The sequence below is a fragment of the Marmota flaviventris genome, chromosome 16 (genome assembly GCF_047511675.1).
Source record: "Marmota flaviventris isolate mMarFla1 chromosome 16, mMarFla1.hap1, whole genome shotgun sequence".
NCBI classification, from domain to species: domain Eukaryota; kingdom Metazoa; phylum Chordata; class Mammalia; order Rodentia; family Sciuridae; genus Marmota; species Marmota flaviventris.
In genome coordinates, this window is record NC_092513.1 from 77483241 (window position 1) to 77555329 (window position 72089).

At 44.8% G+C, this 72089-nt stretch overlaps 1 long non-coding RNA gene across 2 annotated transcripts; it reads right to left on the reverse strand.

Annotated features, from left to right (window-relative positions):
• Nucleotides 1-25226: 25226 nt before the first annotated feature.
• On the reverse strand, nt 25227-54621 carry LOC139702218 (uncharacterized). Of its 2 annotated transcripts, none has more exons than XR_011704813.1 (3): nt 54320-54621; nt 30444-30570; nt 25227-25446 (listed from the first exon to the last, which is right to left on the reverse strand). It is a non-coding gene; the product is annotated as an uncharacterized lncRNA (long non-coding RNA). The 2 variants fall into 2 exon arrangements; XR_011704812.1 differs by having other exon boundaries at nt 30461-30570; nt 54320-54614.
• Between the last annotated feature and the right edge of the window lie 17468 nt (nt 54622-72089).

A 72089-nucleotide genomic window follows, 5' to 3' on the forward strand; every position in this document is an offset into this window, starting at 1 on the left:
TGAGATTATTATTATTTTTTTATAATATGCACACATATTAGGGTCTTTTCTGTTGTTATAACAAAATACCTGAGGCAGGATATACTCTAAAAAGAAAAGAGGTTTATTCAGCTCACAGTTTTCAGGGACGAAAGTTCAAACAACTTTGCACTGACTCTGGCGAGGGCCCCTCTGGCTACATAACAACATGGTGGAGAACAACATAGTAGAATAACATGCAGAAGAGATCGCATGGTGGGATAGGAAGTCAGAGACCAGGGAGAAGCCAGTCTTTCTTTTTTAAATAACAACTCACTGTCACCATAACTGACTCATTCTGTGACACCAGTATTAATCTCTTCTAAGGGCAGTGCCCCCATGACCTACTTACCTCCCACTAGGCCCACCTCTTTAAGGTCCCACCACCTCAACACCACCACTGCGGACCAACCTTGGGGGATGCTCAAGCCATATTCAAATCATAAATCATATGTTTTGCTTCTTAAAATGTTTGTGCCTTTTTGAAATTATTTACATAGATGAATTGGGGGTGTTTGCATTAAATGAATATTAAAAGTAACTATGCCTTTAGAAATCGATGGGGAGAGTTCAAAGAGGCAGATAAACAAGACAGCCCCCCCGCCCCCAGGAGGCAACACATAAAAGACAGAAGGAGTTAACCTGAAAGTGTGGTGCTGTCACCTTGTGACTTGTCAAATGCTTGCTCCCTGGCCACATTTTGCTTGCTCATGGAAAATCAGATATTTAGCAAGAAGTGTTTGGAGATGGAACATTTCAAAGTCTCCATCAAGATAGATGGATGGATGGGTGGATGGATGGTTGTGAAAGTGGATGAGTGGGGTTGAGGAGATAGGTGGATGAGCAGGTAGATGGATGGATGTATAAGTGGGTAGATGTATAAACAGGTAGATGGTTGGACAGACAGATGGGCAGATGAGTGGACACAGAGATGGATGGATTGACGTGTGAAAAAGAGATATGACAAAGCGTTAGTTGCAGAATATGGGTGGTAGGGACATTGGTGGTGCCTACGCAGTTCTTTCAACATTTTTTGCATATCTGAAATTTTCACAATAAGATGTCAGGGAGAACACCCGTGACTGAATGTCCCACGTGGCATGGCCCTGGAGAGACCCAAGGGACTCATTAAAAAGAAAGACTCCTAAGATTCACCCCAGGCCCACTTCAGAGTTTCTGGGAGTTGGACCTGGGAAATGGCACTTATAAAGCTCTCCCTGGGCTTCCTGAGAAACCTGCAGTTTTAAAGCCACAATGCAGACGTCACCCTGGGGAAGCTCATCATGACTTAACCAGGAACAGCTCTGCCTCTAACCACACAAACCCACAGCAACTGCGTCAAGAGTGGCTCCAGGTCTGACACTCTGACCACAGGCTCGAATCCAGACCATCTGCCTCCGGATTAGCAGAAACAGAGTGGGTGTCTGGTAATGAGTGGGTGAAAGCAGACCCCTACAGCTCAGCAGTCACAGGTGGGAGTTGGCGCTGTGAGTGGCCTTGATGTGGAGCTCCCTAGAAAACTCAAGACCACTTCAAGGGAGCCTGTGGCTGAGCCTCCACAAAAGATGCATAAAGACATTAAATGCCAGGTCTGGGTCCCTACTCAGGAACGTCACCCTGTGTCACTTGCAGGATCAGCTGTCTAATTTTTTTTTTCCAGGTGCAAAGTGAAAATATGGGACCTCTTTTTAAAAAAAAAAAAAAATTTAGTTGAGATGGACCACAATACTTTTATTTTGATTTATTTATTTTTATGTGGTGCTGAGGATGGAACCTGGTGCTCACACGTGGTAGGCAAGCGCTCCACTGCTGAGCCATAGCCCCAGCCCCAATATGGGACCTCTTGTTCAGAGTCATTACAAAATTTCAAAATGTTGAAAGCACAAGATCTTCCTGAGCAGGAACACTGGGCTGCTCGCTGACTCTATCCTATGCCCTGGAGCTGACTCTGGTCACCTGAGTTACAGAAATTGGCATTTGCCAAGCCAGTTAGTGGTGGCCTAAGTCATACAATACATATTTTTTACATCAAAATGATATGTAAAGCTGTGCACAGTGGCACACGCCTGTAATCCCTGTGGTTCGGGAGGATGAGGCAGGAGGATCGCGAGTTCAAATCCAGCCTCAGCAACAGCGAGGCACTAAGCAACTCAGTGAGACCCTGTCTCTAAATAAAATACAAAATAGGGCTGGGGATGTGGCTCAGTGGTCGAGTGCCCCTGAGTTCAGTCCCCAGTAGCCCCCCCAAAAAAAATATAATATGTAAAAATATATATAATCACACATTCTGTCTAAAATCTCCAAAAATAAAACTAGTTTTCTTAAGTCTCTGGGTTTGTGGACAGCTTGTTTTTTAAGCTAAGCGTGATAGATGTTGGCATTTTAGTATCCATTCAGTACAACTTTATTCAACACCAAGGATGTTTATAGACTGTGGAGGTATGGTGAAAAAGAAAGCAGACGTTGTCTAGGGAAATCAACAGAGAAAGCACACTCACACACTCACACTCACACTCACACACTCACACACACATGTCCATTTATCAAACAAGTCTCTGGGGGCAGTTGAGGGTCAAAGGAAATCCAGCGTAGGCCACAAAACATGGTCACCAGGGGTTGGCATCAGGACTGTCCAGGCATAGAAACGGATCATTGGCTCTGTTGCCATGGTTACTGTTTTGGATTTTACGTGTTTACTTCAAGCCAGGGTCTTACTATATTTCTCAGACTGGCCTCAAACTCCTGGGCTCAAGCAAACTTCCTGCCTCAGCCTGCTGAGTAGCTGGGATTATGGATGTCTGGCCTCATCACTGCCTTCAGATTTTATTTTGCAGTGATAATATCATAGGCAGTCGGCCCAGGGGTGTGCAAAATTGTACAAATCCCTGTCTCCCTGGCCCTTGTCATTTCAGCCAGAGTGACATCCACCTGCATTTCTGTCTAAAGATGTGATCTGGCCCCAGAGACTGGCAGAATTTGGTGGATGAATACCCCCAGCTCACTCCCTTCTTCAGAAGTAATTGCCCCGAGAATAGATGATGCTTGATTCTTAAGATTTATGGAAGGATGTGGTTCCAGACCCCCGTGGTCTGACCTGGGTCTCCACTCTTCGCCTCCCACCCATCTCACTTCCCACACTCGCTCTCCACATTGCTGATTGTTACATATCCATGGAGACATGGTATTCATACATGTTTATGAGGTACCGTTTAGTGATTCGATACAGTGTGTGATGATCAAATCAGAACACTTAGCACTTCTGTCTCGTCGACTGTTGATCATTTCTGTGTTGGGAACTTTCATGCTCTTCTATTAATTTGAAAGATATCAAGGATTGCTGCAGCCGAAACTTGCAGAGAACCCTAACTAACGTCCTGCTTTGTGCCCTTCGTCTGACTTCTTTCCATTCTCCCTCCTCTCTGCCCTGAGGGATGGAACTGGAGGTCCTTAGGTTAAGAGCAACAAGGCAGACACAGGAAGACAGATCCACACCGACCCCTTCATGTGTGCAAACTAAAAAGCCCTCAGGGTCTTCCCCCCCATGCCCGCAAGGAGTCTCTGGGATTGCCTCTCCAATACAGACTTACTTTCAAATCCTATCACAGGGTCCACTTCTGGGGAAGATGAAACAAGACGTGGTTCCTGAAGCACTCTGTGACAAGGACAGGGGAAAGAGGCTGAGGAGAAGAAGACATTGGGGGGGAAAGACCAGGAAATGGCGCCCTGGAAGCCAAGAAGGAAGGAATGGCCAGCCACGTGGAACCCTTCATCAAGGCCAGCCAGACCGGGGGCTGATGGGCCCAGAGGTCTGATTGGAGAAGTTTACATCAAGAACATGGGTCAACAGGAAACGCAGATGGCAAGTCAGGCGGAGATGACTTTTGGAAGAAGTTGTCTTGACCATGGAGGACAGAGACAGGCAGTGGCTTTGAGGGAACATGGGGTAAAGACAGGGATTGTTAGGATGGGAGAGATCTGAGCACATTTAGGTGTGTCTTGCCAAGGAGAGGCTGGGTCCACAAAAGTGTGTGAGTGTGAGTGTGTCTTCTCTGTTGACCTCACACTGGTTGTGTGAAGCCTGGGGAAGGTGAGCAATGCTGGGGTCCAGAAATCAGGAGAAATGGTAAGGATGACAGTGCAGAGGTAGACAGACTGTGGAATCAGTAACGAGGCCATGTAAATATGGCCTTCAAGTTATGCAGGAAAGAGGAAAACATGCTTAGTGCTCAGAATCCATGGGCCATCAGACCCTGGGCCTCGTAAGTCTACAAGCATTGTAAGAAAGATTGTTGTATGTTCAATGTTTAAAAACCTAGCATTCGAAGGGGTTCCGGGACTTAGGGACAAGTACACAGCACAGATCTGGGTCCCCCCTTTTAGCCCCAGAGGCCTGTGTTCTAGGCTTAGAGGTGACCAGCTGGACCTTGGGCACAGTTCTGTTATTTCTAGCTACATGACATTGGGCCAGTCAACTCTCCCACTTGGGGCTTAGTACTGGGTTATCAGGAAGAACCAATTACAGAATCCAAAATAGTGTGCACGCACATTAACCAACGTTGATTCAACTATTCACACAACCAATAAGTCCTGAGGCCTCGAGGGCTGTGCCAAGTGTCTGGCATGGAGCCACCCACCCCAGAAACCCATGAAGTCCAGCCCCTTAACTCAGTGGGGGGACAGATACACAGCACTAGTACCCATGTGGAGGCAGTGACTAAGGTCTTCCCAGGGAGTCTGCAGACCAGAGTGGTTGCTTGACTATGCAGGAGACAGGATACACAGGAAGGGGACACGAACACTTCTGGTTATATATAAAAAAGCACCTTAACACGTGGTGGTTTAAAGTACTAGGTTTGATTATTTTATGACAATGATCATTTTATTATTCTTTCATATGGTCCTGGAGCTGACTGCATCCAGTGAGGCAGGTCTTGCTGCCTTCATGAAGTTGCAGGCACGTGGAGGCTGAGGCTAGACTCATGCAGAAAGCCCCCTCGCTCCTCTGTCCACAGATGGTTCATGCCATCGGTGGTCTGGGACCTCCAAGAGGGCTGTTGCCTATGGTATCCACACATGGCCCTCCAACATGGCCTGGGATACTCATGATCAGTTGGCTTCTTCTAAGAGTAAGCATCCCAGGTGCTAGGGGTTGAATATTTGTTCCCTCCAAAATTCATGTTGAAATTACCAATTTAACAGTATTAAGAGGTGGGACATTTGGAAAGTGTGTAATCCCTGAGGATACCACTCTCCTGATTGGGATTGGTGCCATTATAAAAGGGCAAGTTCAGCCCTCCCTTGGTGTCTGTTGCCTGTCAGCCTTATCCCATGGGGTGCCACGTCAAAGAAGCCCTCACCCGATGCCAGTACCTTAATCTTGGACTTTCCAGCCTCCAGAACTGTGAGCCAAAAACTTATGTTCATTATAAAGTACCAGGTCTTAGTAAGACAGGAGGCAAGAACCAGGAACTATATCAGCTTTTTTGATCTCCCTGGGAGCAACAGCATCATTCCCATGTCCCTGTTTGATGGTCGCTCACCAAGGCCAGGTCACATTCAAGGGAGCACACACAGCCTCCATCACATGAAGGGAGGAGAGTCAACATGATTATGGCAGTGAACTGGAAGTCCTAGCTACAGAACTCCACAGAACTTGCAAAATTAAAATCCAGTTTATAGAACTGGCTGCACTGAATGTGACTCTTCTGCTCCAAAGAAGGTACTCACTATGGACCTTCCCCAAAGCCCAGAAATCAATCTATTATAAGTAGCCTTGGCTAGACACCATCTTGGCTTAGGGACTGGCAGAAGCCTTCGGTCAGCACAGGCTTAGAAAATGTGACACTTCCAAAGGAGAACAATAATTCTCAGAAGTAGATCTTAATTAGAAAGAAATCTATGAATTACCTGGAAAAGAATTTAAAATGATCCTAAGGAAATTCAGTGAGATGCAGAATACAAATTAATAATTCAAAAAAGTGAGAAAACAATTCAGGATATGAAAGAGAAATTTATCAAAAAGATATAAGTGATTAACATGAGCCAATCAGAAGTCTTGGAACTAAAACCTTAAATCAATGAAATAAAAAAATGTAGTGCAGAGCTTCACAACAGACTCGCATAATTAAAAGAAAGAATTTCTGAATCCTTACAAACAACAATAAGTGTTGGTGAGGATGTGGGGGAAAAGACACACTCACTTTGCTGGTGGGACTGCAAATAGGTGCAGCCAATATGGAAAGCAGTGTGGAGATTCCTCAGAAAACTTGGAATGGAACCACCATTTGACCCAGCTATCCCCACTCCTCGTCCTATACCCAAAGGACTTAAAAACAGCATACTAGAGTGATGCAGCCACATCAATGTTTATAGCAGCACAATTCACAATAGTTAACTGTGGAACAAACCTAGATGCCTTTCAATAGATGAATGGATAAAGAAACTGTGGTATATATACACAATGGAATATTACTCAGCATTAAAAGAGAGTAAAGTTATGGCATTTGCAGGTGAATGGGTGGAGTTGGAGAATATAATGCTAAATGAAGTAAGCCAATCCCCAAAATCCAAACCCTGAATGTTCTCTCTGAGAAGTGGATGCTGATCCATAATTGGGGTAGTGGGGGGAATGGAGGAACTTTGATTGGGCCAAGGGGGAGGGAGAGGAGGGGAGAGGACATGGGGGTAGGAAATATGGAGTAATGAGATCAACATCATTACCCTGGGTACATTTTTGACTGCACATGTGGTGCGACTCTCCATGTTGTACAACCAGAGAAATGAAAATGTGTTCTCCATTTGTGTACAATGAATCAAAAAGCTTTCTGTGGTCATGTATAACTGATTAGAACTAATAAAAATAAATTAAAAAATAATTTCTGAATTTTAGGACATATCTGTTTAATTAATCCAGTCAGGCAAAATAGGGGGAAAATATTGGAAAAAATAAAATGTATAAGACTTATGGGACAACATTAAGTGAACAAATATTCTCATTATGAAAAGTCCAGATGGTGAAGAAAAGAAGAAAGGCATCACAAACTTATCTCACAAAATAATAGATTAAAAACTGCCCAAATCTTCAAAGAAATCTAGACATCCAGTTACAAAAAAATCTCAAAGAACAACAACTGGATTCAAACAAGGCACAGTATCATTCAAATGTCAAAAGTACAAGACAAAGACAGCATCCTAATAATAGGGAGAGGAAAAACCACCAAGTCACCTACAAGAGAATGCCCATTAAACTTATAGCAGATTTATCAGCAGAAATCTCATAGACTGGAAGAGAATGGAATGATATATTCCAAATACTAAAAGAGAAAAAAATTGCCAACCAAGAATTTGTTGTTGTTTTTTTTTTTTTTAGGGCCTCCCAAAGGGGCTCAGGCTGGCTTTGAACTCATGATCCTCCTGCCTCAGCCTCCAGAGCCACTGGGAGTACAGGCATGAGCCATCATGTCCTGCTCAACCAAGAATACTGTACCCAGCAAAGTTATCCGTCAAAACTGAAGCAGACATAAGATTTTCCTAGATAAACAGAAACTTAGTGAGTTCCTAACCCCCAGACCATCCCTGTAGCAAATACGTAAGGGAGGCCCACACTAGAAATGAAGGGATGAGAACTAACATAATAAAAACATGAACATGCACAACTCACAGAAGAACTGGTACATTAAACAGGAAGAGAAACAAATCTTAGCACCACAAGAAGCTACCAAACACAAAAATAAATAGTAAGAGAGGTAGAAAGGGAAAAAATTCATAAAACAAGCAGAACACAATTAACAAAGGGACAGGAGGATATTCATACCTAACAATTATAACCTTTAATGTAAGAGGATTAAATGTGCCAATCAAAAGACATAGATATGTGTACCAAAAAAAAAAAAAGATTCAAATATATACTGCCTACAAGAATCGCCTTTCTCAGGTAAAGGTACACAAAAACTAAAAGTGAAGGGTTAAAAAAATATATATATATATATCACTTAAATTATATATCACTTAAATAAAAACCAAAGGAGAGCAGGAGTAACTATGTTAACATCAGATAAAGTAGACTTTAACTCAAAACCTGAAAGATTGGGAGGCTGAGGCAGGAGGATAGTGAGTTCAAAGCTAGGTTCAGCAACTTAGCAAGATTCTGTCTCTGCATAAAATATAAAAAAGGGCTGTGGATGTGGCTCAGTGGTTAAGCACCTCTGGGTTCAATCATCCCTAGTATCAAAAAAAAAAAAAAAAAACCTGTAAAAGACAAAGACTGTCCTTATGTATTGATAGAAGGATAAATTCAGCAAGAAGATATAATAAATGCAAATAAAATCATATATTCACCTGACATAGGTCCTCCCACATATATAAAGCAAATATTATTAGATCTAAAAGGAGAGGTTGACTCTAATACAATAGTAAGAGGGGGCTTGAAGACCCCACTTCCATCACTGTACAAATCATCCAGGCAGACAATCAATAAAGATGCATCCACGTTGAACTGCACTATAGAGCAAATGGGCCTAATTGACATTTACAAGACCTTTCCTGCAGCAGCAACAGAATGCACTTCTCCTCATCAGCACTTGCACCATTCTCCAGGACAGATCATGCATTAGGCCCAAATGAGTCTCAATTTAGAAAATTTGAAATCATCCCATGTATCTTCTCAGGCCACAACTGAATAAAACTAAAAAGCAGGCACAAGAAGCATGGAAAGTATAATGGCACATGGAAACTACATAATGTGATCCTGCATGACAAATGGACAGTTGAAGAAATAAAGGGGAAATCAAGAAGCTTCTAGAAACTAATGAAACTGACAACACAACAAACTAAAGTCTGTGGGATACAGCAAAAGCAGAAGTAAGAAGGCAGTTGACAGCGATCGATGCATACGTCAAAAAATAGAAGATCTCAAATAAACAAGTGAACAATGTACCTCAAGTACACAGAAAAGCAAGGACAAATGATGCCTAAAATTAGTAAAAGGGGAGAAATAATGAAGATCAGAGTGGAAATAGATATCATGGAAACTAACTAAATAAAATAGTATAAAAGATCAATGAAAAAAAAGTGTTGGTTTCTTGAAAGGTAAACAAGATTGACAAGTCTACAGCTAGACTAAAAAGGAAAATGAAGACCCAAATAAATAAATTAAGAAAGACAGACATTACAACTAATGCTACAGAGATACAAAAGATCATAAGAAACTAACATCAATTCTTATATGCTAAAAAAAGGAAAACCTAGAAAAAATGGATAAACTCCAGAACATATATAACCTACCAAAATTGAATCAGAAGAAAACTTAAAGACCGATCATGAGTAATGAGATTAATGCAATAATTAAAAATCTCCAATCTAAAAAAAAAAAAAAATCCAGGATCTATGACCTCATTGCTGAATTTTACAAAGCACTGAAAGAACTAATTCCAATTCTTTTCAAATTATTCAAAAAAAATCAAAATAAAAGAAACTCTGCCAAACTCTTTTTATGAGGTCCACATTACTCAGACACCAAAACCAGAGAAGATATGTCAAAAAATAAAACTAAAGACCTGATCCCTGATGAACACAGATGTAAAAGTTCTCAATAAAATATTAGCAAATGAAATCCAACCATACATCAAAAAAAAAAAAAACAACACATGCCATGATCAAGTGAGATTCATTCCAGGAATGCAAAGATGGTTCAACATATGCAGATCAACAAACCCCATACAGCACGTTGAGTGGAGGACAGAATCCATTTGATCATTTCAAAAGATTCGGAAAAAGCATTTGATAAAATTCAGCATCCCTTCATGATAAAAACTCTCAACAAGTATGTGTAGAAACAGCATATCACAAGACACTGCAGGCTCTCTATGAGAGTGCCTCCTCCAAGATTGGGAACAAGGTGGATGTCCCTCTTCACCACCCTTTAATATGGTACTAGATGCCTTAGCAAGAGCAATTACGCCAGAAAACGAAATACAGAGCACCAAAATTGGAAAGGAAGATATTTAACCATCCAAATTTGCAAATGACATGATTTTATATGTAAGAAAATCCAAAGAATTCATCAAAAAGCTATTAGAACTTATTAAAAAATTCAGGAAAGTTGCAAGATATAAAATCAAAATACAAAAGAGCAGGATTTTTATACACCAATAAGAAATTTGCTAAAAAAAAAAAAAAAAAGAAATTGACAAAGCAATCTCATTCACAATAGCTATAAGAATAAGTAAAATTTTTAGAAGAAAACATTTAACCAGGGAAGTGAAAGTTCTCTATAGTGACAATTATAAAACTGATGAAAGAAATGATAGAGGATGCCCCCCAAAGTGCTGAGATATCCCCCCCATTCATGAACAATAAGAATCAATATCATTTGAAGGACCACCCTACCCAAAGCAATCTATAGATTTAATGCAATTCCCATCAAAATGCAATGATTTTCTTTATAGAAAGGTGTGTCAAAGTTAGCTATGCATATGGAGAAGATTGAAACTGGATCCTTTTCTCTCATTGAACACAAAAATCAACTCAGAATGGATCAAAGACCTAAATGTCAAACCTAAAACTCAAAAATTACAATAAGAAAGCCTAGAGAAAACCTTCCAAGACACTGGGACAGGCATGATTTCTCATCTAGGACCAGAAAGGCACAGGCCACCAGAGCAAAAATAGACAACTAGGATATATATATTGTGCAGCAAAGGAAACAATCAACAGAATAAAGAGAAAAACCTTCAGAATGGGAGAAAATATTTGCAAACTCTTCATTTGAATAAAAGGTTTATATGGAGAATACCTAAGGAAGTAAAAAAGCTGGACAACAAAACAACAAACAATCCAGTTCTAAAACAGGCTAAAGAACCAAACAGACACTTTCAAAAGAAGATATGCAAATGGCCAAGTACACAAAATGCCCAAGCTCTCTAATGCATCAGGGAGGGACCTGCAAATCAAAACCACAATGAGATTTCATCTCACCCTGGTTAGAAAAGCTACCATCAAATGGACCAAAAAATAACCAATACTGGCAAAGATGCAGAGAAAAGGGTATTTTAATCCACTGTGTGTGGGAACGTAAATCAGTACAGGCCCTGTGGAAAACACCTGCAAGACTCATCAGAAAACTAAAAACGGAACCACCCGGCACTATGTTGCATAAGCATGAAGGTTTGAGAAGTCCTCACTTACCCAATGATTTGGGAATCTTAATTATGATAGTGCTCTATGAAGTATCAATGTCTGGTCATTCAAGTTCCTCTCTTTGTTCTTCATGAAGAATTCATAATTGAATTTGGGAAAAATGGGAATTTTATGATAATTGAAGTCAATCCCTCCATTTGTCATATTTCTTCACTTATTGAGGTCTTCTTTTATATTTTTCACCAAATGCTTGTAATTCTCTTCATAAAAGAGAAAAAAAAAATCTCTAAGAATTTAAGCCATCATCACTAGGCATGAAAAGTTCTCCAAGGTAAGGAACATGGTGATGAAGAAAAAAGTCTAAATGCACCAGACACAGAGCAGAGCTGCCAAGAGCTCTGTACAACACACACGCAGACACCCAAATACCAACTTAAGTACACAAAGATCCTGTGTAAAGACATGCAGCCAATACATACATTTGTCATGATGGCAACCAATATTTGAAACTCAAAATGGGCCTGAGGTCGGCTCTGACCATTGGCTCTTCCTTTCCTGTCCAAGAGGCCATTCAGGTGGAGAGACACAAGCCCAGGGAAGGCATTAATGATGACTATGATGTCACTGATGATGCTTGTTATGAACCTACCACAAATGTCTTGCCATGAGACGACGTTTGGGGCCTCTTGTGAGACAGAGCAAGTGAAAGAAGATTTGAATACCCAGCCAGCCTTCAGCTTCACTGGAGAAACTCAGCACCCTTCTTTGCCCCATACTGAAGATCTGGCATTGAGCCATTTAATCCCCATTCTCCCCACCACCACCCCTTTTTTCCTTTTGTTTGTTTGAGACAGTCTCCCTATATTGCCCAGGCTGGTCTCAAACTCGTGGGCTCAAGCAATCCTCCTGCCTCAGTCTCCCAGGTAGCTGGAACTACAGGCATGCACCAGCTCACCTGGCTTAATCCCCCCAATTCTTGTGAGATGGGTGTTAGGATAGGTAGATAAATGAACATGGTAAGCCTCAAATAGGCCATGTGATTGGCATGGGTTCCGTGGCAGAACTGGAACTAGGCTCAGTTTCATGTAGCTCTGAGCACATGCTCTAACCCTCTCTCAAGGAACGACAAAGAAGGAAATCATTCATTCATTCCCTCACTTACCCAATTTCTTTGCAAAAGTGCACTGAACATACACGGGAGAAGACTCCCTTATTGGTTCCTGATTAAAAAAAAAAAAGTCCAATGTGCTTACAGGGCACAGTGGCGCATGCCTGCTGAAAGAAGGAACAAGGCTCATGGTGGGAGAAAATGCCCCTTTATTGAGGAACAGCTCTGTATATTTATAGAGCTAGGGGTTATGACAGTTGAACAGTTTAAGGGTTTGACAATTGGCATGGGGTGCTTTCTGATTGGTGGGTAAGGATCATGTGAGCCAGCAGGGCTATTCTGATTGGTGGGTAAGGATCGGGTGAGCCAGCAGGGCTATTCTGATTGGTGGGTAAGGATCATGTGAGCCAGCAGGGCTATTCTGATTGGTGGGTAAGGATCATGTGAGCCAGCAGGGCTAGTCTGATTGGTGGGTAAGGATCATGTGAGCCAGCAGGGCTAGTCTGATTGGTGGGTAAGGATCAGGTGAGCCAGCAGGGCTATTCTGATTGGTGGGTAAGGATCAGGTGAGCCAGCAAGGCTTCTCAGGGGATGGGGAAGTTAGTCTTTGGAGCCGGGGCAACTCCCAACACCTGCAATCCCAGTGGCTAAGGAGGCTGAGGCAGGAGGATAGAGAGTTCAAAGTCAGCCTCAGCAACAGCAAGGCACTAAGCAACTCAGTGAGACCCTGTCTCTAAATAAAATATAAAATAGGACTGAGGATGTGGCTCCATGTTCCAGTGCCCCTGAGTTCAATCCCTGGTACCCCCTTTCCCCAAATAAACTACTGTGTGCTTCATTGGGAGACAAAACAAGTGACTGAAGCTTCCAACACCCAGCCAGCCAGCACTCCACTGGATCAACAGAGCCTTCCAGACTCCTTCTGCATGCTACTGAGTCACAGAGCTGCCTCTTCCTGGAACAAATCCTTGCTCTGGATGGCGACAGGACAGGGCGTGGAGAAAGCCAACAGGTTTTAATAAAGCACAGACCAATCTCTCCCCTGCAGAGAAAAACAAAAAGCTGGGAATCACTCAGCCAGGAAGTCAGACATCAGTGGTTAAAAGCCTTAATAATAAGGACTGGCTGTTGTGAAGATTTACTTTTTGTCCATCTCTGGACTGAGCCCATCTAATTTTCACAACTCTGTGCAATAGGGACTATTATTATTCCCTGGTTTACCACTGAGGAAATTAGGGCTTAGCTTGTTAATCTGCCTGGGTCACACAAATAAATACAGGATTGGAACGTAGGTCTCTCTGATGGAGCTTCCCCCACAACATCAATGCTACACACACTTTCCCAAAGGCTGAAGAGGACCAAGTGATAATGACATCCCTGGGCCACTTAAGTCTTGGATCGGCTCGATTATTTCTAAGCCACAGGCAATGACCCACTTATTTCAATGCATATTAAATCCGTAGAATATTCAGCATGATCTAAACAAAACAAAAAAAAGTGCAAGATCCTCAGCCTGTTGCAATTTATCTTAACAATGTGAATCCCAGAGTCCTGCAATCAGAACTCATTTGTTTATGGTGTTTCCATCTTCTCCTGCTGGTGTTTCTCAAAAACACATAGGTACATGGTCACCCCAACTAGATGAATGGTTCCTGAAGCAGCAACCCACCTCCCCCACCCATTTCAGAACCCCAGAGAGTCACTTCCCTTCCTGGGAGATCCAGGTTTTGAAAGAAGAAAATGAGGAGGGACACCTAACCTGGGCTTAAGCCCTGAGGTGGTACCAGGAGAGACTGAATGTTAAGTGTCAAGTGCAGGAAATGTTCCCATGTACTACAGCTGGTGGCTGCACCCTATCACCACACAGGATCTAAATGCATTCGTTGAGAGGAGCCTTTGATAAAATGCTTTAGTGCACAATTTTGTTCAAACTTGCCCAAGACAGTGTCTCCAGAGCTTTGAGGACAAAGGAGGAGATTCTCAGCAAACATCATCTGTGACTTTTGCACACCATGTCCTTGCGCTGCTCAAAAAATACACATTGGTGGTGCCTTATCGGGACAGGCTCTGGGACACCAGGTCCTGCAGAGGGTCCCTTCCTAGACACCTTCCAGATCCAATTCCTGGAAACTGGTGCTCCAAGGAGCCATGAGTTCAATGGTACCTTCCTCAAGCTTTATTTACCCTGAAGCTGGACCCCCAGAAATGAAAGAGAGCTGAGGTGTGTCCCACCCAATCCTGGACAGCCCAGCATTAAACCTCTCATGTCATTGGGAGTCCTCAATGATCTCTGGGGAAGGTGAGCAGACAGGAAAGATAGTGTGCAGGACACAGAAGAATAAAGTATAGCTTATGACCCAGAATCCCTTCTTCACCAGCAGGAGATGAGATGCTAAAAGGAAAGCCACAAGGGAGAATTAAAGTCTCCTGTTCCTACTAAGCTTCTTCCACGTGCCCTGCTTCTCATTCTGTGATTTACACCTTTTGAGGATTGTAATCAGAAAACTCGAGAGGAAGAGAAGTGAAGTGTATTAGTTCATTTGTGCTGCTGTAACAAAAATATCTGAGACTGGGTAATTTCTGAACCACAGAAATGGTTTTCTCATAGTTCTGGAGGCCAGGAGTCTGAGAGCAAGGCACTGGCAGAATCTGGGTCTGTGACATTTGTCCTCTACTTCCAAGATGGCACCCTGAACCCTGTCACATCATGAGGTGGAAGGCAGAAGGGCCAAAAGAGACGAACACTTTATGAAGCCTGTTTGATAAAGGTCTTCACCATGTTCACTGAGGCTTTACCATCATGACTTACTCATTTTCTAAAGTCTCCTTGCTTCACACCAGCACTTGGCCTTCACTTTTCAACATGAATTGGTGGTGTGTGGGGGCGGGGGACATTCAGACTGTGGCAGGAGGTGAAATAGCAGTTGGGCCACTTTTACTGTGACTTGGCTGGCCCTTTCCAATGTGTGCACGGGAAAAGCTCAATGTGTTGTTGGTGGTAGGAACTTGAGCTGGAAATAACGTGTAACTTTTGCTGAGGGGGTGAGGGAGCAGCAGTTCTGGGTCCATCTTGAGAAGCAGTTGCTGTCTCCCTGTGGGCTGACAGGGGAACGGGGAGGCCAAGTTCAGAAGGCCATGATGGCTGGAACCCCAGCCCCAGGAGGGGCCATGGCAGGGTGGGATCAGGAGGGCCTCACCACTCCGCATTTGCATGGTGGTCTCAGACTTTCCTGTACACAGCCCTCACTGGGCCTCACTCTACCACCATCCGCCCTGCGACGTGGGCTGTTTGCGCTTCTCCCTGCAGGAAATGTGGCTGTCTGTGGCACACCCCATCTAGCAGCCATGGCACTGTGTATTCCCAAGGGATCCCAGGGTTCTTGACCCTCAAAAGGCTTGAGGTTGCTTTTTCCAGCCTTAGGTGACGGGACAGCAGCTTCCCTTTCAAACAGACACTGCTGATCACCGGAAGTGCAGTTGCCTCTGGTATTTCAAAGCTGCAGAATAAAAGGACCCTGGTGGTGGGGGCAGGGAGCGAGGTACAAGACTCTCTCCAAAGTTGGCATTCCTGAGAAGGCTGTTGCTTCTAATTTAAATTCTCATTTCTTATTCTATTTCGAGGTCCTCCCTGGATTTTAGGAATGTTGAAACGTGCCAGTTGTAAAGCCCCAAGTACAGAATGGTCACGCTGGCTAGGGGCAGGCCGCTCTAATGGAAACAAATCACTTGTCAGGAGGAGCCTTGCAGGCCTTTGAACAAAAGCTTGGCGGGGCGAGGGAGGCTGGTGGGTGATTGGAGCTGGCCTGATGCGGAGTACGGAGATGAAAGAGGCTTTGAGGCTCCCCAGCAACTCTATAATGCAGAGCAAAGTCAGCCTTTTAAATGAGGTTAAGTACCCCAAGAGTGACGGTAAACAGAACAGGCAGCTCTTTAAGTGGAAATAAAGTACATTCAGTATTGCCATAAAGCTGCCGACTGCAGCTTAGCTGGGCAAAGTGAATTCCATTTGGGAGACAGCAAATTAGAATAGAGGCTCAAGAGCCATTTAAGAGGGACCCTTCAGCCAGGAAAGAAGAGGGACGGGGGGAGGGGGATTGAGGGACGCATTGATTATGGCCAACTCTGAGAAGCACATTGGCACGTGGAGATGTAACAGCACCCTGAGGTTTGTCCCCTCTCACCTGCCTCGACCTTTTGCAGCAGAGCTCTGTCACGTCACTGGGACAACAGTCTGATGTTCTGGGCACGTTTACTTCTAAGGATTTTCCACACGTTTAAAGATATTTTGCAAATTGTTCTAAAAACCCCCACGAGACTCTCTCTCGTATGTTTCTACACTCTTTTTAACCTCTTAACATGTCAAAAGAGCATTTCAAACTCTAAATCTCCGGGGATCCTGTGAGGCATTTCTGAATTTGATTTTCTTTTTTTTTTCTTTCCAAGAGGAAAAAAAGAAAATCAGTAAATTAAAACTGTATTAAGCATCAAAGAAAATGCCATTTTTTTTTTCTTGGGTTAAAGACACACGATCAAGGCTGACTTGAGAGGCTGGCAGGGTCCAGTTGACTTGGTCAGAAGCCAACCCCCAAAGAGGTGTGAACTGAAGTCACACCCCATCTCCTGCTCCACCGAGGTGAGGGAGGTGACAGCGTTAGCAGTTTTGTCTTCCAGGTCAGTCTTATCTTGCCCTTTGCTCCCTGGCAAAGGAGAGGAGGGAAGAACTTTCACAGGCAGCCCTACTGCCAGAACTCCCCCAGGGCAAGTGGAAAGACGGTTTCTCTTCCCGAGCTTTGCAAGTTGATGAGACAATGAGCCAGGGAGGGACTGGATTTAACTTGTTTGAGGATAAAGCTGTTGGAGATTTTCAAATTGGAGTCTGATATCCTGTATGTATAAAAAAGCCACTGGCTTATATCTACTCAGAGCATAAATTCCCAAGGCAGTAGTCTGTCTCTCTCTCTCTCTCTCTCTCTCTCTCTCTCTCTCTCTCTCTCTCTTCTTTAAAGCAAAAGTAACTAAGTATTTAAAGGACTTTAAAAGTGGCCTGGAAATTCATAAACTCGCATTCAAAAATAAAACTCATTCCATTCTAAAATTAGAAGGGGGGGGGGGAAGTCCCTGGAATCCAAAATAATTTGTTCAAACAGTATTCATATTGGATCGAGACTCTGTTTCCAATTTGTTTTATTGATCCTTGATGACCTCTGAGAAGAAGTGGCTCTTTCAATTTCCCCTCAGTATAGGTAACAAACCAGGCCCCAGAGAGAGGGGACAGTCCTCCCAGAACATGTCACACACCGCAGGACAGGGGGCAGGGCCCTGAAGCCTCTTCCTCTCTTGGAATGCAAACTGTGATTCTGGGAATGTAAATTGTGTGGATGATAATTTCATGCTTTGGCTGTGGGAAGAAGCATTCGGGAAATGTGCCTCAGGCATATTGAGTTTGTTGAAAAATGAAGAATGTCACATGTATAGTTTGGCCACCTACTTGGCAATGGTAACTTCATATAGCATTGTTATTTTTCTATGGGACCAGAATGCTAAATTTGATAGTCAATAGTTCTTGGAGAAGTTTCAGGAAGAAACATCTATATTCTATACTAAGCCACTGTCTGAAGGGAACAAAAACAGAATATTCTTCTAGAAGGCATAGAATTTTGGCAAGGACAATTCTGTTGAAAATCTGTTAAGAGATCCTCAGGCATGAGAGTTAAATAGCACACTAGTGTCCAGAGCAAATTGTACATGACACTGTGTCTGGTCCCCCCTCTGCCCTGCTGGGTCCCCGTTGAGAGCCCTATGGATGCATCTGGGCAGGGGGTTGGCAAGAGCCAATGCACTGACTTGGTGGGAACAAGCTCTTCTTTGTGTTTCCTTCACTAAGCCACCAGTCTTGGTATTCAGTACATTTGTGTATCTTTTTCCTTTGGAAGTAGAATACAATTTATTTATCAACTCCTCCTTCCATTTCCAATCTGATTGCCAAAAAGCTCAACTAATCAAGTCTTATTTGAGTTTGTACTTCCCTGATTCTGGGTACTGTGAATGTTCATTATCCACCTGTGTTTCATTTCCTGTGAATTGTCTACTTATTTTGTATAATTGTCCCATCCATTGTTTGCTGCGCAGTTCTCCTGGTTTTGTTGGAATGTTTCAGACATGGGGGATACTGTGTTTCGTTATTTGCAAAATGTCCTCTCCCTCTTATTCCTTGTCTTCTCCAAATGTTTCAGAGTAGCTACTCTTGTGCTCTTTCTTTTGCATGAAAATTGAGTGTCAGTTTGTTCACTCTAACTGAAGACATCTTACTTGGGTTTTGATTGTGATAAATTAATTGTGTTATTGGGAAATAACTGAAATCTTTGTAAGATTGAGATATTTCAAAAGACAGTAAGTCTTCCCATTTATTCATATTTTATATATTATATTTATCAAATATATATTAAGAGAATAAATATATGATATCCTCTCTTTGTCCACCAAGGGAGAAAATTGTGTCAATATATTTTCTGATATTGAGCCATCCTTATATTCTAGGAAAATACCCTAATTATTTATGAAGTTTTATTTCTTTAATATACAATTAGAATCGGCCAGTTAAAATTTTATTGGGGATTTTCCTAAGTAGGATTGTTTTAGTCAGCTTTTTCACCTCTGTGACAAACAGATCTGACAAGAGCAATTAGAGGAGGAAAAGTTCATTTGGGGGCTCACAGTTTCAGAGGTCTCAGTCCATAGGTAGCTGACTCCATTCCTTGGGATTCGAGGTGAGGAAGAACATCGTGGCTGAAGAATGTGGTGACAGAAAGCAGCTCAAGATATTGAAGCAGGCAGCAGAGAGAGACTAAGTTTAGCTCAAAAATATAGATCCCAAGGGCACGCCCCCAGCCCCACCCTACAGGCTCTCATAACCCAGTCATTTCACCTCTAAACCTCTTACATTTTCTCACACATGAGCTTTTGGGGGACACCTCACATCTAAATCATAACAAGGTTCACAAATAAAACAAGCCTGATGTTTTTGTACTGTGATCTAGTTTGGATTAAGATTATACCAGTATGTCTTATTCTCCATGAACTGGAAAACATGTATAAAATGTAAGATGGGTCTTACTTATTCTTTGCAAGTTTGGTAAGCCACACATGGGGTGCTTTGAGGGGGGGGGGTAAGTACTAGGGATTGAACCAAGGGACATTCAATCACTGAGCCACATCCCCAGGCTTTTTTTTTTTTTTTTGTATTTTATTTAGAGACAAGGTCTCACTGAGTTGCTTAGTGCCTCGCCTTTGCTGAAGCTGGCTTTGAACTCATGATTCCTGCCTCAGACTCCTGAGCTGCTGGGATTATAGGCATGCACCATGGCACCTGGCACTTGAAGTGATTTGAGGGGAGAATTCTCACAATAAGGTGGATATTCTCGTGGGCTTACAGGCTACTTTCTGTTATTAGTCTACCCTCCACTTCTCTGTGTTCTGTTATTAGTCTACCCTCCACTTCTCTGTGTTCTGGTTTGGATTAAAAGTTCTCCAAAGGCCCATGGGTTGAAGACTTGGACCCCACACAGCCAGGATGGTACTGGGAGGTGGTGAAAGCTGTAAGAGGTGGGGCCTAGTGGGAGGAAATTAGGTCATTGGGGGTGTGGCCTTCATTAGGGGTGTGGCCTTCATTAGGGGTGTGGCCTTCATTGGGGGTGTGGCCTTCATTGGGGGTGTGGCCTTCGTTGGGGTGTGGCCTTTATTAGGGGTGTGGCCTTCAAGGAGGTATTGGACCACAGCTCCTTTCTGTCTCTCTCTTTGCTATCACCAGATGAGTGGCTTTGCACCAGCACATGCTCCCCACCAAGATGCTCTGCCTCATGGCCACAGGTCCAAAGACAAGGCAGCCAGCCAAACACAAATCTCTGAAACCATGAGTCAAAATAAATCTTTCCTCCTTCTAATGGATTGATCTCGGGTATTTGTTACCAAGACAGAAGGTAAATGCTTACCAGCTTCCAGTTGTGTTTGTTCCTGAATCTATTTATGACAGGTTCACCTGTCATAATCATTTAACTTAATGCTGTATCATGTAAACCATGGAATAAGTGGAGGAGAGTTTTTATTTCTGTGAAGACTAAGTTGAAAGCTTTAGTAGGAACAGATAGGGCTGAACCACCAAGATCAATGACTTAGAATTAAATGGGCTGACAGTGGTGGTGCCAGGAATCATAAACATCTATGTGCTGCTACTCAAAGCGTGGTCCATGGACCAGGAGCCCCAGCATCACCTGGAAGTCTGATGGAAATGCCAAATGTCAGAGTCCCCTCCACATCTACGGATCAGAGTCTGCCCTGTGACAAGATCCCCAAGAGATTTACACACACTTTAAAATTAAAGAAGCTCTGGTTCAAGAGGGTCCCACAATCAGATTACAGTAAATGTCTTAGTATTCTCCCTCTGTGGAAATTGATGACAGTGAATTATAGGTATGCCTATATAAGAAAGATGATCCAATTGACAAGTCTGTTTTCAAATAAAAAATTCTGACACTACATTAAAAGACTGATGAATGGATGTATGTTTTTGTCTTTTTTTTATAGAGAGAGAGAGAATTTTTTTATATCTATTTTTTAGTTTTCGGTGGACACAACATCTTTATTTTATTTTTATGTGGTGCTGAGGATCCAACTCAGCACCCCGCGCATACCAGGCGAGCGCGTTACCGCTCGAGCCACATCCCCAGACCCTGTTTTTGTGTTTTCAATGAAAGTAAAATGTAATAACATTGTATTATAATTTCTCCCCTTAATGAACTTTTTTTCATTTTTCATTATTGGATGCAGGTCTGGACTGTGTTACGTGAGAGAGATTCTTCTCTCCTTCCTATTTCCTTGGATTACCACCATTTTTCATCTGAAGTTTTAAAAGTACTAGCATAGAGTTATGTTCAATTCTAATCTTTTTTAATAATGCAGATATGGACAGTTTTTAATTTCTAATGCTTTCATTTGTGTCTTATTGCTGTTTTGTATTTTGGGTGTTGTTTTATACTTGTTCAGAGTAGTCACAGATTTGTTTAAATTATGTTTTTTTCTCAAAGTACTATCTTTTGTTGTTTTTGTTTCTGTTTCACTGATTTTTACTTTTACTTTATCATTTCCTTACTTCCACTATCTTTGGGTTTCTTTTCTTCTTATTTTTTCTGCCTCTCTTATTTTCTAACACCAGGATTGAAGGCTACAAGGGTTCCTCTAATGATTGCTTTGTCCACATCCTCCACCATGTGGGACTCACACGGGCATTTATTTCCAAATCCACAATGCATAGAGTTAGTTTTAGATTTCTTTTGGTTTCAAAGGATTTGCCTGTTGCTATAACAGTTTATATAAGACTGGGCAATTTATAAAGAAAAGAGGTTTATTTTAGCTCCCAGTTCTAGAGACTGGGAAGTCCAACAATGTGGTGCCAGTAAGGGCTTTATGCTGCTATAACTCATGGTGGAAAGTGGAAGGGCAAGTGGGCATGCGTGAAACAGAGAGGCCATGAGGGGCAGCCTCCCTCTATAGCAACCTGCTCTCATGGTAGCTAATCCAGCCCCACAAGAGCTCACACACTCAAGAAAGGCATTCACCTGCTCATGAGGACTCTTCCCATAACCCAGGCATCTCTCAGGAGACCCCAGGACCTTGCAACACACTTATACAGGGGACCGAATTTCTTTTTTTTCTTCCTATTTTTATATTATACATACTGGTGAAATTTGCACACGATATAACAATATAATCTGGCCACTATCATTTCCTAGTACTTACCCCTTCCTCCCTTTCTTTCTCCCCACTGGTCCCTTTCCTCTACTAAGGAACCAAATTGCAACATGAGTTTTGTCAGAGGCAAACAGCATTTGAAACCATAGAATGTGTATTTTTAAATCTTGAAATGAACAATTTTCTAGCCTCTCAATATCATCCTTTTTTCCTTCTTTTTTGCAGTGTCTTCGGAATGTGACTAATATGATTTTTGAATTTTGAAGTTCACCAAGATGTCCTACTTTAGCAACAATTTTAGTAAATGTTCTATTGGTGTTTGAAAAGCAGATACGGTTTCCTTTGGCATAAAAGAAATGAGTCTGCATATATGTATTTACACATATGTATATATCAAGCTTGTTGATCATGCTATTCCAGTTTTATCATCCTTTGGTGTCTCACGGCAGATACCGTTAACTTCGATCCCAACAGTCATTCTACACCACTGCTCTTTGAGCACACGCCCTAATTATTTTGGGGTGGGTAGCAACATCCCTAATCTAGGAGATAAGTCAAGATTAAATCTAGTCCAGCATTTACCAACAGAAACAAAGCTGTCTTTTCCCCCTTCTGCTTGTGATGCTACGATATAGAAGATCTAGAGCTATGGCAACCACCTTGTGACTTCGAGGCAGCTTTACTCATTTTGAAAGTTCATTCACTCACCCCTCTTTGGTGCATTCTTTTGTTTTTGTTTTAAGAATCCATCCTAGATGACCAGGAGTGACACAGTGCCTGAGTCCTTGCCAATACCTACTGCTTCCCCACTCCTACTCTCCATTCCACTGACCTTGGACCTGACCTTCCCAACCCTCCTGCCTTCTGGGCATCTTCTGCATTTATTTTGTTCCAGATTGTTTCTGGTGGGATCTGATCTCCGTCTGCCTCCTGTCTTTCAGAAATCATTCCAAAGCTCTGATGTCAATCACTGAATTTTTCATTTCTCTGCAACATTAAGGATTTATTCTTTTTCATTTTTTTTCTCTTTTTTCTTTTTTGTTGTGTGGGAAATAAGACTGAAATAATGGTAGATTTATGAACTCAATCACTCATCATAATTCGATTTTAAAAAATGTTAACAGTAAAGTCAGTAATTCATTCTTTAGACATGTGTGGGGCAATAATGGTCTCCAAATGATCCCATTCAGGTTCAGGAATATACTGATTGCATTTCTGCCCCTGCCCGCTCCCTCCCTTGGCTGTTTACATTCCTTAACAGGTTAGACCTTTCGCTGAACTATTTAAAATATGCATGATCTTCTAAGAAGGTCCCCAGCCAAAAACAGAGGAAAAAGTAGAAATATGCGCTGCACCAGAGGTTCCAGCCAGTGGGGCATCCAATTGCTGCTCAACCTGGGTTTGCATGATTGCCCAGGGGGTGCCTTACTCCCCGGCAACCTTGTCCCAATTCCTAGACAACATTTTATACAAATAAAAATTTGGTCTCACAGGTACATACCAGGCAGGTTTGTTTAAAGTAGAGGATGTACCAAAACTAAATGACAGAGCCACAGGAGTCTGGACCCCCGGCTCAGGCCCATGAGGTCAGCTTCTGGGCTCCTGAACAAAATCCCCGCCAGATCCTACAGGATCAGGGCTCCGCAGCAGCCCAGCTAAATGATTCAGGAGCTCAGAGCCAGGGTCCACCCTCCCATGTGACCCAGTGCAAGCCCTTCTACAGATGCCATGTCCTTGACCATGAGATGGTGAACTAGCACCGTCAGCTTCCTAGTGCTGTTTTGATGACTGAATGACATGCACAGGGATGGCACTCTTCAGGCCCTGATCTTTGTTCTCATTGTGACCCTGGAGGACCTGTCTCTGCCACCAGCCTCACATTCGGAAATGAAGCCTAGAAGAGTTCTGCCTCTTCTCAGGCCCAGAGCTAGGAAGTTATGGAGTTTCCTAATCATGGCCTGAACCTCTGAACTCACGGTTTTCCTCCTCTAAGTGGCTCTTGTCAGGTGTTTTGGTCGCAGCTTACACGGGTGTGTTTCTGCTGTACCATCTGTTTGTGCATACAGGTGGTCCCCCACTTACAATTGCTCTACTCAACCATTTTTTGATGAAGGTGTACCCACAAGACCATTCTGTTTTTCACTTTCAGGACAGTCATTTGAGAAATCATATGAGATCCTCCACACTCTGCTCTAGAATGGGCTTTGTGGTAGATTGTCTTGATCAACTGTAGGCTAAGAATCCTTAGCAAGTTCAAGGTAGGCAAGGCTGAGCCGTGATGTTCCGGAGGTTCATTGTAGTGAATGCACTTTTGACTTTGGATATTTTCGATACACTATGGATTTATTGGGATGTGGCCCCATGATAAGTGGAACAATATTTCTGTATCTATATATACGGAGGCAAGTATGGACGCAGGTATTTCTATGTGTGTTCATGTTTTGTATGAAGACGTACCTGTGCATATGTGTGTGTGAATATGTGTATATCTGTAGGTAAGTAATGTGTGTAAGGGTGTATGATGTGCACTTGGTCCTGTATGTATTTATGTCTGTCTTGGGGTCACAGTCATCAGGGAAGACATCAGGGCAGAAAGATGAGTGTCTTATTCCTCCAGTCTGTACTAACTCTCACAAATTTGTCAGTTAACAACAACAACAAAAAAATCAGCAGAAATCATTGTCAAATACAGCTATGCTGAGACTCATCCCACAATGTCCAAGGGGATGTTCCAACTGGCTTCAGAGGGTTTGCATTAGCATAAATATTACATTAACAGGACTGCTTAGCATGTGCTTATCTCTCAAGAGACTCCAACACAATCCTTGAAACACACAGGCTTGACAAATGTGGATCACATTTAAATAAAATATCAAGACAACTCAGTTCAGTGACTGACAGCCAGAGGGGGAGGGAGGCACAGACTATAATTTATTCTTAAAGAATTTATTACTAAAATATTTATGGACCAGTTTCCTAAATTGCTTTATAATCTATATGGGAAATTATCCTTTAAACATATTCCATAAAATGAATGTCCTTTTAAAGCCATAATCAATTTTCTTTCCATCTCTTTCATCAATTCTCCAAGTTGGCATGAGTTATAGACTCTTCCCTAAGCTCTTCTTTCCTCCCAAATTACTATAAAATTCAATTATGACCTAATATTTGGTACTTCGTGTAATTGGAGAAGCTGCCTAGAGAAAGCTAAGCAGAAATGTATTTATTTATCATTATATTTATTAACAATTTGGTGGCAAAGGCTTGCTAAGCCAAGGAGGCATATTTTAACTGTAAGTGTGTCCAAGATCCTCATACACAATAGGCAGGTTGCGTGGAATGTCACTGTCTTGTCAGTATTTTCACAGACCTGTTCACTTGGTGTGCAGATATGTAGCAAAGGTGGTTTCCAATCCATCACGGTATCCATTCTTGTTCACCTGAAAAAAAAACAGAATCCAATTGAGCCCCATCAGGTAGGATGCACAAGAGGCATCGAAAGGGCTTGGGATATCTTTCAGAAGCCAGCTGCCCACTCCCCTCTCCCCAGTGAAGTCCATACATGGATGAGGTGATCTGCACCCACATTGCCATAGAAAACCAATTTCATGTGTGTTGGCCAGCAAAAACAACAGTTTCCCCTCACCTCTGCCTTCCAGATGCTGCCAGGGAGCCTCTGAACCTCAGGCACATCGGTCACCAGGATGATGCTGGTGTCAGCCTCCCAACCTCAGGAGGAGGCAAGATATGTCAGATGCTGCCCATTCTACCCACCTTGATCTCATAGTAGGTGCCACAGCCAACGCTTCCTGTGTTAGCAGGAAGTGCCCACCGGGAGACCACACTCTCACAAGGACACTAGCGTCACCCCTAGGAGGCAATGCTAATTCTAGGCAATCTAGAACCTTGGGTGTCCAAAGTGGTAGTCCCCAGCCACAGATGGCTACTGCGTAGCTGAACTGGCTGATTCTGGATTGAGACATATTCTAGGTATAAAATGCACACCAGACCCCAAAGCTTGGGTACAAAAGCACCTCAGTTGTTACACTGATTACACATTGGAATTATAATATGTGGGGTTTACAGGATTAAATAAAGTACATTATTACAATCAACTTTATATCAGCAGAACTGATAGATAAAATGTAGTATGGATGTAACAGTGAAATATTATTTGTCTTTAAAAAGGAAAGAAATTCTGACATATATTACAATATGACTGACCCTTGATGATATTGTGCTAAATGGAATAAGTCAATACTCAAAAAAAAAAAAAAAAAAAACCACTGAATGATTCTATTTATGTGAGATCCCCAGAGTCCCCAACCCTAATCCTCGCCCTGATTTAGAAGAGGTGTGTGTGTGTGCGTGAACAAATTAGAATTAACAATACACATGTCAAATGGCAGGTGTCTTCCCACTGCGTGCCAGCTAAACAAAATGTTGCTTTTGATGCATAATCTTTTTAAACTAAAATTGTACTTATTTTTGCTAAATAAGTAGATTTTACTGCTCATGTCCCGAAAGTAATTATGTGAGATTATGTGATAATCGGCTTCACTACAGTAATGATTTTACTTTTCATATGTATCCCATAGCATCATTTGGTAAGCCACAAATGTACACAATAAAACATTTTTACAATGTTGGGTTGAACATATATTAGATTTCTGTATACATTTGGACCTATCTCAAGTCAACTGATCTGTTTCATTTTTTCCTGCCAATTCTATTCTGTCGGGTTACAGTAGTATCATATTGTTTCTGTCATATTTTATATTATTTTTTTATATTATATTATCTTACATTATATTGTTTTTCCTTATTATATTGTTTTACTTTAGATAGAGCAAGATACCCAACTCTATATTCCTTGTCTAAAATTTTCTTAGCGATTTTTACATATTTATTTTTCTTTACTAAATTTAAAATACTTTCTGCTAATTCAAATAAAACCTATTAAAATTATACTGGGAATTGCATCACCTCTGTAAAATAAATATATAAAAATTATTAATGTTTTCAGTATATTATACATATAAATAATAAATGTAAAATTTAATTAGATATAAGATGTTTGCACATGTATTTATCAAAGATTTGTGTTTTTAGGCTCTAAGCACTACTCTTCATAAGCCCAGGATGCCTCTCCATGTATTCAGTAACTAGTTTACACCCTACAAAGATATTTTATATCTTTCTTCTGGTGTGTTTTGCATATTTTTGGTGAAAAAAAGACGTTTTTAGAAATTTTATGTTTGGGGAGATATTTTATTCTCATGAAAAAACTAGTTGTTATTTAAAAAGAATGTCATTTTTTTGGTATGCTGAATTTGTTTCCAGCCACTTCTTTCTGTTTTTTAATTCTGTTGTTTATTTTAGCAAAAGCCCTGAAGTTTTCTTAACATATGTTCTTATCATCAGTAAAATAGAAGATCAAATTCCCTGGACTTCTGATGTTTAATTCACAAGATATAAGCTCCTTAAAGGCGGGATTTTTATTTGGTTCTTCATTGACATATCTCAATCTGGCAAGCTGGGCACATACTAAACACTGAGTACTCAGAAAACTCAGTAAGTACTATTCATAAGGAAGAAAGGAAGGAAGGAAGAGATGGAGAGGAGAGAAGGAAGAAAGGGAGGGAATGAAAGAGAGAGGGGCTCCATATTTCACTGTCCACAGCCATATTCATCTTTGGGTTTTAACAAGTCTCTTGATCATATGTAGACAACAAGCCATGGGGCCATCTTGATGCCTGGCCCTTGACATCCAACCTGGATTAAGGACCCTCATGACAGCCTCTGGCATCTCCAGCTGTTACCACTAACAAAATAGGTCCCTGCCCCCAAATTCCTAGGCCTGTGCCTTCCTCCTTCAGCAATAAGATGGAACAGGAGCTGGCACCTGCTGAGCACCACTCTGTGCCACCCAACGCTGGGTGAATGCTCTGGATTCTCTGTCCTGCAAATGTCCTCAGAGCCTGGGGTGGGACTTACTCTGGTTCTTAGGCCTGTCTTCCTCTCAGTCCTGGTAACATTTTTATTGGAACTAACGGTCCCACAGAGGAAGCACTGCTTCTTTAACTAGGAAGCACACCACAAAAAGCAGATTTTGTTCCACTGTCACATTCTCCAAGTTAGCCTGACCTGCTTCACCAAAATTGCTTATTTATTTATTTATTTATTTATTTTCTTTAGACAGAAAAACTAGCCTCAGGAAGACAAAAATTTCTTCTGTTGAGTGCAACCCAAAGTAACACTGTCAGTTCTGAAATCATTTTCAAAAGTGACATTTTAAAACTCTGTGAATTCCTCAAAAAATTAAGCATAGAATTTACCACATGATCCAGCTAAGAATTGAAAGCAAGGACTTGAGCAACTATTTGCACACTTAGCCTCATAGCAGTATCATTCACAATAGCCAAGAAGTGGAAATAAAACATGCCCATTGACCAATGAGTGGATAAATGAAGTGTGACATATACATACATGGAATATTATTCAGTCTTGAAAAAGGGAACTTGGATGGATGCCACAATGCCGATGAACGTGGAAGATATGACTGTAAGTGAATGAAACTAGTCACAATAGGAGAAATACTGTGTGATTTCATTTAAATGAGATAACTAGAGTCGTTAAATCTATAGAGACAGAAAATGGAATGGTGAGTACCAGGGACTGGGGGAGAGATGGGGAGTTTGTGTTTCACAGGAGCAGAGCTTCAGTTTGAGAAGACGGAAAGTGCTGGAGAAACATGGCAATGGAGTAACAATGAAATAAAATGTACTCAGGGCCACTGCGTTGTCTGCTTCAAATGATTCAAATGGCAAGTTTTATGTCATGTCTATTTTACCACATGGAAGAAATGTTTTGACCAGGGCAGTGTGCCTGGCACCTCCCAGTGACTCCTGCAGGTCAGCGTTAGTTCAGAAGGAAGCAGTGGAAAGCAGAGGTTCTAGACCCAGGCAGCCTTCGAGCTCTGGTCCCAGAGTTTCTCAGCTGTGTGACCACGGGAAAGTCACCTCACCTCCTGAGCACAGCTTATCTCCAAGTGCCCAGCACGGAGCCTCTCCCATGGCCAGGGGTGGTAAGTGGGCATGGTGACAAGACACAGAGTAACCCCTGGGACCTCAAGTCCTGGGGATTACTGACAGCTGGTTCTCTAGACAAGAGAGACCCACTTCTCTGATTGTTCTGTATCTAATTTCCTTTGAACTTTTAGATGCAACAACTAATACAACCTTGGATATTTCATGCCTTTCTCAAAAGCTACAGTAACCAAGAGAATGAGTACTGGTATGAAGAGAGACAAGTAATTTCATGAAATAAAATGGAGAGTCTTCACAGGTATAGTCAAAGGGTTTCCAACGAGAGCATCAAGACAACCCACTGCAGGTGTCGCAGGATGATCAGAATGAAGTGGAGCCTCCTACCTCCCCCATTTACAAAAGCAACTCAAAGTGGATCATCTAACAAGGGGGAGAACCCAAGCCACAAGACTCTGAAAACACTGGAGGAATAAATCCTCATGATGGTGGGTTAGACCATCATTTCTTAGCTATCACCAAAAGCACAGCAATGAGAGAGAAAAAAGTATAAATTGGAGCTTGCCCAACCACAAACTCTTGTGCTACAAACAACAGCATCAAGGAACTGAAAAGACAGTGATGAGAGTAAGATAAGATGTCTCGGAGACACACAGGACTGATATCTAGAATACAGGGAGAGCTGAGATCCATACGTATACACACGTCTATTTAGCATATGCAGCATATATATATATTTTATATATGGATCTGGCACTTCAGAGAAAGAGAAAGGTGGGATGACAACCAAGAGATGAGTCATGGGGGTCAACTGTCCGTGTCACTAGGATCAGCAGGCAAAGCTGAACGCCTGAGAGAAGGAGGCCTGAGAACCCAGCATTTAAAGAATCAGCGGAAAAGCAGCTGGCTACTGTGAGGTCCAGGAAGAAGAAACAGAAAGAAAGGCAGCCATCAGAGACAGTGAAAGCCGAGCATCCAGAGATGCCCGAAGCCTTCCAGCAGGATGGGTCCTGATGAAGTGTGCATCGGGACAGAGTAAGGTACATACCATGATGGAGAAAGGGGACACCTTAGAAGGTAAAGAAGCTTACAATAATGTACACTATTTTTAAAATCTTGCTCCATTTTGTTTTAAATGCCAGTTACATCTCAATAGATTATCATTTTTTTTTTTTGTACCAGGGATTGAACCCAAGGGTGCTCAACCTCTAAGCCCTCTTTCTTTTTTATTGAGAAACAGGATTTTGCTAAGTTGCTGAGGCTGGCTTTGAACTCACGATCTTCCTGCCTCAGTCTTCCAAGCGTCTGGGATTACAGATGTCTACCACCACGCCCAGCTCACTACATCATGTCCCACTTGTGGGTCCTAATGACATTTTGAAAAAACTCACTGTAACAGGTCGCCTACCATGTCCGCAAACCACGCGTGCAGCCACCTCCTGCCCGGGGGCTTCTGGGAGCACTGACCCTGTGGGCAGGAAAATCTCCAGAAAGGCAGGTTGCATTCTCTGGCTGCATCTGGTGGAAGAAGAGAAGGGCACATGCAGAAGGTTAGTGGACATAGAGGGTATGCCCAGGGAGCAGTGGCTCCATGGGAAAGGCCATGTGTGTTCAGGCTGTGCCCTCAAAGGACAGGGACCCTTTGTGGTGTTCCTCCATTCAGAGAGTCCTATGACCTATGTCCCATAGGGGTGCCTGAGTCTTTGCAGGAAGGGAACATTGCTGCCACTAGGGCATATTTACCCCTGCCATCCCCAGCCCGGGGATGATATAGGAGTCTGGAGGCAGATGTCCCTCCGTCCTAGAGAGCTCTGAGTCCTTCTGTGCCTTGGTGCTCTCTGCTTCAGTCCAGGCACCAGCTCAGGGCAGAGAGGGAGGCAGCTTTGGTCAAACCTCATCACAAAACCAAACCAACAGGACAGGATGAGGAAGAACACGAGTGCACTCTCGTCCCACGTAAAAGGGCCATTTACCACCTGCACAGAGGAAGGCCAAACTGCTCCTGGCCATCTGCCTTTCTGGATCTCTTTTTTTTTTTTTAAGGTGAGAGAACTTTTTAATGATCCATTGAGAAAGTTTTTTTGGGAAATTGAAGAGCGGTGGGTACAGGCACCCTTTGATGCTGACTTGATGGTTTACAGGTCATACACACACACACACACACACACACACACACACACACATAAACATCCTAAGTAGAAATGAGAGCAAACAACTTGGGGACATATTTCAGAAACGGTTCTACCAGGTTTAGCATTGCTCACAGGCAAAAGATGAATCATTAGGATCAGAGAACATCACTTTTAATTTTCAGTTATATTTTATGGACTCTGTGAAAGTCAGAGTGTTCTAGCAAGTTCACATGGAAATGTGTTCCTGGGGCATCCAGGAAACAGTTCCAGGAAACATCACAGCATGCTTGCCTTCCTCCCTTCCTCCCTTCCTTCCTTCCTTCCTCCCTCCCTCCCTCCCTCCTTTCCTTCCTTCCAGGAAGAAGCAATTGATCCAACTAAAGCGAATGGGGAAGGGTTTCCTGGAGCAGGGGATTCGCATTGGGATCTTCAAGATCACCTTCATGGGGAAGGGAGTTGCAGGGTGTGTGTGTGTGGGGATCATCTCAAGCCTAGAATAAACAGGAGAAAGCAGGAGGACTCCAAGGACAAAAGTATAACCATTGATGAAAGATCTTAATTGGCTTATTTTCAATTCTAGAATCAAGCAATGCTTCGTTCTGCAAAATACAGTCCTGATGGGTTGTGCAGAAGAGTTTGGTTTTATAGATAGAAAAGAGGTGAAGAAAATAAAAATTAAAAAAAGAAAAAGAAAACTCAGGAGGTGGAATCTTCATTTCAAAATTACTTTCCTGGTAAGCCAGGGACGGGGGGAGAGAACAATAGGAAAATAACTGGTCTGTCCACATCAGGTTATTTCAGGTGGATTTTCGTGTAAGGATTAAGGCAGAGAGAACTTCAGTATCATGCCAATTGAAACTGCTGGTCTGGGGAATTTGGCTGTTATCTCTCTAATCCTGAGTTCTTGGAAAGTCAGAGAACAGCTGAGTTTCAGCCTGGTGACAGGGAACTTTAGCATGAGTGACACCATTTTGATTTTTTGACTGGTCTGATGGGGCCCAGGGCAGGAGCCTCATCCAAAACAACGGCCTCCTGTTATTTTTATGTAACAGGCTCCTATGGGATTGTGGAGGAGTTCCCGGCAGTGTCCTGGGTGGGCAGGAGAAGCTGCATCACAGGTAATGCCTCTGCCTGCAGGTACTGAAGCACACCTTTATCAGGGCAGTAGCCCTGGGCTCCTGGGTAACAGGAAAACCAAGAAACCCAGACTGCAAAGCCAGTCCAACCCCAACATGGCGTGTTTCACGTTGGCCGGGAACTACATCCCTGCCTCCTCATTGTCACATGACATCTCTGTTTCCTGTATTCAGAAGTAAAAATAATGAAAGAGAGGCGACAGATGTCCCTCCACTGAATCCTTGGAATGAGGCTTTTCTCCACCTTGGTGGAGTAGCAGAAGCAGAAAGCAACTGAGCCCTGGTACTGTCATTCTAGCAGCTCACGAGTGAAATGTACCTCAAGCTTGTAAAATGTCCATTTCAAAAGGTGAATTCTGTTCCTTGGTTGAAATAAGAACGCATGCACCAATGTCTCCTTCAAGACCGATACAAAAGCCAAGTGGAATCTGATATCTCTCACTCCCCCGTAGGAGTGTTTCCCCAAGGACAGCCCCGGTGAACCCCCAAATCCTCATAACCCCTTCTCTGGAACTGCTGATAGGGGGTCAGGACTTGCCACCCCAGAATATACCACTTTGTTAAAACGGCCAAGAAGGTGTCAGATCTAACTGCTTCTTGGGGTTTTCATTTCTTTTTCTGTGATATCTCTGATAAGTAAAATTAAACTATTAACATCAAATGTGATTTAATTTTTTAATATATATTTGTTGATAAAATATTAACTTCAAATAAAATTCTCTCTGGTTTATCTCTTACCAATTTAATTGACAGGGTCACAGACACAGAACCTAAGAGGGTAGAGGAAATGTTTTCCTCCCCCACACCCGTCCCCCTGCTCCCCCAATGTTGCATCTGGAATGAACCTGTAACCTACTTTAGCCAGCCGAGTGTGGCTGGTGACTCTGTGCCTGGACTGTGCTGGATGCTCACAGAGGGGGTGACTGCTCTTGTGCCCTTGAGACTCTGGAGCCACCCTGGAAGCAGGCCAAATCTAGCCCACTGCCTGTTGTTGTGAATAAAGTGTCATCGTGGCCGGCCATGACCACCTTCTTGCACTGTGTATGGCTGTGTCACAATAAGAGAGAGAGAAACGTGGGTGACAAGACCACATGACCTACAAAGCTCAAATAGTTGGCTCTTGACAGGAAAGTTTGACAATTCCTGATTTGAAAAGTTGTTCTACCTGCTAGAGAGACTGCACAGAGAGGCCTTAGGACTACAGAGGGAAAGAGAGGCACAGCATTTCCCTGGTGATCAGCCCTGTTGCCATTGAACCACTAACAGGGAGGATCCCAAGGGGGACCAGCAGAGTTGTCTGACTAGTCCCACAAAACTCATGGAACTCAGAACAATGAAATGGTGTCTGTACATCACTACATCTTGGGCAATTTATTACACAGCAGTGGATAACAGGGTGTCTTTTGGGGAGGAGGAGGACTAGAAATGGAGTCCACATGCTAGGCAAGCCCTCAACCACTGAGCTGTACCCACAGCCTGTAGTGGATAACTGGAAGATACTCCCCAAACACACACACACACACACACACACACACACACACACACACACCCCACTGGGCTGTGACCTTGAACTTGGAACAGAAAGTCAGCGCATCCCTGAAGTCAGGTGCCAGGCCACGGTGGCACTGAAGCTGTGCACCATCATGGCATAACGGATTGCAGTTTTTCTAGAGAAATATCATCACTCATCATGAAACCAGCTACGGAACCACAAGACTTCTGTTTCCTTCACCTCGTACGTCACCCCTGCTCTCTGCAGCAGTTTGACCACACGTGGAGCTTGTGGGTTCTGAGCCTTTTTAAAGTGAATCTTATCAAAACGAACACACTGAAGACTGGGATGCTTCCCCAGGGTGAGCGCCTCTCATTCCTCTTCACACAGAACGTCCACTCGGGTGTTCTCGCAGATCCGTGACTTTACTCTGGGTTTCTAGGATATCTTAAGGAAAGGTGCCTGTCATTTCAAAATGACCATTTTTCTGAAGACATGGTGCACTAGGGATCTAGCCCATGGTCTTAGTGGTATTTTCACTGAAAAATCCATCCGATTATGTCCATTCTTCAGGGACAGCACAAATCAAAACAAGTGCCGTTGGTCACAGTTCCTCCATCACATCTGGAGAGCAGGCTCCATGGAGGGCCCTCCTTCCCCCTGCAGTGGAAGGTCCCTGGGCTCCTGCAGAGGCCGTGGTGGTTTGGGCTCCCTGTCCCCATCAAATGCTCTCTCTCCCCCGTCTGAGGTGGCCTGCCCCAAAGATGCCCACGCCCTGGGACCTGGAACCTGGGATGTGTTCTATTGGATGGCAGAAGAGACTCTGCAGGTGTAACCGGGGCAGGGACTTGAAAATAGGGAGATTATCCTGGACCATCCAGGCAAGTCCAGTCAATTATGTGAACCCACAAAAGCACAGACGGTCCCTGGCTAGAGGCCTGGAGAGGGCAGGAGGGGAGGTCAGTCTGCTCAGGCTGCTATAGCAGAACAATGGGAAGGCATTTCTCACAGTTCAGGAAGCTGAGAAACCTAAGGACAGGTGTCAGCACGTTCCACATCAGGTGAGAATCTGCTTCCTGATTCAAAGACGGCGCCTACTCACTGAGTCCTCTCATGACGGAAGAGACCAGGCCGCTCTGGGGCTACCTCTTACATGGACACTGATCCCACCTGTGGGCCTCCACCCTCCACCTGAGGACCTCCCAAAGCCTCCACCTGCTCAAACTATCATGCTGGGGGTTTAGATTTCAACACCTGAACTTGGGGGTGGGGGGATACAAACATTCAGGCCACAGCAGGTGGCTTCAGAGAACAAGGATGCCTGTGACATCATAGGTTTCAGGATTCAGGATGGCACTGAGGAGGGAGCCAAGGTAGGCCCCTGCTGGCAGCCAGAGCTGGGGCAAGGACACCCTCAGTGGGGCCAGAGGACCTCACGTGCACTTTCCAGCCACGCTGGTCAGACATGCAAAGATCAATCAGCTCTTCTTCTGGGGAATCAAAGTCTCCCCATCCCTCTGTGGGGACATCCTCTCCTTCCAAGTAAAGCCAGGACTTCATGGTGATTCAGGAAGCCCCCTTGTTCCTGGTTTGCATACAGTTATCTCTAAGAATGAATGAGTTTGTTGAGAAAAGATACAAAAGTAGTCCCGACCTCTCCTTCCAAGGACACCCACATTTGGAGTGCCGGCCCACACTGACCTGCTCACCAAGCTGTTCACCATTCTGGAAGTTTCCACTCTACGCTGCGTATGAAGGCTTCAGCATTTGGTCTGTGGTGTGGTGGCTGCACTGTGGTCTAAGGAAAGGGCCCTTGTGCGTGGACTGGGTGCTGATTCCTACGGCTCGATCACGGAAGGGTATTCAGCATAACCCAAGCCTGGTCTGCTGGTGTCTGAGCACCCAGAAGGACTGTGACCAACAGGAGATGCATTCTCCCTGTCCTCCTAGCCCCCAGCCCTCTCGGTTTCCTACCCACTGCCTCCCACACAGCTCGGCCACCACGTGCTGCCCCGTGAGCCCTGCAGCAGGTGCCTTTGCCCTCCACAGCGTGTCTTCCTCTCTCCTTTCCTCCCCTCTGTTGCCCCAAGAACCTGGGCAGAGCACAGGACCCAGCCAGGCACACATGTGCACCATCTTTCCCCATCACGCCCCGCTGGTCAGGGTTCTCCAGAAACACAGAACCAGAACCGAGAGGACGTACAGAGAGAAAGGAGTGAGTGCTGAGGACCCGACTGCTCCATTAAGGAGAAGTCCCAAGACCCGCTGCCTGGGAGCCATAGGAGACCCAGAGAAGCCTGTGGTGGTGTTTGGCTCAAGTCAAAGGCCTAGAACCAAGGGTGCTGGTGAGGTGGACCTCAGTCCAAGGGTGGGAAGAGGAAATGCAGCATCTCTGCTCAGAAAAGGAGGCGGGAAAGAAAGGAGCAGAATCCCCTTTTCTCCCCTTTCTCCATTGAGGCCTCAATGGATGAAGTGAGGTCCCCACCCAGGAGGCCCATCTGCTTTGCTTAGTCTGTGAGTCAAATGCTAATCTCATCCAGAAACACCCTCCACCATGCCCAGAATGTCTCAGCTAGGCACCCCTCGCCCACACAGAGCGACACATGGCTTAACCATAGGTGAGGTCCCTTCTTGGGTAGGGAAGCCACTCAGGTAGCTCTCCTGCCCTGTTTGACATTTACCTAACAGCTGCTCTCAGGCTGATCCTGAGCTGCAGATTCCAAGTACACTATTTCCACTCCTTATAGTGGCCCAGCAAAAGGTCCCCAAGTACCAAGGCAGAGGAAAAAACGGGGGGGGGGGTGATCAGGGAGAGGTAAAGGGTTTCTGGCAAATTATTTGCTGGAGGACACACAGTTGATGAGTGGAGTGAACACAGGCTTCGGTGCATGGGGGGGGCAGGGGGGGCAGGTGTGTGTGTGTGTGTGTGTGTGTGTATTTGGTGCCAGGGATTGAACTCAGGTTTGCTTTAACACTCAGCCATATCCCCAGCCCTTTATTTATTTATTTATTTATAATTCTGAGACAGGGTGTTGCTAAATTGCTGAGACTGGCTTTGAACTTGTAACCCTCCTGCCTCAGCCACCCGAGCCCCTGGGATTTGTGCCTGCCAGCTAGACTGGTTTTTAAACTGTTATTTTATTTACTAGTACATGCTCCTGGAAAAAAAAAATCGATCCATGCCATTAAGTTCCTACAGAAAGATGAATCCATAACCTAATATCAGAGTCTCTCAAAGTACATTCAGTCCTCATCTCAAACTGGGTCTCAGGTTTGTCCCCACGCTGTCTGTCTCTGAGGTGTCCCAGTATCTACGTCACTGCTCTGCTGCAGTGCTCTAAGGTCGTCCTACCCCAGGAGGCTTGGTGACGGGGCAGGTGGCGACAGCAGCGAGGCCTCACCTCAGGTGCATGCTGTGGCCCCCGCCATCCCCCCTGGGTGCGCTTTGAGTCCTGGAGAACCATCCTGCCTCACAGCGGTTGCCCAGGAGGGTGTCCTGGTCGACCTTGCTGGCCTTGGTCCCTTCCGTCCCCCACATCCCCAGGCTCCATGGTGGGTCTGGCTGGGACTCTCCTGGCACAGACATCTCTGTGCCGTTCAAAGTTTGAGAAATGCCGCAGCAAACTACAGCACGTGGACCAAACCGAGTCAATGCCTGCTGTTTGTGAATGGAGCCTTCCTGGAACACAGGGAACCTTTCCCTTCACATCTCACCTGTGGGCGCAGAGGTGGGGATGAGTTGGGATGGGACGCGAGTGTCTCACCGAACCCGAAAGACCTCCTATCTGATCCTTCACAAATGAAGTTCCGGTGGCCCTGGTCTAGCCTGTGGTTCTTCCCACTGTCCCTGGCAGGGTCTGTGTCCCTGATGGGCCTGGTTACAGCCTGGTCTGGAAAGCCGGCTGGCGTGGGCACCGGCAGTGCAAATACCGTTTGAGGCCTCTTTCCTGGAAGTTAGGGAGGAGGCCAGAGGTCCTTTGACCACGTGCTGGAAAAGATGAAAAGATGATTTAAGATCAAAAGTCCCTGGTCTTGGAGCTGAGGTTGTGGCTCAGTGGTAGAGCACGTGCCTAGCATGTGTGAGGCCCCGGGTTCCATTCTCAGCACCGCATATAAATTAACAAATAAATAAATGTCCATCAACAACTAAAAAAAAAAAACGGCCCTGGTCTCATTGGAAAAGCCCTCTGAGGTTACCTGGCAAGGTTTCTTTTTTGGTGACAGGTAAAGCAAAGACCTAAGAGGATATGTGGGCAGTGGGTCCCGCAGGGAGAGGGATGCAGAAGGAGGTGTGGGCACCGTGGGACTCTGGGTGCCACCTCTAATTAGTTTTCCCAGGTCCTGGGTGTGATGGGACCACCCTGCCACTTCCAGGTGTAGAGATGGGTAGGCCACAGCAGAGGGACGTGCAGACTGGGTGGAGCTCACTTGGTTTTAGGCATAGTATTGAATTCACTGTGAAGTTTTCAAACCTGTGGGGGGTAAACATGCAGTTTTGATGTTAATCTCCGGGAGACATGGAGCTAAAAGCCCAGGCAGAGAAACAGGGCTCATTTCCTGGTGCTCGGCCCCTCTGGGAGCTTGCTAGAAATGTGGACTGTCAGTCTGTCCGGGACTACTGAGTCAAAATCTTCAGGGAGACAGCCTTGCAGCTAGGACACTGCTTTCACAATCTTCTCCAGAATACTCGGCAAATTGGGTAGGTCTCTAAAGGCAGGCCAAATGCTTGGGGTCATATCTTAGAGAAGACCCCACTCCACAGTCGCTGATGGACCCCTCCCCATGCACTGTTACCAAGTAGTCCTTCGCCTGCTGTATTAGACAACACCCAGCAAACAGAGGAACCAAGAGAAAAAAAAAAGATATGTGTGAACATGGAACGACAGGGGATGAGGGTGTGGCTCAGTGGGACAGTGATCTCCTGGTATTCCAGAAACCCTGGGTTCCATCCCAGCACCCAAAACAAACAACAACAACAAAAAACAATTTCAGATGTTCAGATGTGCATGTTGTGGGATTCTCATTTTTCGGAGAAGTACCCAATGTCCAAGCATAAAAAAGCACTACTGAAAATGGGCATCGTGGTGCCTGGGATCCAAATCCATCTACTTCCAAAAGACCAGGGTCACAGCCAAGGGTGAGGCATGCAGGGTGCTCTTAGGTGTAAGCACCCAGACTCCTATACTTCAGTAATCCTAACAGCTTAGCGATGCCTGCATATCTAACTTGTGATATCTCACAGGCAAAATTGCTTGAGATAAGCAGAGGTTTATTTTAAAATATGTCTAAAAGTTATTTTTCTCTGGTGCTAGGGATCTCTGGTCCAAGGCCTCGTGCATATTAGGCAAGTGTTCTACTCCTGCTCTGGGTCCCCAACCCTGTCTAAAAGTTACTTTTAAGGAAAACATTAAGTGACTTAACTCTGTAGCCAAATTCATAAAAAGGATGTTCAAAAAACAGAAATATCATTCTTTTTATTTGTTCTAATTAGGTATACATGACAGTAGAATGCATTTTAACACATTATACATAAATGAAGTATAACTTCTCATTCTTCTGGTTGTACGTGATGTAGAGTTACACAGGTCATGAAGTCATATACGCACATAGGTTAATAACGTCTGATTCATTCTGCTATCATTCCTACCCCCAGGCCCCCTCCCACCCTTCCACTCCCCTCTAATGCCTCTATCCTCCCCTCCTTATTGTGAATTAGCAGTCGCCACATATCAGAGAAAACATTTGGCCTTTGATTCTTTGGGACTCACTTATTTTTCTTAGCATGATATTCTCCAGTTCCATCCATTTACCGGCAAATGCCATAATTTCATTCTTCATTAAGGCTGAGTAATATTCCATAATACACCCCCCCCCCACACACACACACACACAGAAACCACAGTTTCTTTATCCATTCGTCTGTTGAAGGGCACCTGGGTTGGTCTGTAGTTTAGCTTCCGTGAATTGAGCTGCTCTAAACATTGATGTGATCACATAACTATATTATGCTGATTTTAAGTCCTTTGGGTATAAACCTAGGAGTGGGATGACTGGGTCATATGGTGGTTCCATTCCAGTAAAACAGAAGGATCATTCTAAGGGTCTGTTTAGCAGCTTCCCTGCTATGACATCGTGATGTCATTGTCCCATTGTGGAGCACCAGGTCCACTGGGAGCCCCTCCCCTGTCCTGTGCTCCCGGCCTAGGAATCGACCCCAGGCATCCCATTTCTCAAATGAGAAGGAGCAGGGTGGCCATCCTGAGCCTCGCTCCTCATGCCTCCACCCCTTGCTGAGTCTGTCCTCTCTAGTCCCTCCTTGGTCACAGGGGACCCTACCTGAGCTTCTGTTGACTCCCATCACCCAGCCCTTTATGCTGTACCCAAAGTCATGTCACTGCTGTCCATGACCCCGGTACAGGGCACAAGTCCTCCCTCCCCCGTCGTCTGGCCAATCCCTCCCCTGCGTGCCTGTGTCTCGGTGTCCATCACCACTTCCAGGGAGGGCTCCCCCCCCACGAGCAGTACCACCCCTCTTTTCTCTCAAGGCCCTGATATGAAACAGCATGGTATTTGCTTATAACCTACGCACTTCCCCCCACAGACTGTAGATCATCTCTAGATAACTGATAGTACCTCATATGATGCAAATACTCTAGAGTTGAACATTGTAGTGTTGGAAGAATACTGACAAGGGAAAGCCTGTCCATGGTCAACACACACACAATTTTTCCTCTGAATATTTTCAACCTGTGCTGCATTGAATCCCAGAACACAGACCCCACAGATGCGGAAGGCTCACTACTTGCCAATGCCTGCCACTCGCAACACTCCCCTCTGGAGTGTCTGTGTTCAGCTGCATCCCATAGGAGCCTGGGGAGCAGTGGCCATCAGCAAGCAGCTGGGAACAAGTCAGGGTAGGACCAGAGCAGAGGGCAAGAGAGAGGAGTGAACGCAGCCCTCATCCTCAACGGCACAAAGACCTGTCACCAGGTTCTCTGCTCACACTCAGGCCATCCAGCTCACAGGTAGCCCAAGGGCAGCTCAAGGACAGGCTCCCTTGGAGCCACAGGGATTGGCAACATGCACGGCACACAGAAGCCAGACAGAGGGCATCAGGCAGAAGCGCTAGGAGCCCGGGGTCCTCTAAGACCCTCAGCACAGTGAGAGCATAAAGTGGGGTCTCAGTTATTTTAGACCAAATAATGGGGAATCAGATAAAGCTCCCATGGGTTGTGTACTTTGTCACTCCCTGTACAGTGGTGCCCTCCTCCTGGGCCTCACTCACATCCCAGCATGGGATTCAGACAGCACGACTTCAAAGCCCCCATCTCGCTGCCTGCTCCCTGTACCCTGAGTGAACTTGGCTTCATATCTTCAAACATCTCTTCATGTCCACAGAGGGGACCAAAAGCTCTCCTGGCAACCCATGAAAACCCTCAGATGCCGTGGATCTATGACTGTCACCAGGTGGGGTGACAATCTGAAGGTGTGTGTAGGAGGGTGGAGGCAGGTCCCGCCCCTGCCCCACTCCCCTTCTTTCTGTGTTGGGGACAGAGTCTGAGTGGGAGGGACCAGCCTCTTCCCAGGGATGGAGGACTGTCTCCCCTGCTGCTGGTGCTGCCCGAGTCCCCTCACCAGGGCAGGGATCCCACATTATCCTGGGCCCTGGGCAACCCTGGTCACTCCAGTCACTTTAGGTCCATTCATTTTTTTCCTGCTCTCTGGGTTCCCCAGTTCTCTGTCTGCAGCTGGGTTAGGGGTCTCAGGCTGCCGGGGAGCCCTCTGTGAGTCGGCCGAACAAGCGTGAGACCCTCTCACACTCTGAGGTCACTTCCCCACCACGCTTAGGCAGAACATGGGAGGAAAGCTGACCTATGACCATGACTAGGATCCCTTCCCCATCTGCCTGGGACCCCAGGATGGATGAGAGAGTCGGAACTGAAAGGGCCATGCCACCTGGCTGCGGCATCAACACCTGGACAGTCCCCTCAGGCTCCACTTGGAAGTAGGTCTAAGAAGATTCTGGACTATTTCACCCTTGGTTTTCAGAGTGTAAAGATGCCAGTTTTGTGCATTAGGAAAAGACAACTTGTGTTCTGAAGAAATTTATCAGATACTAAAGAATTCGGGGGGGGGGGGGGTCAGTAATTTCCTCAAATACAGCATGATGGCTGTTTTTTTAAAGTGCACCTTACTTACCAGTCTGCACCATGAAATCATTTCAGTACACAAGAAAGTACAGTAATGCCCCCTTACCCACCAGGCATATGTGCCAAGGCCCTCAGTGGATACCTGAAACCTTGGACAGTGTTAAACCCTATAATTTAATGCCTTTTTCTCTTAACAAAGCAGTTACCACACACTCTGGCCTTGACTTTGCACTTTGAGATGTGACAGCAAAATCAGCATGAATATCTTTTCCCTTCCTCAACATTTCACTCATTCCTTCTTAGCACAGATCTTAGAAAATCTAACATATGATATTTTTTCTTTATTAAGTCAAGAACTTTCCACCTTTTCACTTATAAGGGGTATTTTATGGCTTCTTTTTGGCATACATATCTGAATTATCAGCCTCATTATTTCTGTGCTTGAGGGCCATTATGAAATAAAATAGGGTTACTAGAATAGAAGCACTACAACCACAATAGTCCATATGATAAACTGCTGAGTGACTAATGGGTGGGTAAGGTATACAGTGTGGATACACTGACCAAAGGGTTGATTCATGTTTCAGGTGGCAAGGAGCAGAATGGTATGAGATTTCATCAAAACACTCAGAAGAGTGTGTGCCCTTTAAAATTTACAAATTGGAGTTGGGTACATTGACTTGGGCTTCAGGAGGCCAAGGTGGGAGGATCTCTTGAGCCTGGGATTTCAAGTCCAGCCTGGTCAACAAAGTAAGACCGCATCTCAAAAAAAAAAAAAAAAAAAAAAAAACAGGTTGAGAATTCTGTATTTCTGAAATTTTCTATTTAATATTTTCAGATCGCAGACAGCCTTGGTTAACTAAAACTGCAGAAAGTAAAAGCTCAAATAAGGAGATATTCTCTGTGTTATTAACTCTTCTTAAACAGTCATTTGATATCTTGGTCATGGAGGATTCAGATCAAAGACAACTCCAAGACTTAGCCTGGATCTGAGCAGGACTCTCAAGGCCACGAAGGTTCTGGAAGGCTGTTTGGTATTTATGGGGCCACTAGATGAACAGCAGCAATAGAATTGGCTCAGACCATGTGAGATGGCCCAAAGGCCAGCTTCCTGTGAGGGTTCATAACAGGTAAGTGAAAGCTAGGAAAGCGTTGGTGGGGAAGACCCAGGCGGCGGCGGCTGTGAACTTTCTACTGTCAGGTAGATGCTTCGTTAATGCTATTTGTCACAAAACCACAGAATAAAAGACACCAACTGCTCTTTATTGAGCGCTCACTCTGTATGGGGCCCTGTGTTGCAGGCTTTATATATAACATGACAGGTTTAACCCTCGTAAATCCCTAGTGTGGATGCACAGAGACCCCAATATCCAGGTGAGACATGGGGCTCTGAGAGATGGCACAGGTGTGTCAAGGTAACTCATCTGGAGCATTAGGAAAAGCAACCCGTGGCCCCAGATCCCGCCACACTCACACTCTCACCTACGGCCCATGTTCTTCTCACCTACGGCCAATATTTCTTGTGCCCCATTTCTCTATATGGAAGAGACACAGAGAGAGAAAGAGAGAGAAGGAGGGGAAAAGAAAGAGAGCTCATCATGGTGGTGCACACCTGTGATCCCAGAGACTGAGGAGGTAAAGCAGTAAGATAGCAAGTTTGACAGCAGCCTGGTCGACATAGCAAGACCCTGTCTCAGAACACAAGGGCTGTGGATGTGGCTCAGTGGTAGAACACCCCTGGGCTCAAACCCCAGTACAGAGAAAGAAAAAGAAGAAAAGGAGGGGGAGGGGGAGGGGAGGGCAGGGAGGGAAAGGGGGAGGGGAGGAAAGGGGGAGGGGGAGGGGGAGGGGGAGCAATTCCTTCTCCTTGGAGATCCCTAGAGTTGAGCTCTGGGCTGGGGCCCGCTCACCAGCATGACCTAGGCAGTCTCTGCTCTTTACAGCTTCCTGGTCCCACGGCCTTCTTGTCGTGTGAGGAGAAACAGCGTGGGATTGGATTTCTTCCCTTTTCCTCCCTTGCCTGCAGGGCCCTGGTCTCTCCTTGCCCAGGGAGTGGACACGGCCAGGCTGGCCACTCCCTGGATGCACTCAGTGTTCCCAGCAGGCATTGCTTTGCACCTGGGCTTCTGGTGGGAGGCAGGGCTGTCCCTTCAGATATGAGCGTCTCCAAGTCCTTCCATTGGTCACAGAGACCCAGCAGGGCAAGGTTCACCCAAAAGGCTCTCTCAGGTGAGTTAGATTAAAAAAAAAAAAAGCGTGCCCAGCAGTGGACCAAACCTGACTCCTGCAGGCCCTGCTCCTGCACACCCGCATCCTCCTTCCTGGTCACAGACCCGTCACAGGTCTGACTGGTGCAGGGCTTGTGCTCTGAGATGCCTGTGTTAGAAGAGAGTGGGCCTGAGGTCCCCATCCCCCTAATGCCCAGGGACCACAGGAGGGAAAGAGGACATAGAGTGCAGTGTGCAGAAAGGAAGGCAAAACCCACACTCGACGACCACAGGCCGTGTTCTAGGAGCAGGCGATATATTTAGCCAAGCAGGATGTTTGTGGGGAAACCAGCATTTTGCTGTAAATAAATTTCTGCAAACTAGAGAGTTTAACAGGGGACTGCAGAAGCTCATTTTGCCTGAGTATTGGTGAGAGAGCTGTTTTCCTAACACAAGCTCAGCACAACCCTTGCTGCAGAGATGCCCTTGATAGAAGGCTTGGGAGGCCCTTCTGGCAACTGGTATTGTCAGGGGCTTGAGTGGGCACTACTAGGAGCTCAGAGAATCTTCTCCCAGGAAGACCAGTAGAGAAACCCCGTTCCTCCATGTTAGAAAGGTGTGGGATGTGCCCCTATGCCCCTACGCCTACCTGGCTTCCAGGCTAAAGTCCTTCTGTGACAGTCACCACAACAAACTGTTCCGTTAAGAAGCATTTATTTACAGCCAGACACAGTTAGCACACGCCTGTAATCCCAGTGGCTTGGGAGGCTGAGGCAGGAGGATCCCATGTTCAAAGCCAGCCTCAAGATAACTTAGTGAGACCCTGTCTCAAAATGAAAATAAATAAATAAAAGGGGTTGGGGATATGCTTCTGAGGCCAAGCACCCCTGAGTTCAAATCCTGGTTTTTTTTAAAAAAAAAAAAAAAGAATAAGAAGAAGTGTTCAGAGGCTCTCTAAATCAAGAGCTCAGACCCACAGTGGACACCCACCCTGGGACAGACCAGACTGATCAACTCTCCCTGTGCTTTAAGTCTAGCGACGCACACAACAAACACACATCCTATCTAGGTTGCTTCTGTACATTTCCACGGTTGTCTCTCCTCCAGTTTTGCTGAATTTTGTTTTGATTCATTTCATCAGTCTACAGATAGGTGTGGACGGGGCTGGAGAACCCATGTGACGAGGGACCCCCACCCTGCAGGAAGATGGGGTGCCTGCTGGAGGGAGCTGTGATCAGGGAGGCCCATGGTCAAGTGCAACTGAGGAAGCTGTTCCTGCCACTAAAGGGGGGCCCCAGGTCCCCTCTTCTGGAATCTGGGCCCCAGGTCCCCTCTTCTGGAATCTGGGCTGACTTACATGACCCATTTCACCAATGGAGATGAGGAGCATGAGACTTGTAGAAGTTCTAAGGCAAGACCACAGAAAGCTTGGAGGCCTCTGTTTTGGGGGAACTCCTGTTATCTTAGTGCATTTTCCGCTGCTATCTTTTGTTAGGAGACCAGTTTATAAAGAACAGAAGTTTATTGGGTTTATGCTTCTGGAGGCTAGGAAGTCCAAGAGTATGAACCAGCATTGGGTCAGGGCCTCCTTGCTCTATCATGTCCTGCAGGGAGCGCCACGTGATGAGAAGGAGCAAGGGTCAGCTTGGGTCTCTCTAGAGCTACCACTGATGCATCCCGGGAACCCCATCCTCACAACCTCATCCGACCCTAATTATCTCCCAAAGACTCCACCTTCAAATACCATTAACATAGGAATTTGAGGATTACGTTCCCAACACATGAACTTCTGGGGGACACATTCCAACCAAGACAGGCTGAGAAGAGGCCAGGTGTAGGTGTTCCAGTCAAAGTGCCTCCTGAGCTCCCAGCCAAGAGGCGACATCCCCAGCCACCATCTTGGATGATCAGCCCAGTCAAACCCCAAACTGACCATTGCCCCAGCTTGACACCTCACTGAATCTACAGAGGAGCCCCGAGAAAAGAGCCCCCAGCTAAGCTCTTCCTGCACTCCTGACCTGCGGAACTGTGAGCAAAGCTAGATGGTTGTTTGAGCCCTGAATTTGGAGTGGTTTTATGCTACAATGGATGGCCCAAACACCACGGAGGTGATGGCCAGGGGCCCCTCACTGAGACGTTGGGAGGAAAAATTCAAAGGAAGGGTTCCTGAAGGAATTAGAACCTCGGTGTCTGTGGGTTGAACAAAAGTGTGGGAGGAGGTGAGATGAGAGGGGTGACCCAGGAAGCGGAAGCCAGGTGAGAATGCAGGGTGAGAGCAGCTCCGTCTCCCTGGGAATGCGAAGTCAGGGAGGAGAGACAGGAGAGGGGCAAAGACATTAGCCAAGATGGGCTCGTTCCAGAGGACACTGGCCTCAATCCCCTGCGCTACCTGCAGTGTGTGCTTGAAGAAGTTGCCCACACCCACCCACACCGTCTCTGAGGGCTGCAGGAAGCTCCCGGAGCCTGGGAGCCCTCACCTGCCTGTCTCTGGTATATGATTATGACAGGCACAGTTGGGGACAGGGCTCACATGCCTTTGTTTCAAGGCATTTCTTAACTACACACAATCAGGGTGGGGGTGGGCTTTGGTTCCCTAAGTAGAAATGACCTGGGGCAGCTGGGGCAGCCAGGTCCCACTGTGGCTGAGGAAATGTGACCCCTCAAGTACAGGCATAGAACCTAGAGGAGGTTCAGAGACCCAGAGGAAGAAGAATCAGAGTCAAAGTTCCCTGATAATTGGCCAGATTTGGACTCGGGAAGAGAAGAAGCCCCACTACCCGGGAGAGGAGCAGTCTAGGCTCCAGTCTGGGCTAGCAGGTGGTGGTTTTGGGGGTTTAAACTCCATAAAAGCATACTCTGCAGTTTGAGGGTAACAGTTACACTTCTCAAACTTTAATGAGCACCCAAATCACGGGAGGGATCTCAGAGGTAGCTTATGCATCAGGAGCTCTGGGGAAGGCCCAAGATTCTGAGTTTCTAATAAGCTCCCTAGTGTTGCTCTTGTTGCTGGTCCACAGATCACACACTGAGTGGCAAGAACGAACAGGAGCCATCCCAAGAAGGTAGGCTGCAGTTTGCCTGAATTCTCACAAAGGTTTAGAAAACAGACAAAATACTTTGGTCCATAACTAAAAAAATAAAAATTAAAAAAAAAATGAATGGCATTCATTATTCCAGGAAACAGCAATAAAACTGGGAACAAATCAAATGGTTTATTACTGAGATTGCACGATAGCTGTGTATTCGTTTTCTATTATTGCATAACAAATAATAAATTTCTAGGACTGCATAACAAACTTTACAGCTTAAAACAACACCCATTTATTATCTCCCGGTTCTGTACGTCAGAAACCCAAGCCGGCCCAACTAGGTTCTCTGCTCAAAGTTGCAGAAGGTCAAAGTCCAGGTCTGTTGTCTAGAAGCTCAGGGGGGAAAAAAATCCAGCCATATTCAGATCCTTGCCACTTCTGGAGTCCCCATGTCCTGCTGGCTGTGAGCCTTGGGTGTTCTCAGCTCCTTCAGATCTCTCTCACCCAGGTCCTTGTCCCACAGCCTCCTCATCTCAAAGCCAGCCATAGAAATCCACTGTCAATCTCTCTAATTTCCCTTCCTGTTATCAGCCAAAGAAAACTTGGATTTCAAAGGACTGATGGTGAGTTTAGTCTCGTCCAGATAATCTCCCCATTTTTAAGTCAACTGGTGAATAACCCTAATTATATCTGCAAAGTTCCCTCGTATAAAGGGATCATCCTGGGAGTCAGGGAGTCACAGGAGGAGGCTCTCAGTTCCGGCAGGGGAAGCTGCACTGTGTGTGGGGGGGTGGGGGGCACCTTAGGATGTTACCTGCTTGGAGCTGGAAATGGGTGCCTTGGGTGACTGCCCAACGTGAATGCAAACACCATCAAACAACTAAAGTGGGTGATCTTTAATTGCATAATCAGAAAGAATCCAAGATCAATTTCCTACTCAACAGGATTTATGAAGAGGGGTCAAGAAAACATAAGGGTCTCTCTCTCTCTCTCTCTCTCTCAGTTGTTGATTGACTTTTATTTATTTACTTATATGTGGTGCTGAGAATTGAACTCAGTGCCTCATGCTAGACAAGTGCTCTACCACTGAGCCCCAGCCCCAGCCCCAGCCCGGGTCTCTCAAATAAGCAAACCAAACTGAAAACCCAAGTTTAATTTGCATTGTCTCTAGAATATACTAGTCATAAAGAAGAAGAAGAACATCTAGATACATTTTTTTCTGTTCTCTTAAAAACACTCATCTTGGGCTGGGAATGTGGCTCAAGTGGTAGCACGCTCGCCTGGCATGCGTGGGGCACTGGGTTCGATCCTCAGCACCACATAAAATAAAATAAAGATGTTGTATCCAAAGAAAACTGAAAAATAAATATTAAAAATTCTCTCTCTCTCTTTAAAAAAATACTCATCTTCACAGCGACATCAAAAAATCATAATCTTTCACTTCTGCAACAAACTAAGATGATGCTTCTTAGAAAAATGATTTATTAAGATTTAGCCTCATTTTCATCCTCTAGCACCAATTTCCTGGAGGACAAACTTTACCAAAAAAAGCTAGAGGTAACTTAATGCCAACATTTACATATACACTCAATGAAAATGTAAGATATGAATTGATTTGGACCTTTTTGAGCAAATCCAATGTGTGACAGTCCAATTCGAAAGAAAATAAGTCTTTACGGAAAGAATAAACCTTTTTGTTAAACTTTTAGGAATTGTCTTCCGCTTGAAATGGTGAGTCATACATGATTTCCAATAGGTCACAAGAACATTTTCCTTCTGTTTTTGCAGTGTGAAATTGTACATTCTGAGATTCCTTTCTGCAGAATGAGTGTCAATAGCTCATTTCTTTTTATTGCTGCCTGGTATTCTTCTGTAGTGGACATACTACAGAGTAATCATCCACTCACCTGTAGAGAGACATTAGGGATTTTCCTATTTGGAGGTGTTGTGCAAAAACATTCACTAAAGCTAGGTGTAGTGGTGCACGCCTATAATCCCAGCAGCTCAAGAGATTGAGTTCAAAGCCAGCTTCAGCAACTTAGTGAGGCACTAAGCAACTCAGTGAGACCCTGTGTCTAAATAAAAATACAAAAAAAAAAAAAAGACTGGGGATGTGGCTCAGTGGTTAAGTGCCCCTGAGTTTAATCCCTGGTACCAAACAAACCATTCACTATACATAGGTCTTTGTGTGGACACACACACAAATACCTAGAAGTGTAGAAACTGCATCATATAACAAGTTTATGCTAAACTTTAAGAATCTGTGTTTGTATCCCTTACAATCCCATGAAGACTGATTTGGTATTGTTGGTTCATGATTTTCATCCAGTGGCTGCGTAAGGATGTTTCATTGCAATTTGGTTTGCTTTACCCAGGAAAAATAATGATGTTGAAAATCTTTTCATGTGTTTTTTATTTAACTTTGGCCATTCTCATCTTCTTTGATGAAATATCTTTTAAATAATTTGCCTTTTTAATGTTGGATTTAATTGCTATATATATATTACGGCTATGAATCGTATGTCAGACCCAATATTGCTAATATGTTCTCTTATTCTCTGACTTGCCCTTTGTTTACCTCATGGTAACTTTTGAGGAGCAAACGTTTTAAATTTTTGATAAAGTGCAATTTATCAATTTTTTATGGTTTGTGCTTTCTGTATCCTGTGTGTAAAAAAAAAAAAAGTTTGCTTACTCAAGGTCACAAAGATTTTTTCCCCCATATTTCTAGGAGGGTTTTTGTTGTTGTCATTTTTGTTTTGTTTTGTTGTGCTGGGGATTGAACCCAGGGCCTTGTGCATGTGAAGCATGCACTGTGCCAACTGGGCTATTATGCCCAGCTCCTAGGAGTTTTATAATACAATCATTATAAGTAAATCTGTACATGAACAAAATAAGGGATGATGCTTATTTTCTTCACATATAGTTATTCAGTTGTTGCAAAGACTTTTCTTTCCTTATTGAATTGAATGCACATCTCAATCCATGGGCATTGATTCGCCTGTCTCTGATGTGCTCAGGGAATCATGCATCTGTCCTTTGAGCAGTATCACACCACCTGAGCACTGCAGCCTTATAGGAAGCTTGCAATGAGGTAGTGCCAGCCCTCCAACTTTGTATAAAGTGCTTTGACTAGTCTAGGTCCTTTGCATTTCCAAGTAACTTTTAGAATCAGCTTCTCAATTTCTACACAAAACCTTGCTGGTATTCTCATTGGGACTACATACAACGTATAGATCAGTTTGAATACAATCTATAGATCAGTTTGAAGAGAAAGGATTTCTTCTGTCTTAATGTTATTTAGCTTCCAATCCAAATGAGATTTGGATGCTGTCCCTTCATGGATTCAGGCCTTTTAAAGTGTCTCTTTAGCAATATTCTGTAATTTTCTTTGAAGAGGACTAGAGGACTTACATATTTCTTACATATATGTTAAAATATTTTATTAAGGTTGTTATAAGTGGAGTTTTAAATTTTTTCATTTTCTAATTCTTCACTCCTAGTATGTACCTATGCAATTGTTTTTGTTTTTTATTTTGGTACTAGAGATTGAACCCAGGGTTGCCTAACCACTGAGTCATATATCCCCAGCCCTTTATTATTTTTTTTATTTATTTTTTATTTTTTGAGACAGGGTCTTGCTGAGTTGCTTAGGGCCTTACTAAGTTGCTGAGACTGGCTTTGAACCCATGATCCTCCTGCCTCAACCTCCTGAGTCACTGGGATTACAGGCATGCACCACCATATCTAGCACAATTGTTTTCTTGTTGTTTTTTTTATATCCTGCAATTTATAACAGCAAAATGCATTTTGATTCATTGTGCACAATTGCAGCACAACTTTTCATTTCTCTGGTTGTCCATAAGGTAGCATCACACCCTATGTTCAGTCTTACATGTATCTAGGGTAATAATGTCCATCTCATTCTACCAACTTTCCTGGCCCCAGGCACCCTCCCCAACCTCCCTTCCCTTTGCCCAAAGGTCCTCCATTTTTTCCCGTGCCTCCCCCCTCCCGTTTTGGACCAGCATCCATTTATCAGAGAAAATGGACGGAGGTAGAGAATATCATGCTAAGTGAAGTAAGTCAATGCCAAAATCCAAAAGCCAAATATTGTCTCTTATACTACTAGTTTTGTAGGTGTCTTGAGATTTTATATGTAACCAATCATGTCATGTTCTAATAGAATTTTACTTTTTTCCCCACCGATATTTATCCCTTTTACATCTTTTTTCTTGTTTTATTGCCCCAGTGAGGTTCTCAGAACGGTGTTGACTAAAAGTGATGAGAGAGAGAGAGTGTGTGTGGGGTGGGGTGGGGGGGAGAATCCTTATCTTTTTCTTGATCGTAGAAAGTACTTGATGTTTTGAGAGTAAGTAGCAGGTTGGCTCTAGGTTGTTCACAGATGCCATTTATCACGTGGAAGAAATCTCGTTCTTTGTTTAGTTTATTGGAGAAAGAAACAATTCCTCAGTCATAGTGAGATTTAACACTTCTCTCTCAACCACATATCGATTAATTAGAAAAAGTGTCAGGAGACACAGGAGCTGAGTATCAGCACCGCATATCTGAATCTAACTGCTATTCCTTTTCAAGTCCACGTAGAAAATTCATTAAGACAAATTATGTGCTGGGTCTTAGTATGACTCCTCAAACTTTTTTTAAATATCTGAAATCACACAAAATCGGTTCTCTGACCACAATAGAATTAAATTAGAAATCAATAACATATCCAGGAACTCCCCCCACCCCCATGTAGGACAGTAAAGTAGCGTGCTGCCAAATAACCCATGTTTCAAAAAATCAATCACAAAGAATTTAGAGAGTATTTCAAATTGACTAAGAACAGAAACAAAACACAGAGAAATGTATGGGAATCACGTAAAGCAGTACGAGGAGGGAAATTTACGCTTTCAGAGACTTACAGTAGAAAAGAGGAAATGTCTAAGATCAAGAACCTAAGACTCCACCTCAAGAGGCTAAACACAAACTAAAACCAAAATGGAAGAATACGAACCAACAAAATAGAAAACAAACATTAGAAAAAAAAAGTGACAAAGCTAAACCCAGAGTTTTAAAAACAAGATAATAGATAAATTCAAAACTAACTAATCCAGAAAAATGGAAACAAAAGACAAATCACAAGTATCAGCAATGAAAGACTGGTTATTGCTTCAGAGATCGTAGATATTAAAAGAATCACAAGCTAATTTTGTAACTGGATGCCAATCATTTTGCCCAATGGATGAAATCAAGAAATTCCCTGTCAAGTATATTGGCCAAAGTCTACACAAGACGAAGAGGAAAATCTGAATAGCCCTGTATTCATGAAAGAAATCGAGCTTGTTGTCATAAACCTTCCCCCCCCCCCCCGCCCCCCGCCAGGGAACTCTGGGCCCAGATGGTTTCGCAAGATTTTCATCAAATGTTAAAAGAAATGATAAAACTGATGGTATACAAACTGTTCCGGGAAACAGAGGAGGGAACACCTCCCAGTGTTTTATGGGACAGGCCTAACGTCACTCCAAAACATTGCAGAACGTTACCAGAGAAAAAGAGAGAACTTGGTCTGAGCATTAAAATGAACAAGTTCACGGTCTCACGAGTCTCAACGTCTGTGCCAGCTCCATCATCACAGAAACGACTCGCTGATGTCAGTGACTGAATCTCGTTAAACTGCATTCCATGGTGTATTTTAGGAGCTTGTCATATTTGGTAATGCATTGCTTTTAATTTTTCTTTAAGAAAAAAAAATATGGGCGAGGGAACATAGAAAACCAAATTATCGGCTTAACAAAAATTCAAACGTAGTAACTAGAACATTTGAGAAGCTGCATGTGGTGGGAAGGGATTCAGAGCAGAATGATACAGAAAAGCAGCAAGGAGGAGAATGGTCCCACGCTCCTTTTAACTGTGTGCTCTGCAGAATTTTATAAATGTGTGCATGGGAATTCTTTGAAGTAGGCCCTGCAGTTTCTATTTTGGCAGAGGCTCTTAATGTGGTTTCTACCGCAGAGCTAAGGGACCTTCCTTCTCAGAATATCTGCGATAGTGATGTGAGAACCTCTTCATCTAATGATTAAAAATGGGCGTTGGGGGCTGGGGGTGTGGCTTAGTGGCAGAGCGCTTGCCTAGCCTGTGTGAGACCCTGGGTTCCATCCCCAACAACTTGAGCAAAAAAAGACAAAGAAAAAAAATCAGCATGTTACTGGAAGAATCAAAATCAGTTCCAGGACTTGGATCATATGAACATATCAAGCTCTCCATCATGCCCAAGAACCAACACCGACTTACACACACATACACACACACACACACACACAGTTAGTAGGAGATGAAAATCAGGATGCACGGTCTGATGAAGGACTTTCTGGCTGTCAATTTGACAGCACTGGAGCTTAATAAGAACAATAAAAAGAGTGTTCATGTCTGAAATAGAAATAAGCATGGAAAATTTCTGTCCTATCCCAGTGTGGGCGACTGACCGGGCCACTGACCAGGCCACCTGCAAACAGCCCATTTCTGCTCTGTGACAAGAAAATTGAGAGAAGTGTTTTATAGCAATTGGATATTTTGCAACATCAAAGTGGGTGACCACATCTTAGTAATCCTTGTCTGTTGTGTTTAACAAAAGCACTGGTCCAAGACAGATTGGGGAAAAAAACGGTGCTTCCCAAAGATTGATTGTGACACACAGTTCTAGAATAGCAACTCCAAAGGCTGCTGATTCCATGAGTGGTTATTTTTCATTATTGTTCTTTTTTTGGGGGGGGGGCTACTGGAGACTGAATTCAGGGGCACTCGACCACTAAGGCACATCCCCAGCCCTATTTTGTATTTTATTTAGAGACAGGGCCTCACTGAGTTACTTAGCGCCTCACTTTTGCAGAGGCTAACCTCCTGTCTCTGCCTCCTGAGCTACTGGCTATTTTCTATTTTTTGATACAGGACAATCCGTGTTGCCTAGGCTGGCCATGCACTCCTGAGCTCAAGTGGTCCTCCTGCCTCAGTCTCCCAAGTGGCTGAGACTACAGGTGCCCACCACCACACCCAGCAGTGGTCATCAATGATATTTAACGGCATCAACTTCTCAGTTGAAGGGAAAATAGGTTTGCTCTCACCTTCCATTGGGTGTTGGGTCATTGTGCCAGGAGATGCCCAAATCAGGGGTATATCTGGACCATCAGCTCCACAGGTGAGATCATTTGTGGACCAAGGAAAAGGCAGGAAGAGGATCAAGGAGGAAGGAAGCTCCGACCACACAAAGGCTGGGTTTTAATTTTCCTGCTGAGTAGAGAACTCCTCACAGCAACCAGTGCTGCCTGCCATGGGCTCACCGGCACCGCTGTTCTGGCGGGCAGCCATGCTGAGTGCAAAGATTCATCTCAGCTCAGATCTTGCAAGAGCGCTTGAAATTTTCTTTGTTTTTGTGAGTCAGCTCCAAGCTTAACATGTGGTTCTTTACAGATGCGAACTGGAAATGATGTGCTCTTTCTCTTTTGCAATCTCTACAGCAAGCTGGCGGGCGCCCCAGGGTCCTGGGATCACCAACTTGCTGGAGATGGGTTAATTTTTCTACTTCCACAGAGGTTGCGCTCTACCACAAACACAGCCTGCAAACTGCCTACCTGGCTCCGAAATGCACCAAACCCTACTGTCCCTCACTGTTGCACATTCAAAACCCCTGTGCATTTCAAGGACATGTTTGATGTCATGATAAGCTCAACCTGGGGCCAGTCAAGTCTGGCCTGGAAGTCATGAGTGTTTTCTAGGGAAGGAGCTGTGTATCTTGTCTGTGGTTTGGCAAGAGAAATCTATGAGTTGGGTGGATTTGGGAAAGGAGGTAACAGAACTCTAGCTATGACAGGGTCACGCTGCAAGGGTGTAGCCTGGCCAGGCTAAGAGAAGCCACACAGCAGGGCAGAAAATCAACAGGCAGCACAGGTGTGGGCAGTTGCCGGAAGCCTCTGGATGACCATGGCAGTGCTGGGGGCTGTGAACACCCCTGGCCTGGGACTGTTTTCAGTGGAAGTCCCCTGAGAATCTGGGGACCTCCGAACCTTATCCAGCCATGCTATTCAGCAGAACTGCCAGGTACTGGCCCAACCATGCCAGCAATGGCTAGTTCATGCCCTGGCCCAGTGGCAGCTGCCACCTGCCTTGTCCAGCTGCTTGGCTCAGAGGGAAGAGTCTCAGCCAAGGAGGAGCCACCAAAGTACTTTCCTGGTATATTTCAAATAGGGACTGAGAAAATAAGGGCCAGCCCCTCACCAACTTGTGTAAGAAGCAGAGACACGAGAGACAGTCCTAGTGCAGGTGCGGGGCTGGTCTCAGCGGGCCCAGAGTTCTCAGCGGGCCCCTGTAGGAAGCTTGGTTTACTGCCTGAAAACATTTTGAACCTGACACAGATAAGTACTCTGTAAACAGTTTTGGAATAATTGTTCATGTTTAATTATTTGGTTTGTTGGATGAACACTGAAAATATTACAATTTGAGGAGTTCGGAGTGCAGCCCAGCGCTAGAGCCCTTGACTAGCTGCTGAAGACCCTGATTTTGATCCTGAGCATCCAAAGAGAATTGTAACTTAGAACAATATTAAGGATGACAATGCTAAAAACTCTTCTTTATCTAAGAGTGCTAATTTGGTAAATCATGGGTCTAAGTACTCTGTGGGTTGTCTTTACACATTTTTGGTTTGTACAAAAGAGATTCAGCTATGAAAAAAAACGGCAAAGGCGGAGAAATACATTGACATTTGTTCACAGTGGAGCTTGTACACTGTGCAAGATAAACGATAATTACCAAAAACCAAATTGAAACGAGAGAGTCTATCTCAGTGATCATATGGGTAGACTTCCATTCCTGGCCAGGGTTGTGGGGAGGGAGGTGCCCTCAGTGGGACTGCAAGTTGGCATGAATTCTGGAGAGGAATTTGATGGTATCTGAGAGAGTTAGGGCTGTGTATCCCCAACCCAGCACAAGTCCACAGCAGAAAGAGTGCAGCAGCCACACCTCAGAACAACATCAATGTCCAACGAACTAAGAGCAAGTAACAAAGGTAGCCCCATGCCATGGGAAGGTGTGTGGTCAGTGACTGAGGAAAAATGTTCCTTACATGTCATGAGGCCCAGGCCCAAGGGTAGACCTCTCTGCAGAATGTGATAACATCATATCACAAACACCATTGTGAGGAAAAAAGTGTGTGTGTGTCACAAGCATGTGTGTGTGTTTATATGCACACATGTGTGCATGCATGTGTGTGTAAATATGCAAGGACTTGTCAGAGTATGTGTGTTCACATGCATCTGCTTTTATAAACATGGGAAGAAGTCAGGAATAGTCATGGTCATGGTAATAACTAGCAGTACCGAGCTGCACCTGTGCAGTTTAATGTGTACATACATGCATGTATGTAAGTGTTTTGTGGAGCTGGGATTGAACCCAGGCCTCAAGCATAGTGGGCAAGCTTTCTGCCACTGAGCTAACAGCCCCAGCCTTTTTACTTTGAGACAGGTTCTCACCAAGTTGACCAGGCTGGCCTTGAACTTGGGATTCTCCCTGCCTCAGCCTCTGGAGTAGCTGGGATTACAGACACAGGTCCAGCTGGGTAGTTCTAAGCACTTTACATATATAAAGGTTTTTAATCCCTGTAACAATCCCGTCAAGTGGCTTACCGTTGTTTATCCATTTCATAGATCATAAAACTGAGGCATGGAGAGACCAAGAGAAGCAGCTAAGTTGAATTCTGCAGCCAAACAGCTGTGCCCCAAACCCACCGCCAGACCATTCTGCTCTGTGATGATGTCCAAACTACAAAAGGTGGCAAGACAGGCCACTGGGCCTTCTAAGTGAGGGGACACTGTGGTGGTGGTGGTGTGTGTGTGTGGGGGGGAGGTTAATTTCTTTTGTGTGAGTGTGTCTTTTACTTTAAGGTTATTACTTTACCTCAAGGATGAGATGGTGCTGTGGGATTTCTGCTCCCTGATGGGATGGTGCGAGTGGGCTGGGTGGGAGGAGCAGCCTGTGTGACAACACGGAGTTACACAACCTGGTGTGTTTCTTTCACAGGATTACAGCGCGCACCTGAGATCCTGATGAAACCCCGGGGGGCCCAGAACTGTCAAACATAAAAAATAAAAGGCATACACCCAGCCCACACCCTGAAGTTACAACCTGCAATTAATTAGGGGGAAAGAAAGAGAGATCTGTCTGCCTTCATGACTTCAGTTTTCCACCTGGAACACGAAGCTCTGAGAATTCCATTCACCTGTGCCCTGGCCCCATCCCCCACCCAGCATTTGGATTTCTATTTTCTCTTCTGCTACCAAAATAAGAATGCAAATATATTCTGCATGATTCCCACAATATACGATGAATGCCAAAGTGCTACTACTTGTATCGCAGCCAAATTCAAGTACAGTGGGCGCAGACAGCTGCTCTGACTCTCACGCTCCTCAGCAAGTCCGTGGTGTCTGAGGTTAGAACACAACATCCTCCTGTCCAGGCTTTTAGTCTCAAATTGTACATTAGATAATTAGAGAAGTGTAAAATGTTTGTCTCAGGTACAGAATAAATTGCATTTATTTGATCTATTTATCTTTGAGCCAGGGTCTTGCTATGGAGCCCAGGTTGGCCTTGAACTCCTGGACTTCAGTGAGGCCCTAGCCTCAGCCTCCCAAGGAGCTGGGATCACGTCTGCTCGCCACCATGTCCAGCTATATGCATATTTTTCCCACCCGAGGGAACCTGGCTCCTTTGTTACAGGCTCGAGATAGGACCTTCATGCTCTGGGAACCGAACCTAGCACTTTGAACTTTTTGTGAAGTTTAAAAGTGTTAGTTGATGGAAATTCAAACACGTTTTCATTCACAAAATCAATGACTCTTGCCATGTCATGGTCAATGGCTGAACCATGACAATAATGGGGAATTTTAAAATATACCCATACACCTGGTGTGGTTTTTCGCGCCTGTAATCCCAGCTTCTTGGGAGGCTGAGACAGGAGGATGACGGAGTTCAAAGTCAGCCTCAGCAACGGCAAGGCGCTAAGCAACTCGATGAGACTCTGTCTCTAAAGAAAATACAAAATAGGGCTAGGGATGTGGCTCAGGGTCTAGTGTCCCTGAGTTCAATCCCTGGTACAAAAAATAAATAAAAGTAAAAATTTAAAATAAAAAGGACTAGGGATGTAACGCAGTGGTTAAGTGTCCCTGGGTTCAGTTCCTGCTACCAAAGCAGATCCGCTTCTTCCAGGGAGCCACTGGCTGGGGTGAGGGGTCCTGGGGATGCCCTCCACCCCAGCACCTGGTTGAACAGCGTATGACATCACCAGGTAGCCACCAAGGACCCCCAGGGAAGAATGGCCTTTATTCAGGAAGTGCCTGAATAAACCCTAAGAAGGAGGGGAAGTCCCAGGGGGCTCCCCAGGCAGGGTGGCGTGGACTATATCAAGTCTTCAGGCAACCAAAAGGAGGAGAAAGTAACTACTTTGCCCAGAATGAGAGGTATCTGGGGATGGGAAGGGCCCAGACAACAGAAGCCTCAGGTGCTTAGGAGCAGGTGCGAGACCCCGTGAGCACCAGGCCACCTGCATGAGAAGTCCCTGTACTCAGAGGCCATGAGTTTTTCCATTCTCTTGATTCAAACTCAGCCACCATATTGCAAGGACATCCAGGCCACACGGCAGGACACCCTAGAGGAAGGGAGGCTGTCTGGGACACTCTGGCCAGGGTGAGCTCTGGGCTGAATGTAGCCACAGAGCAACCCCGACTGACTCCAAGGGACAACAACTGCCCAGCTGAGCCCTGTTCAAATTCTCATCCACCAAATCGTAAGGAAGAAAACATTGTGTTGTTTAAGCATCAAATTTGGGGATGGTCTGTTACACAGCAATAGCTGAAGTGCCCTGAGGTCCTCCCCTGTGATTCCAGGCTCCCAGAGAAACAGGTACACACGCTCCTCATGGAATACGTGAAGTGGCTGGCGTCTTCCATACGGTGACAACGCATTCAACTCACCTGTAGTAGTTTTGCTACAGCAAAATACCTAAGATTAGGTATTTTAATATTTCAATATTTTATGGGTTTATTTAGGTTACTGTTTTAAAGGCTGAAAGTCTAATCAGGAGGGTGCAGGTGGAGTAAGGGATCCCTGTCTGCATTGCCTCGTGGTGGATGGCATCATGGCAGGAACACATACCTAAGGGCTCATTCAGAAAGATGTGACAGGTTTGATCTTATATCATAATCTGCTCTTCAAGAACACACTCGGGTTCCTTAACCCCTTTCTAGGGGCTGCCTCCAGTGACCTAGCCCTCTCCCACTAGGCCCCACCTCTTAAAGGTCTCCCCTCCTCATTGGGCCACACTTCCAATACACACCCTTGGGGACACACATACCACACTGGAGCCATAGCACTGAGTGTTGCTCCCCCTGCCCCCAGGCCCCTCTCCATTGCCGGACTTTCTCATAAGAATCACACTCCTCCTGGAGACAGGTACCAGTCCCCTGTCCCAGACTCAGGTGGGTGAGCTGAGATGTGGCATTCCCTGGACCCCAGGAAGCAGCTCACAGGTAAGTCTGCCTTGCCCACACCAAGACAGTCATTCTCTTCAGGGTTCAAAGACCGTCGAAACTTCATGGGTCTATTCCATCTCACTTCCTAAGAATTTCATTTCCTCTAAATATGATACATGTGGGATCTAGACTTGTGGATGGCAGCTTTTTTAATTATTTGGAAACAGTTTAAAACCTTTGCTTCTGTGATGGCATCCGACAGCTTTTTTTGTTACTGTGATGAATCCCTGAGAAAAACAACTTGGAGGAGGAAAAGTGTATTTCAGCTAACAGGGAGGTTCCAGTCCACGGCCAGCAGGCTCCAAGACACAAGGGCACAGTGGAGGAAAGCTACTCACCTCGGGTGGCTGGTAAGCAAAGACAGAGAGCAAAGAAGGGTCAGAGAGAAGATATACCCTTCCAGGGCTCACCGTCAGTGACCTTCCTCCATCTGGGCCCTGACACTTCCCTATGATGGTGTCAAATATGAATCCCTCAACGGATTTTCCACCAATGAGCTCAGAGCCTTCATGGTCCAATCATTTCCCAAAGTCTCACCTCTGATCATGGCTGGACCAGGGACCAAGCTTTTGGGGGACATTCTAGATCCCAACGACAATGGTGGTGTGCTTTGGGCCTGAAAGAAAGAATTGTCCTGATGGTTCAGTAACACTCAGGTCACCATTACCTCCCTCAGGGCTACTGCTAGAAGCAGGCATGTCCGAGCACACCTTGGTGTCTCAAGAACCTTGGACCCTCTCCTTGGCAGTAGCAACTGACACCCACCTTTTGCAAAGTGCACGCACAGGCCTGGAGTGGGGGAGCAGGCCTGCAGGCTTCAGTCCCAGCTCAGCCCTTGGAGAAGTTCTCGGGGTGATGGATATTCCTCTCTCTTCTTTGCACCTTTTTACAAAGGGCTGAATTAAATTAATTCACCAGCTAACCCGAGACCTTTCGATGACTGGCCAGTCTCCCACGGGACTGAGAAAGCAAGAGCTGCCAACACTTTCTTTCTAGGTCTGATAGTCACCCAGGGCACGTGCCAGGCCCTCGCCATCCCCTCTGCCATGCATCTCTTGGATGACTTGACAGAGCGAGGCTGGTGGTTCTAGAGATAGCTTGAGTTCCTCTGAGACACGGGCTGGCCCAATATGGCTCTCAGGTGACACTCCCCATCCCTCTTTTCTCCTTTCTGTCCTCAGATATGCTACCTCCCCCAAGCCAGGAGAAATCACTTTCCTCCTCAGTGTGTGTGTGTGTGTGTGTGTGCTACCCACGTGTGTTATGGGGTGGGCGTAGGAGGGGAGAAATAGGGCCAAAGGGGAAGAGAGAAAGTTGCTAAGCAGTGGAACCCCAAGTTCTATTGAGCTATTCGTTCCTCGGGCCAATGGTCATCAGGAGCTGCCTGCAGTTGGGGGGCCGTGCTTAGGTGCATGTGAGGGTGAGGAGGGGACTCTTAGGAGCAGGTGCCTATGTAAGCTTTGGTGCTCCTGAGTTAACACCGCTGGAGTCACTTCCCGCTTATGTGGGACAGGGCCAGCTCCTCCACCTTGACCACCAGAAGCAGCTGGAGCCAGGAGAGCTGGGAGTAGACGGGCAGCACAAGAGCTTGCTCGGGCCTCCAGTGTCCTGGTTTGGCCTTCACAGGGGCTGAGTCTGGGGACTGCTCTGCGCTCTGCTCTTCACTCAGAAACGTGTTCCATGTTCAAGAGAGCCCCTCTCCAAATGAGCCAAGAGCTCTGCTCCCTCTCTGACTTCTCTTTAGGTTTCCAGCCACCTCTTTCCATGAAGAATCATTTTATAGAAAAGGCTCTTGACCCACCATCAGGCTGGGGACCACGGCCCTCTACTATTCCTGTTACAAATTGCTTCCTGCCATAAAGCCTACATCAAATTGTTATGCCTCAATGTCCTAGGGAATTGACTCTAGGACTCCCCTGAGATGCCAAGTCCACAGACGCTCAAGTCCCTTAAAAGAAATAATGTAGTATTTTCATAACCTATACATATGCTTTCCTATGCTTTAAATCATGTCTAGATGGCTTAGAACATTTAGGACAATGTAAATGCTATTAAATCATTATTATACCAAATTGTTTAGAGGAAAACAACAAGGAAAAAATCTTAGTACAGGTGTAATTGTTTGAGGGTTTTTTTGTATTAAATAATTTCAATCCAAAATTGGTTGAATCCTTAGATGTGGAGCCCTCAGATGCAGGAGGCTGCCTACCTTGTACAGAAGCCTGAGCACACCTGGTGTGGTGTCCCCTGCCTGTAATCCCAGCAACTCAGGAGGCCGAGTTATAATCCCAGCAACTCACAAGCCTCAGCAACTTAGCTAGACCCTGTCTCAAAATAAAAATTAAAAGGGGCTGGGATAGAAAGCTCTGTAGTAGAAAGCCCCTGAGATCAATCTTCAGTATAGGGTGGTAATGGAGGGGTGGAGAATTAGGAGGAAGAAAGAGGAGGAGGAAGAGGAGGGGCGGAGGAGGAGGAAGAGGAGGGGCGGAGGAGAAGGAGGTGGAGAGGGAGCAGGGGGAGATTGAGTTTTCATGTATTTTCTCAAAGCCTGGCACTCTGGGCTACTGCCACCCAAGTCAACATCAGGTACTGAGCTCACCTGAGTGCCCATCCCATCCAGTAAGGTTCCCCTGAGCTCAATGCCACCTTATCTCTAACCACAATCCTGAAAGATGCTCCCAGGCATGGCATCTCCCCTGCACCCTGTAATAGGCCCAGGGGTCTGGTCTCCTGTAGTCAGATCTGGGTCCGGAGGAGCTCACCTGTCTCAGCTCTGCTTGCCCAGAGGGGTAAACAGTCGCTCCCTGATGTGGACAGGGGCAGGTCTCAGCAATCTGGAAGTCTCTAGAACCACAGAGGGCCATTTGTTGACACTTCAAGATATAGGGGAACTCAATTACACACTTTCTCTAAAATAAGAAAGTATACAAATTCCTCAACCAGCAGATATTGCTGACAGCTTTGGTTTCAACCCAGCAGGAGTAAAAAAGAAGCTGACAACTTATTTTTGCAGGTTATGCTCATTCAAGTCTATTTTTAGATCTTTTTCCTAAGGCAGTACACCAGAATAGCTTTGGTTTGAAAAATCACCATCTGTTTCTGAGCGCTGGGCTTGGTCTCACAGGGTCTGGGGCCACATACCTGACCCATCACAAGGCCGCAGCCCCCAGGGACTGGGAACAAAGTGGGGGCTTGTGTCTGTGGAAGTGGTGTTTAGGGAATGCACTAAAAGCAGTCACAGGCGTTTCAAATACCCATTAAACAACTATTAATACATGCTATTTATAAACGGAGAGCCTCACACACAAAAATGCCCCTGGCTTTTAAAAAAGCAGTTCAAATAATCCCTTGTATTTAAATAGGTTTCTAATAAAAAGGCCATCCAACCTTATCTGGGTTGTTAAGATAAAAATTAACCCATGGAAAAGAAAGCCTACTCAGAAAGCTATAAAAGGACCCTGTCACCAACCCCCCCCTCTTTTTTCCGGTTGATGGTGGCCCCTCCTTCCCTCTTGTGGCCTCTCTAGTGACTCATGCTTTTCTATGGAAATACAGTTGGTGCCTGAAATACAGCAGGAGGATGGAAAGCTGACATATGAGTAACTGGCTTGGAAATGACATTACCCGGAGGTTAGAGTCACATGCAGCCCCTCTAAGGGCCAGGCGGGGGCGGGGTGGGGGACAGTGCAGGGAGGGGTGGAGGTGGGGAGGGTCCCATTGCCCCTCGGACCTGACCCTCTGCCACAGCTCCAGGTTATTTTTAGCTTCCACTAAACTTAGCTCACTCCACCCTCTTGAATAGCCTAGATCTTTAAATACCAGTTTACTCTTACAGGTCCAAAGCATTCTGCAAGGAACAGTGTAGACTGAATTGCTGGGACAGGCATTAAACACTTTACCACCCAGATAACAAACACCTCCTCTTCGGCCGACAAGGACTTGGAAGGGGTTCCTGGGGACCCTTAAGGCATCATGCAGGGACCCTGGCGGTTTCCCAGCAGAATCTCTGTGTCCCTGAGGCTGAGAGACCCCCCACGAGGCACAGAAAGGGAGCCACCTAGCTTGCACTATTTGGGATTTGGGACCTCTGTTTTCCAAAACAGTTACCAAAAGGAAATCTCTCTCATACACACACACACCCCCCAGACACAACAAGGAGTGCTTGTTGGGTAAGGCAGCACCAGAAATGATCCCAAGGGAAATTATGACATAGGATTTTGTAAGCCACAGTGGAGTCCATCTGAAACTCAGCCTAGCAAGTAGCTTCTTATCTGCATTCCAGGAAGCAGCTCTGCATTTCGTCACACTGGCTTCTCAGAGCTGCTTGCACTAGGCAGCGTGTGGCCACCGAGGACCTGCTGTCTTTGCTCTGCTGCTGGGCTGCACCAGTTCCCCAAGAATGGCTCCAAAGTCAGTGTTGAACCCTTTTAGTGTTTGTTTGTTTGTTCCCTTTGGTGCCGGGGGTTGAACCCAGGAGTGCTTAACCACTGAGCCCCATCCCCAGCCCTATTTTGTATTTTATTTAGAGACAGAATTACTTAGCGCCTCACTTTTGCTGAGACTGGCTTTGAACTCCCCCTCCGCCTGCCTCAGCCTCCTGAGTCACTGAGATTACAGGCGTGTGCCACTGTGCCCAGCCTATTTTATTGGCTTTCAAAGAAGCCAGTATGTGGGAAAGGAACCAGGGACAAAGAAGTCCTGGGTTTGCAAGTACTTACCCTGAGAAAGCTCTCTCTCTGTGTGTGTGTGGGGGAGGCAGAAAGCAAGCTGCCACGGTCTGAATGTCACTCTACCAACCACTTCTCCATTCACCAACCTGCCTGCAACTGCCAACCACAGAAAGCAATCAGAAGTACCAAGAAAGCCAGGTGATTGCAAAGCCTGTTCTTAGAAGGAAAGAATCCGAGTCAAGGGCTTTGGAAGGGGAAGTTGGGTAAATTCCCACTTCCTCCTCCTTTTTTTCCTTTGTCTTTTTTTTTTTTATTTTTTATTATCCCTCACAAGAGCTTGTGGCAACACTGCAGGCAGTTTCATCTTAGTGGCTTCAGTGTCACGTAAATTTTTCAGAAGAAAGAAGACCCCATGTTCTCACCATTAGAAGTTTTAGGTAGGAAACTGGCTACTATTTGGGAAAAGTTCTCTGTGCTGCCTGATCATCTCTGCCGAATGGCCCCCAAAGCCTTAGTACCCAGGGGTTCCCACTATACTGAGAAAAAATATGAAAATATTTTTAGGAGCCAAACATGAGAGGAAGTGCACAGAGACTGTCCCCTGCAAAAACACGTTAAATGACAAATGACCAGTAAATGAGGACTTCCTGTGAAATGGTACTTTGTTAAACTGGACAGTCTCTACAGCATTGGGAAAGTAGTGGTGTATCTGTGCTGCGCATACTTAGTCTGTTGGTGGCAATGGAGACAATGACAAATAGCAGAGTGCTTCTCTGGGGTTCACAAGTCATGCCCTGGGGGTTCTGGCCACACTGTGAGAGCAGAGGGGGGGCTGGGGTCGTGGCTCAGAGGTAGAGCACTTGCCTAGCCCGGGTGAGGCCCTGAGTTCGATCCTCAGCACCACAGAAAAATAAATAAATAAAATCAAGGTATTGTGTCCAACTTCAACTAAAAAATAAATACTAAAAAAAGAGAGAGAGCAGAGGGGAACAAAGAAATGCCTTCAACCAAGATGCACAAGAACATGGACAGGCCCAACCACACCCGAAGCCAGATGCTGGCATTAAAAACCAAGCCTGGCGGGCATCTCCTGCCTTGCTCACAAGGCTCCGTGATGAGGGCTGCCCATCACCACACCTGCCCCCAACCAGGCGCTGCGTCCTTCCCAGAAGGGAGGTAAGAACCAGGAGCTCCTCTCCTGCAGGGAAGCAAGATGGCAGGGAAGAGGGAAACCAGAGAATTCCCCAGAGAATCTGAGACCACTGGCCCAGCTGCCCCTGAAGCTGGCTGGATCAAGCCCTTCCTTCCCACTGCTCTCTGGCAGATGCCAGGAAGCCCAGGTCTAGAGAGAGAGCAGAATCTGGAAGCACACCCTGGAGAGACAGATGCCTTAGCGCCCACGCAGTCCAGACCCCCTGACAGTAATTTGATGCTGTTGGTTCTTAGACAATGGACTCCCTCCCTGCCTTAAATCTGTGGGAAGCCAAGCAAGATTTTAAGGGTTTTATTCTTGCCCATGTCATCATCCATGACCCTCTAAAACTGCATAAATAAAAATCAGGTGGTGCATGAGCCACAAGGGGGTGAAGACCCCAGCCAGGAAGTTCTCTCCAATATTCCTTCAGGGAAAAATTGTTAGCAAGAATCTTGGCAGAAATGGCTGAGGGACTTAATTCACTGTCTGGGGAATGGGTCAACAAATACGAGTCTGAGTCCCCACTGCCCATCCAGTCCCTTCCTGTGACCTGGAGCTCTCAATGTGCTCGTCCCCATTTGTTGACGGGTTTGTGCCCTCACTGGGCACACAGTGCACTGAGGCTGTACTTTTCTTCAGATCTACACCAGAACTCAGGATCTGGGCTCAGAGTGGGGCCCGGTCACTGAGCAGAGCCCTTGGGTCAGCTCTTATTGAGCAGGGTGCTGGCAATTATGGCTGTATGTGGGACAGAGGCCAGTGGATCGGGTCAAGGTTGGCCCTTTCTGGCGGCTGTGATGTTCTGGGCCAGGACAGCAGCCCTCCATTCTCCAAACATGCTGCCCTGCCATGGCCACCCGGAGGGCCTGGGATCTTGGCTAGGCCATCAGAGTTCTCTCCTGGGAGCTACTGAGTTGGAAGTACAGAAAGAGAGCTGTCCTTCTCCCTGGTGGCATGTAGGAGCTGCCATTGAGTAAAGCCACTGTACGGGGACAGGCCCAGACAGCAAAGCCACAAACCAGAGACTACATGTGATGCAGATGGACGACGTCCCTAGAGCCTGAGATCCTGGCTCCACTGTCCCCGGACACTGTCCTTCTGGTGGGTTGAGAATCAGTGGCATTTCCTTTCACCTAAGCTACTTTGGTTGAGCTTCTGCCAGTCAACAACAGGGGACTAACACATCCAGCACAGTAGACTGCTTTCCTTTAATGAGATTCGAAAAAAATCTACCCAGATGCAGAATTTTTGTGTACATTTTTAGTTATATGGACTCAATCACAGTCATCCCTATAACTTTCCATTGTATGTGGGAGTCAGACAGTTACATCTTTGTGCCTCCCCAAAATTGCTTAATCAAAGTCCTTGTCTATTTGATCTTGAGCTTATTAGATGGAGCACTATAAAACAGACCTCATGATTTCAAAAGCAAACTAGAATATATGGAGGCAGAACCAGAAGAGTGTTCACACAAGAACCAATCTCTGATGGAACTCCCACTCTTGGGAAAAAAGATCATAAATAGGTTAATCTCACTCAGTGGTTCTAAAACAGTTGTTAATAGTGTAGACGTTAAGAAGCCAAAACACATTATTTCTGAAGCGCTCTATTTTGAAGATCTGCTTGAACCTTCCATATTTGTGTGATGAGAGTTATGTCACAAAGGCAATCATTTCCAGGACTCTTGCAGTCAGGGAATGAAAAACTTCTTGTGCAAGCAGCCATTCATCAAGGGTGCAACATTGCATAATGTGCTCCAAAGCACGGTTGTGGGACCCGAGTCCATGGCTGCATATCGCAGGCCGGGGTTTGTGCCTCCCACTGACCTTTTCTAAGGCAGAACTGGAACCCTGTGATGCGTGCTTCTTGCCAACACTCGTGTATTGCCAATGATCCAGTTGGATGTAATAGAGAAACAGAAATTTCAGTTCCTTCAAAGTTCCAGAAGGAAGACTCTTTGAAGTCCCTGGTTTCTGGCAGTGTGTGGCTGACTTGGAATCTTACTCTCAAACATTACAAAAACTACCCCTTGAACACGGAAATCAAACATTTTGCTCAAGTAGTTCCCGGCATTTGTGTTAGAAAACAATAGACACAGCCTCACAATGAGATTATATGTCAGAAAAGCAAAAGGTCAAAGATGCTGGGAGCCAAAGACGTATGCATAATACGTGCAATCTCAAGCCATCATGTCTGAAGTGCTTGAGCAATAGAGTTGGCGAGAAACTGTTACTTAATCTTGCCAGTATTATCCAAAGGGAACACTTGCGAAATGCTTATGACAAATATGCTGTAATTATTACATGAATAAAGAGCTTGTGTAGCATAAACTGTTTTTGTAACATCAACACAAACTCTCTTGCTCTACTGGAGCAGACTAGTAATTAGACTTGGTAACAACAATGGGCCCTGTGTTTGAGAAGCCGGAAAGGTAGCAGTGTGGCCAGAGGTGAGATGACTCATGTGGCTCTTCTACCTCCAAAGTGGCCATGGTGTGGAGGGCTTGCTTTTAACACTTTAGCCTAAAAAATTTCTGAAACTTAACCAAGAGTCGAATTTACATGTTGGTAGCCCATCGGAATGTACTTGGTTCCTTAATAAATATCAGAAATCATGAAACATCAAATTTCATCTGATTTTTCCTTCTCCTTTTTTTGTTTTATTTGTTGGTTTGAGAAAAGGACTCTTGGATTCAGTAAAAACACACTTTTACTGTACTTGAAATCCTGTCCAAGGTCTGACAAGTTCAAATTCATGAACAGTGGTTTTGTCATCATTGTCCAAATGTCCAAGAGTGGAGCATGAATTAATAGCCTGGAGGAAAATGTTTTCCCCAAACACAAAACACTAATCAATGCTGGCATTTCAGTAATTATCTTTTGATTTTTACTAACTTGAATGTTGCACTTTCAGATCTGCTTGGGTGGATGGCTGTTCACTCAGCCACTGGGGACTGAAGGGGCACATCACAGACCAAACACCCTTAGGATTGGGGGGTGGGCTCTGCCAGAGCAGTACCCTTCTGTTTCCTGGGACTATGCTCAGAGTCATTATTTAAAAGATGATGCACACTAAATCCTATCCTCTGACTGCAGCTAAACTTTTCATATGGGAACTAAGGCATTTTAAATATTTTAGACTGCAATGATAATAATTCAATAAAAGTTGTCATTGATGTATGGAAAGTCAGAAAGCTACCCTGCACACTATCTTTATCAGGAACAGCCCAAATAATAATAGTTTCAGAACCCTGAAAATGAGCCAAACGTTTGCAGCAATCTGAGAAGCGTTGATTCAAGAAAAATGGCTGAATATCAGGAAGAACAGAAAGTTTTGTGACATTTTAGCTTGCCCTATTCTGTCTCCTCTTTCCAGTGCCACATCATCTTTGAAAGTAACTCCCTCACAACCATCATGGCCCTCTGTTTTAGTTTGCTTTTTAATTGCTACAACGATAAATGTCACAGACTGGGTAATTCTGGGTTGGGTGGGTGGGTACTGGGGTTGAACTCAGGGGCACTTGACCACTGAGTCACATCCCCAGCACTATTTTGTAACTTATTTAGAGACAGTCTCACAGAGTTGCTCAGGGCCTTACTAAGTTGCTGGGGCTGACTTTGAACTCGTGATTCTCCTGCCTCAGCCTCTTGATATGCTGGGATTATAGGCATGCACCACAGTACCCGGCTAAACTAGGTAATTTATAAAGAATAGTTATATTTCTCTGGGTTCTGGGGACTGGCAAGTCTAAGGGCATGGTGCTGGCATCTGGTGTGGTCCCTCTTGCGGCCCTATAACATGGAATCCCATGATGAGGGAAGCACAGGAGACAGAGAGCTGGCTCTTACAATAAGCAGCCTACTCCCAGGCCAACAGCATTAAACCATTCACGAGGGTGAGGCTCTTGTGGCCTTCATATTGATCTGATGGCAATTCAACTCCAATATGAGTTTTGGAGGAGACACTCAAACCACAGCACCATGCAAACACCAGCTAACAGGGAGCGATGAACATACCTTTAGTTCCCTCGAACCCCCATTCTAGAAACCTGTCATTACCTGACCTGCCTGGCAGTTCCTTGAAGATTCTGTAATGAGGACAATCCCCACTCACAGGACTTGTCATTATTTGGCCCGACTCAGGACCTGGATTATTGTAAACAACTTTTCCCTAAAAGGTATTTGTGGAAAATGACCAGTGGTAATTGTTTGGCAGTGATCACAGCATAGGCAACTAAGAAACTGACCAAAAAACTTAAAAGGAGAAACTGGGAAAGAAAGGAGATGTGCTATGAAAAGTTCTGATACATTCCTGGGAATCTAGAAGGCCACGTGCATGTGCAGGGTTGTGTGCAGGCTCAGGAAAAGTGCAGGAAGACTCTAGTCCTCATCTCTGGCCAATCTCAAGGCTCTGCACATAGAGGACATGAGGGCTAAGGCAGAGGTATATCAACAGCCTGCCAAAGCATCAAAAGCATGCCTTCTTATGCACAGAGCCCCTTGGCAAGAGCTGGGGACTTACTGGTTGAGGGTAGTTAAGGAAATCTCAATCCAGTCACTAGCTGACCTTCAAGCTAAGCAAGCCAAGACTTTAGTGACCACACACACCAAATAATACATAATTCAGAATGTTAATAAGCAAATAGCAACAAGAACAAACAGCAACTATAAACCTGGGTTGGCAGGTGAGAGGCTCTGGTTCCCAGAGTAGCCACATTACATTATGTTAAATGTCCATCACTCAAACAAACATCACACGTGCACAGAAACAAGAAAGTATGATTCATACAAGGAAAATAAAACTCAATAGGAACTATCCTTGAGAACGCCTGGATGTTGAATTTCACTAGAAAATATTTTAGATTAACAATTTTAAGTACATCCAAAGAACTAAAGAAAAGCATAAGACTTACATCTGGCCAAACATGGAGTATCAATATAGAGAAAGTGATGGCAGTGGTAAATTCTAAAATTTAAAAGATAAAAATTGCAACAAAAATTGTAACACTAGATGATCTCAAAAGTACATTTATGATAGAGGAAAGAATAAATCATCTTAAAGTCATATCAATAGAAATAATCAAATCCAAAGGGTAGAAAGAATAGAGATCAAAGGAAAAGGAACCGTCCCCAGAGACCTGTGGGATGTCCTTAGCATGTGCATGGTGGGAGCTTCAGAGAGATGGGAGAAAGGAAGAGAAAAACTACTTGAAAGATATTGGACAAAAAGTTCCCAAATTTGATAAAAGACATGAATCTACACATCCAAGAGATTCAATGAAACAGGTTCAGTTCAAAGGCAGCCAGAAAGGTGCATATCGTGGTTAAATTGTCAAAAGAGAAGATCTTGAAATCAGTAAGATTCTGCACGAGGAACTCTCAATGAGAATGCTGGTCGCCAGTTTTTCATAAGAAACCGTGTAAACCTAAAGGCAATGGGATGACAAAGTCCTGGGGGAAAAAGGCCATCAACCAAGAGCCCTGTATCTAGCAAAATTATTCTTGAGAATTAAGGGAAAGCTAAGAAATCCCAAGATAAACAAAACAGAATTCATCACTAGTGAACCTGCCCTAGAGGAAATACAAAAGGGATTCCCTTCAGGTTGAAATATAAAGACACAAGAGAGTAGCTCAAGTTCACATAGAAAAACAGAATGCACTGAAAGGAAATTAAATATGTAAAAGTTAGCATTTATTATTTCTTGTTCTCAAATAAGAATTAAGATTACTTCATAAAGCAATAATGATAAAGCTGACTTGATGGCCTCATAAGGCATGAGGATTTAATCTATATGACAATGACAGCAGAGAGGAAGAGGGAAGGTACAAAGCTACATGGGAGCAAAAATTTTGCATTCTGTTGAAGTCAAGTTGGCATTAATCCAAACTAGATTTTATAAAATAGCAATTCCCAGAAAACTCACAAAATCGAGTCAAAAAAATAAATAACAAAGAAAGTGACTTCAGGAATTAAGGAATTAAAATGGTACCCAAGAAAACACCTATTAAACACAAAGAAGACAGCACAGGGAAAGAGAGTAACAAAAGGTCTGACATGTAGAAAACAAAAACCAAAATGGCGGATATCAGTCCTAGTTTATCCATAATTACATTAAATGTAAATGGATAAGTGGTTCAATCCAAAGGCAGAAGAGTGAAATGAGTAAAACATGACCCAACATTATGTTGTTTATAAAAAATAGACTTTGGATACCAAGTTACAAGTTGGTTGAAAGTAAATAATATACAAAAATTATGCTTTGCAAAAAATAACTAGATGTGAGCTGAAGTGGCTACATTAACATTAGACAAAACAGGCTTTAGGATAAAATGGTCACCAGAGAAAGACAAGCATTTTTTTTTTTTTTAAGTCATGAAAGGGTTGACCCCTCAATATGCCATAATAATTATAAAAACACATATTATCTAAGAGCAAAGTCCCAAAGAGATGA